The sequence below is a fragment of the Chenopodium album genome, chromosome 20 (assembly GCF_948465745.1).
Source record: "Chenopodium album chromosome 20, dcCheAlbu1.1, whole genome shotgun sequence".
Classification (NCBI taxonomy): Eukaryota; Viridiplantae; Streptophyta; class Magnoliopsida; order Caryophyllales; family Amaranthaceae; genus Chenopodium; species Chenopodium album.
Genome location: NC_137853.1, coordinates 14,550,903 through 14,619,101, shown reverse-complemented (window position 1 = coordinate 14,619,101; position 68,199 = coordinate 14,550,903). Strand labels below are relative to the sequence as shown.

General features: G+C 34.4%; 4 protein-coding genes, 1 long non-coding RNA gene and 1 pseudogene across 9 annotated transcripts; 5 read left to right on the top strand and 1 right to left on the bottom strand.

Moving 5' to 3' along the window:
• The first annotated feature begins 10,961 nt into the window (after positions 1 to 10,961).
• On the top strand, positions 10,962 to 13,839 carry LOC145596850 (uncharacterized). Its single transcript, XM_081653043.1, has 4 exons — positions 10,962 to 11,036; positions 11,119 to 11,196; positions 12,810 to 13,133; positions 13,216 to 13,839. The coding sequence occupies exons 1-4, from the start codon at positions 10,962 to 10,964 to the stop codon at positions 13,837 to 13,839; spliced, it is 1,101 nt and encodes a 366-aa protein (XP_081509169.1).
• A 273-nt stretch (positions 13,840 to 14,112) lies between these two features.
• Positions 14,113 to 15,434, top strand: LOC145596849 (uncharacterized). The gene is made up of 3 exons (XM_081653042.1): positions 14,113 to 14,595; positions 14,695 to 14,875; positions 14,962 to 15,434. Exons 1-3 carry the CDS (start codon positions 14,113 to 14,115, stop codon positions 15,432 to 15,434), a joined length of 1,137 nt encoding a protein of 378 aa, XP_081509168.1.
• Positions 15,435 to 23,887: 8,453 nt separating this feature from the next.
• On the top strand, positions 23,888 to 38,170 carry LOC145599330 (pentatricopeptide repeat-containing protein At5g61800 pseudogene; annotated as a pseudogene). 4 transcript variants are annotated; one of them, XR_014103729.1, is made up of 5 exons: positions 23,888 to 24,302; positions 26,596 to 28,724; positions 28,827 to 28,923; positions 34,009 to 34,070; positions 36,623 to 38,170. The product of XR_014103729.1 is annotated as a pentatricopeptide repeat-containing protein At5g61800 pseudogene, transcript variant X3 (transcript). The 4 variants fall into 4 exon arrangements; XR_014103730.1 differs by having other exon boundaries at positions 33,996 to 34,070; XR_014103727.1 differs by having other exon boundaries at positions 28,822 to 28,923.
• Positions 32,861 to 37,491, bottom strand: LOC145599331 (wax ester synthase/diacylglycerol acyltransferase 4-like). Its single transcript, XM_081655728.1, has 5 exons — positions 37,279 to 37,491; positions 36,584 to 37,159; positions 35,478 to 35,828; positions 34,331 to 34,468; positions 32,861 to 33,700 (listed from the first exon to the last, which is right to left on the bottom strand). Exons 1-5 carry the CDS (start codon positions 37,489 to 37,491, stop codon positions 33,554 to 33,556), a joined length of 1,425 nt encoding a protein of 474 aa, XP_081511854.1. The 3' UTR covers positions 32,861 to 33,553.
• Positions 38,171 to 39,099: 929 nt separating the features above from the next.
• LOC145598810 (uncharacterized) lies at positions 39,100 to 45,125 on the top strand. The gene is made up of 3 exons (XR_014103623.1): positions 39,100 to 39,866; positions 43,092 to 43,148; positions 44,400 to 45,125. It is a non-coding gene; the product is annotated as an uncharacterized LOC145598810 (long non-coding RNA).
• Positions 45,126 to 48,493: 3,368 nt separating this feature from the next.
• On the top strand, positions 48,494 to 60,194 carry LOC145598411 (mediator of RNA polymerase II transcription subunit 27-like). The gene is made up of 7 exons (XM_081654757.1): positions 48,494 to 49,088; positions 50,365 to 50,530; positions 56,730 to 57,171; positions 59,038 to 59,097; positions 59,182 to 59,250; positions 59,354 to 59,397; positions 59,473 to 60,194. The coding sequence occupies exons 1-7, from the start codon at positions 48,725 to 48,727 to the stop codon at positions 59,642 to 59,644; spliced, it is 1,317 nt and encodes a 438-aa protein (XP_081510883.1). The 5' UTR covers positions 48,494 to 48,724; the 3' UTR covers positions 59,645 to 60,194.
• The last annotated feature ends 8,005 nt before the right edge of the window (positions 60,195 to 68,199 follow it).

Genomic DNA, 68,199 nt, shown 5'->3' with positions numbered 1-68,199 from the left:
GTTTGGAATACCTTGCCTCAATCGTCCGCCTAAAATTGGGGCGGACGCAATGTTCTCTGAATTTAATCAGTTTTTTTTTTTTTTGCATGGCCGAATTGCTATATTGGGAGCAACCTTGCTTCCTTTTTACCTCGGCCATTCAAAAAGAATGATAAGCCGTGTTACTATATTGGAAGCAACTCAGTAAATCATTTCATTCGGCCGTTAATCATAAATAATAACAAGCAAATAAATACAAGTAAAACAACAAATAATTCAACAATGCCTGACTTTTCATTAATTTTGTCAAAAGTACATTGTTGTGGCCGTATGGCTTTAATTACAAGGCTCGGTCAGTAGACCTAGCTGTATAAACAGCTTTTTGGCTAAGTACTTAAAGAAACAAAACTCAAACATAATACTTCTTCAAGTTATCAGTGTTCCATGTCCGTGGGATCTGACGGCCATCAATTGCCTCAAGGCGATATGTGCCGTCTCGGACTTCTTCCCTGATTCTGTACGGCCCCTCCTAGTTTGGAGTCAACTTGCCATCCTCATTGGCACGGCCAACAGCTTCCATTTTTCTCAACACTAGATCCCCCATTTTGAGCGGCCGCTTAGACACTCGGCGGTTATATGCCCTTGTCATCCTTAAGCGATAAATTTCATGCCTAAGCGCCGCATTGCCCCTAGCTTCTGGAAGGAAATCTAAGGCGGTCTTCATGGCCTCCCAATTGGCCGATTCATCATAAAGCATTACCCGCAAAGTGGGCTCATACATTTCAATTAGGAGTACAGCCTCAGCTCCATAGACCAAAAAGAATAGAGTCTCCCCTGTAGAACTCTTTGTTGTTGTCCGTATGGACCATAGCACATTGACCAACTCGTCTGCCCATAGGCCGCCTGCTTTTTCAAGCTTGCGTTTGATCCCATTTGAAATCAACTTGTTATAGGCCTCAACTTGACCATTGGCTTGTGGTCGGCCGACTGAGGCAAAGCAATGAGTAATGCCTTGGTCTCCCAACCACTCTTTGAGTTGACGCGTCTCAAACTGGGGTCCGTTGTCGAACACCATTGACTGAGGTACCCCATACCGAGTGATTATGCTTTTCCAAATGAAGGCTGACACATCCGTCCATTTAATGCCCCGGACGGCCTCAGCTTCAACCCATTTAGTGAAGTAGTCTACTACCACTAGTACATATCGTCTCTGGCCGGATGCAGGAGTATACGGCCCCAAAATGTCCATGCCCCATTTGGCAAAGGGAAGCGGACTACTGATGGCTGATAGACTATTTGCTGGACGATGAATAAGGGTTGAAAATCTCTGGCACTTGTCACATTTTTTCACCATTTTCATGGCGTCCGATTTCAGGCTCGGCCAGTAATATCCCAGATGTGTCGCCTTTTCAGCTAAGGCTCGTCCTCCAATATGCGAACCACAATGCCCCTGATGAAGGTCATCCAACACATCATGGCCTCTTTCAGGAGTTATACATTTAAGGTAAGGCTTCACAAAGGCTCTTTTGAATAGCTCCCCATCCTTCATCTCAAACCAGGCCGTCTTCCTCTTCAATAGCCAACTCTCTTTCGGATCGTCCGGAAGTATTCCATCCCTTAAGTAGGAAATAATTCCGTCCATCCAGGTTGAACTTCTATCTATTATCTGAACGGGCTCGGCATCAATGCTCCTTTTTTCCTTTACTTCCCAAAACACTAACCTTGGAGTATCACATGATGCCGAGGAAGCCAATTTGGAAAGGGCGTCCGCTTGATGATTCTCTGAACGGGGAACTTGCTTGAGGGAAAAAAGCTCTAGGCCTTCGGCCTCATTCTTAACTAGCTGCATGTACTTCATCATGGCCGGCTCCCTGGCCTCGAAGCCACCATTGACTTGGTGGACTATTAGCCGGGAGTCCGAGCATACTTCAATTTTGGTTGCCCCGGCCGCTTTACACATCCTTAGGCCGGCCAACAATGCTTCGTACTCAGCTTCATTGTTTGACGCTTGGAACTGAAACCTCAACGCGTACTCATGCTTGTCTCCCTCAGCAGATTCACATATAATACCAGCGCCACACCCGGTCGCTGTTGCACTACTGACAGGGTAAAGTCGTATCCCCTAATCAAAAGTAATACCTAAGTCCTCTAACTAAAGTAGATAGGGAAGTAGGGTCGAATCCACAGGGAAACTGATCTTTCTACTCCTAATTAATTAATATAATCTAAATTATTAAGGTAACCAATTTGTTGTGTTTAATATGAAATTATACTATGAAGATTAAGTTTAGGGAGAAAATTAATAATAAGAAGGTCTAGGGTCACAGGTTCACCAATAATTAATATTCCGGGATAAAACATAACAATCAATAATTAACATTGCACAATAACATGATTAACAGGCTCTCGCAATTTATTAACCAACATAGATCTAACAGGCTCTCGCAATTTACTAGATCTAAGTTCCTATTGAAAATAGCCTTTAATATCAAATTAACATCTGCTCGATTCATCAATTCAATATTGCTAAACATTCACAATCAAATTACATCTGCTCGATTCATAATCTAATTGCAAAGAATTAAAACAATTCAATAAGAAATTATCATGCAATATCAATGATCAATAATAACAAATTATCCCTTCATATTAATTATGGATCCCCATAAACCCTAGAATTAAACTACTCACACATAATTAAATCTAAACTAAACGAAGCAATTAAAGAAGTCATGATAGAAGAAATAAAATAAATAACTGAGATTAAACCAAGAGCTGTAGAGAGAAAATAATACTAAGAGTTTAAGTGGAGAGAGAAAAGAGTTAGAGAGAGAAAAGAGTTAGAGAGAGAAAGAGAAAAGAAAAAACTAATTAGAAACTAAAACTAATACTAATACTAATAAAAGAACTAAGCTAATAATCACCTAAGAAATTGGCCCCTATCTACGTAACTACTCCTTCCTTTTTATAAGGAAAAAGGAGTTTTATTCCTAGTAAACTTCAAATCCCACTCAAACTTTACTACTGACAACCGACCTAGCTAAGTCATCAGATATTAGGAAGCCCAATAATTTGTAAGCCCAATAATTGGTAATGGCCTAACGCTGAAAAGTGATGATATCCGCCCAAAATAGCTTATGTAACAATAATGGGCCTTAAAATCATTAAGCTGACTTAACAACATGCTTGCATCTTATTCATCCGATCGGGCATTGGGCCGCCCGATCGGGCCCGGTCAGCTGGATCTACGAGCTGGGCTTCAATGCTTGGACTTGGTCTTTTAAAATTTATTAGACCAAGTTTCTTCACTTGTATGGTCCGTATTTCGTATGGGAACTTTGGACCTCTTTTACTATATCGAGCCCTTAATCGCCGAATTAAACTTCTCTAACTCGGCCTTGGGCTTAAAATACACGGTCATAAAATATGCTCCGTCTCCAATATCTTTGTAGTGGCTCAATAAGCTCGGGAATTGTCATAAATCTGCAAATTCCTACAAAATAATACCAACTCTACAAAAACACTAGGAAACGTATATTAGTAATAAAAATAGCTCCGTAGAGCTCAAATATGCATATAAATGACCGTGGGACGGGAGATAAAAATATATATAAAATAGACTTATCAACCTCCCCCAAGCCAAACCTTTGCTTGTCCCTAAGCAAAGCAATGAATAAATAAATCAATACTTCACCCCAAATACAATTTAAATCCATAAATATAATTCAAGGTAAATCTGACAAATAAGTATCAAAGTCAATCAATCAAATCCATCCAACTACCAATCTTCCCTAACAATTGTCAAATAGAGCAAACCACAAGAGCATATAGAATTCAAGACTAGTGCTCACACACTCAACTCTCATATATGTGGCGAGTAAAAGATGTACTCGATCGCTCTCCATCCCAACCCCTTTATGTGAACAATGCCCTCCCAAACTCACAACACACTCAACTCTTCTCCGTGATTTCTCTTCTTCTGGCGGACAGGCTTTATCAAAGGATTCACAGACAACTTGTGCACGGCCAGCTCAGGACTTATTCCTGGCATTTCACCAACTTCAAATGCAAACACATCTTTGAATTCCCTTAATAGCTGAACCAACTCATCCCCAAGCAATTCCGAGGCTATAGTGCCGACACTAACTGTCCGTTCTGGGTGGTTGGAGTCAAGCACTATATCCTGGTGGCTGCCGGCCGGCTGGGGCCTCAACTCATCTGGCCGGCCGACAGTCATTAGTTGCTAGGCTTCTTCTGCCCTGGTCGCCTTACGCTTCTGGCCGACCTGGTATGCTGGGAGTGAGGTTCCTTCTTCCTTAATCTCGGACAATTTTGGGCCGCGTGCTGTTGGCTTCACGGCCAGCTGATTACATTCCTTAGCCATTTTCTGACTTCCTTGAATTGTTCCAATTTTTCCGTCCGACCTTTCAAACTTCAGCAACATCAAATGGGGCACTATGACCGCCTTAGCTGCATTGAGAGTAGGGCGGCCAAGGATTACATTGTACCCAGTCAACTCTTTTACAACAAGGAAACGGACGACCATGTCTCTTCCTTCACCCTTCTGCCCAAAACGGATGGGAAGGTCAATCCGTCCAACTGGATGAATGATATTCCCCCCAAATCCTACTAAGGGGTGAGTTATATCTTGGAGAGCATCTTCTGGGAAGCTTAAATTCCTCAAGGCAGAGAGACTTATGATATCGGCCGAACTGCCCGTATCAATCAATATCCGTCCCACCTTCAAATTTGCTATTTTCATTACAAAGACCATGGGATCATTGTGCAAAGCTCTGACCTCTCCACGGTCAGCCTCACTTATGATCACTTCAGGAAATGGCTCGGCCTTAACAACGTCCGTCTGCATCACATTTGACAAATTTCGAGCGTCTTGCTTGATTCCTTTCATGGTAGGGCCGCCTGAAGCAAAGCCTCCTGATATGACGGCCACAAAACCTGAATCAGTGCTATTCCCATCATCTTCCTTGTCATTCTTCTTTTCACTTTGTTGCTTTTTCTCGGACGTGTTGTCTGTCCGCTTGAAGGTGAATTTGGACTTGGTCACATAGGGTTTCAGCAGACCCTTGTCGGCCAACTTATCCAACAGTCTCTTCAAGTTGATACACTCATTTGTGTCATGACCCACATCCTTGTGGTAATGACAATACTTGTTCTTGTTTCTGTACTGGGCCGAGCCTCTCAAAGGCTGAGGCTTCTCAAACTCAAACTTGTCTTTTATCTCCATCAAAATGGAGTAACCATCCTTGTTGAACTCATACTGAGGCTCGTACGTCTTGCTTTTCTTTGACTTGGGTTGCTTATCATCAGCTACCCAGATTTCTTTTCTTTTGTTTCCTTCTTTCTTCGACCGGCCGAGTCTTGCTGAGAAGATTGCTTCTTCTCAGCCCCCTTGGCCGGCTGTTCTGATTTGGTGAGCGAACAAAAGTCCGCGGCCTCAATATAGGCTTCGGCTTCCCGCAATACACCTGCGTATGACCGAATCTTTTTTCTTACCAAATCAAACTTAAAACCATTATGCCTTAATCCCCGGAGAAATTCTGAGTAAGCCATTTCGTCCGGAAGATTATGAATTTGGGCTTTTTCTTGGTTAAACCTTTGGACGTACGAGCGTAGTCCTTCATTCTTTCCTTGGACAATTGTAGCCAAGTTGAGACTTGTCTTTCTTGGGGGGATGTTGTATGAGAAGTTTCCCACAAACAACAAACTGAGGGTGGTAAAGCAATTGATGCATCCGGCTGGAAGGCTGTTAAACCAGTCCTGGGCCACCCCTTTGAGAGTGGCCGGGAAGCATCTACACCATGTAGCATCATCTACACTTTGCAAGTACATCAAATTCCTGTACGAGGTAACATGTTCTTCTGGGTTGCCCGTACCATCATAGGCACCCACTAGTACACTCTTCACTTTTGCTGGTTGAGGGGACGCTAGTATGTCTTGCGAGAACGGAGGCGGCTTATCTCCCAAATTCAACAAACGCATTTGCCAATCAATAGGCTGAGGCTGAGCAGACGTTCCAGCCAGGTAGGGAGTCTGGCCGAACATCTGACCATACAGCCCATATTGCCCAAAAACTTGGGGAGTTGGTTGTATCAACCCATTGAGTACTTGAGGGGGCTGATATTGCAATGGCTGAATTGGACGGGGAGTAATAGTATGGCTCTTGCTGGAAGCAGCCGTGTTGGTGTATTGGGAGAAAGATTGGTTGGAGGCCTCATCCGGCATGGTTGGGGTAGAGGTCGTGTCAGAGTATGCGGCCCTCTCCCTTTGCTTGTGCCGAATGTAGTCCCTTGCGTCCTTAAAACGCTGTGACGGCTCAGTCTCAACTCTTTTTGGTTGTCTGCCCCTCCCCCCAGCCGACTGTGTTTTCGCCAGCAGGCTAGAGAAGTTGGTCCGTGGGACTCGGGGAGACCTTCCATGCGGACGACGGAATGGGGTGTTACCAACATCAATTGCATTGGTCTTGTTGTTGGCTTTCTTAGAGGTGCCTCCTCCCCCCTTTTGCTGGGTAGCCGCCAACTCCTTGCGGAGCTTAGTCAGCTCGGCCATTAAAGCAGCTGGAGTAACAGGAGGAGGTTGTTCGGCCTCTTCAAATGAGGCAGTCAAAGGATTGCTTGAGTGTATGGTAGTACGTATGTCCTCTACATATCCATCCTCGCCTGGACGAGGTCCAGAATTAGGTGTCTGACCATCTATTGCCATAACGGACGAGTATCCCCACAGACGGCGCCAAATGTTTCGGGGTTTTTTGTGATTCCCTCGGATACTGGTCACGCTCTGCTGACAAAGACTCGGACACCTGACAAAGACTCGGAATATTCGCCTCCGACGCTCAAGTTAGTGAACGGAAACGGAAAAGGCTAGAGAGAGAAAGTAGAGAGAAGTTGGAGCGTTTTAGTGCTCTTGTATTAATGTCACATCAAAATCCCCCCTCCCATCATAAATGATTGGGGTATATATAGGGGTGGGAGCATGTGCCTCCTAGGGTTTATGCCCTAAAATCTCGTGACATGATTGGCTGCGCAATCAGAGGTCGTCACGTGTCGTGGGGGCGCCGTTTTACGGCTTTCAAGGCTTTCTCGGGATTTGGGCCTGAGGTCATCAGAGCCCTTTTCTCTTTCTGATTGTAGCTTTAGGGTATTTAGATATGGCTGACAGGTGTCACCATAATAGGGGGACACGTGTCTCGCTCTCATAGGGCCACGTGTCGCCTCTTTATTGGGCCACGTGTCACTATGAGATTGGGCCACGTACCTGGGGTATTTTTACCCTAAACATTAGTGATCACTTGATTAAATAACAAGATTAAAGGAACCTAAACCAGTTGTCCAAATCATCTTATTAGTCGTGATTTTCAATTACATATTCCCTTTAACATGTAATATGGTGATCATAAATAATAATAGAATAAACATTAATATTGGAAGCAATTCAACAATAATTGCGTTAGTCAAATCAAATAATAATAATAATCATGATAATAGCAACAAGAAATAATAACAAGAGTAATTAAGTGATTAATTACTCACTTTCCGCGTTTCCTTGAAATTGCTACATCATGAATAAATTGTTAGTAACTTCAATAAAAATATTAATCAAATGGAGATTAAATTAAATAAATTAAGAAATGATTTGGTCCAAACCCTCAGTTAATTATACTTTTCACGCCTTGGTTTAAGTATAGAACTTCGGGTATCGCATGGACTCCTTAGAGTGCTTAAGGGATATAAAATGAGAGAATAGGGTGGCTAGAATTTAGGCTAGAGCAAGAGAATGATTTTTGGTGTAGGGAGAGAGAATAATTTTTGGTGTAGAAGAGAGGAAGAGAGAATGATTTGGTGATCAAGCTTGTTGATCATTGAAAAAGGGAATATATGACCTCTATTTATAGGGAAAAAGGAGGGGTCGAATCAAGAAAAGATAAGAATTCGAATCGGATAAAACTCTTGCGATAGACAGCAGTTTTTGCGGTTTTTGTTTTTATCATATATTTTGATCCATAAATCAAAATAAGATGAATAAGATATCGTTGGAAATCCCTTGAAGTCTACTTTCTAACCCAATTAGAATCAGATTAAAATATTTTGTAGAATAAAAGATATGGCCGAAATAGTGGGACGGTGTCAGTTTTGGATAGAGTTTCGTATTTCTTTTATATCTTTTTCGTTATAGCTCGGAATTAATATTATAATATATCATTGGAAAGATAATTTCAAGATCTATCCAACCATATAAGAATCAGATAAAAAACTATGAAGCACAAAAATATTATCTGACAATCTTTGAATGTCTTTCAATTTGAATAGAATTACTAGAGGAGTTTTATTCCATTTCAAACTCTTTAATCTTATCTTTTCAAAAAGGATAATTAAGATCTTTTAGAAACTTATAACAGCTTCCAATTAATTCTAATTGGATTAGGAGTGGGGTTAAATCCTTTGGACCCTCCACATGATCATTGGGTCGTAGGTAAGGTGGGCTTAGGCTCGGTTTGGACTCAGTTTAGTATTTTGGCCATAGCTTATTCGTTATAACTCGGATTTGGGCTTATAATATATAGTTGGAAAGCTTATTGAAAGGCCTATACAACCAAATAATAATTGGATCAAAATTATATAGCCATGAAATCAGTTCAGCTCGGTTTTGTAATGTGGATATGGAAAGTGGAAAGTAAGTTATGGTTTAGGGAAATGAGCTAGGAAATGGATTGGTTTATGAAATGTATTGGGTAGAAACATGGATTTAAGCACTTCAAAGATTAAATACTCAACCCGACCAATAAAGGCGGTGAAAGGTGTTCATTATCGGGCTTGGTTTTGGGGGAGACATTTTTAGGTGTCTACACCTACAAACCTCGAACTGACTAATTCTTCAAGTAACCCTTGAATGAACCCTCATGTAAACGCTGACCGAGTAACCCCTAACCAAACTCTTAAGTAACCCTTACTGAATTACTCAAGTAACTCCTGACCGAACTCCTTAAATAACCCCTTACCTAGTTACTCGAGTTCCCCTGACAGAGTAACTCAAGTAACCTATGACCGAGTAACTCCTCGAGTAACCCTTGACTGAGCAATTCGAGTAACCCTTGATTGAGTAATCCCTCAAGTAACCCTTAGCTGAATGAACCTTTCGAATAACCCCTATCAAAACCCAATTAGTAACCCCTAACCGAGTAACTCGAGTAACCCCTAACTGCATAACTCGGATAACCCCTAACAAAATAACTCGGGTAACCCCTGCCACACGGTGTGGCTTGCTGCACCCAAAAAATTGTTGTGTGATAATATATGTTGTGACATAATTGAGTTCAAATAAGCGAGAAAATATAAAAACAATAATTGAAAATTATAGGTCGCACTTACTCCTTCTCTCTTCCTCGAGCCTTCTCTTTCGTTCTTTATTATTATATCATAAACTCTTTCTTTGTCCTTTTCCATTAGTCCTATTCTCTATTTATCACTCTCTTTATTTCTCTTCCAACCCCCTTGTATTTTTCCTATCCCTATATTTTTCTTTTTAGCCTCTTTTTATCTCATCCTCTTTCCTTCATAACCCATATTTCTATCTCTCCCATTTTTTCTAACTTTTTTTCTCCCGCCTTTATTCCTTCTTCTAGCCTACCCCTTATCTCTTTTGAACTGGTATCTATATCTTTCGGTCTACCCTATCTCTTAGCCCCTCTTTGTCTCTTTCTTCAAACCCTTTGCTTTCCTAGTTCCCTCTCTCTCTCTCTCATCCTCTTTCCTTCATAACTTCGGTCTACCCTATCTCTTAGCCTCTCTTTGTCTCTCTTTCTCTCTCTCTCAATGATTCTCTCTATTTTGGCCCTTGTTTCTCTACCTCCCTTTCCCTTTTGCTCCTTCTTCCCTTCCTCTCCTCCTCTACCTTCATCTTTCTCTCCTCTCATTGTGGTTGTATACACATAAAACATCACTTACTCATGAAATAATGAAGATATCAATGTTTGTTAGTGATTCCATAGCTCAAGTTTTGGTAATTGTATCATAGATTCATGGGTTAGTATAAGTGTATAGATTATCTATTTCCATCACTGGCTCACTGCTATGCTCGATCAATTTATTATATTGTGTTCCCATGATGCATATTATTAGTAAAATAAGGCATGAAAGTTGGAAAAATTAACTTTGTAAGATCATGATTCATTACTCAAGAAATAAGCATGAACTAATATTGGTATATACTATTATGTTATGATGCTCAAGTTAAAACAAAGGGTTTTAGAATAATATAGGTACAAAAGTGCGTCTTTTGATCCGATGGACAGAGGGTAAATTACAAGAGTTTACTTAATGTTATAGGAATACGAGTACAAAAGAGTAGTTAGATTTTCCATTTCAAAAATAAAAAATTACATAATCTTTGTTCAACTCTTTTTGGCATACATCCCCAAATTTCTTGCTAACTTTTCTTGTTGATTTTTTTTACCTACTTCCAATTGTTTTCTTGCGGTATCTTTGATTTTCTGTAGAAAGCTTCCCTGAAACATAATGTAAATGATTAAGTACAATGTGATATTTGGCATAAGATTTAATTCAATCTAATCAGAGATTTACCGGTCAGGCTTGAAGACTAAGTAACTGTTTGGCCTAGTTTCTACAAGGGTTTCTTTATCTAAGAAATAGAAATTGGGCCAAACAAGGGTTTTTTAAAAAACAGAAACACTTTCTCAAGAAGCCCAAAACAGCTTCTAGAGTGGGCAAAATGAGAAGCACCAATTTTGAGCTTCTCTACATCAGTTTCTCGGGGAGCTATTTTCCCATTTAATGAAAATTTTTGTTGGACAAAAATATCCTTAACATTTCACAAAAAGACCTCTTTTATATCCCATTAAAAAAAAGAAACCCCTCTTCTCTCTTCTCCTCTCTCATAAACATCAGCTCTTTCTCTCTCCTGAAACACAAACCCCTCAACCCTCAAGGCCAAAAATCATCACCGACGACATGCAATCTGGTCCTCCTAGACCACCGGCGCCACCATTTCGTCCACCCAAGAGGACACAACCAAGCAATAATAAGGTATTAATTTTTTTTTTATTTATGGAAATTTCTTCTCTTTTGTGGGTAGAACCCTAATTTCTTTGCATTGATTTTGAAATAGGAGAAAGATATAAATCTCAGTGGTTCTCCTCATCCAAATCATCCCAATATGTCACGAACAAGAAGTTCTGCCAATGAGGTTAGTGAATTTGGTCCAAAATTTAGATATTGAAATTTTCAATTTTGATTCAATTTAGGCGTTTCATTTCAAATTCTGTATTTTCAATTTTGATTCAATTGAGTTGGATGAACTAGGATTAATATGACAAGTGTTTGGGTAGTGCCGTAGTGAATTTCAAATGACATGGTTTTGTTGGATGATTGATTCAAACCAATTATGGCTAGTTGTTGTTGAAGGGTCCATTTTCTGTGAGGATAAATTAATTAGGAGTATGTTGTATGTTGTAAGGTTTGTATTCTCTTAAAAGGCAAATTCTGGTGAGATATCTCTTAATACCACACATGCACATTTTGCCCCACAAAGCTAAGGCTGCTGGACAATGGACATGATCAACTCTTAATAATAAGTATGATTTATACTATGTAATCATGTAAGTATGTTTTGTTTTATCTCTTGAGTATGTATAGACATATAATAACCTCAAGAATAGTCCTAAATCTTATTAGAACCTCTACTAATTATTAATGTTTGTGTAAACGTAAATAAATTACTCTTGTCAATTGTTTAATGAGAAATTATCCTTCTTGTAGATCTTGATAGAGTATATATTGAAAATGCATATCAATACTTTATTAATAATTGACGGTGTTGTTGTCTTGATAATCCTTTGGAGGATTAGACTCGTGATGACAGAAATGAGCAAATTTTATAATGTTTAAGATCATCCAAATTTTGTCAAAACTTTGATATCAACTTATGAGTTTTATTCTTGTCAACTAACGGATTAGGGGGGGAAAGTAGTGTTCTATCTTTCAAATTTACATATTTTGGTGTACACATACTAATTAAGTCACTTGTCACAACTAGCTTTGATTTCATACTAGTTACACTAGCATATTTAATTTACATGATTTGTGGTCTTGATTGTAGTATATTGTATATAGTAAATCATATTCCAAATCATTTAAATTAGTAGGCTAAAAAAGCTGAGATTAATGATAAATTTGTTGAGATTCTATCAAAATCAAATGAACTAAAGAAGATTTTATTACTGAGATTATAAACTACTCTGTAGAATCTAATTCTTTAGGCACTTTTGTTTTATTACAATTCTTTACACACTTCATGAACATAGAAGCTAAGGTATATATAGCTAGAGGACAAAAATAAAAAAAAGTTGAACTTTTGAACACATGTTTACATACACATTTGGTAGAAACCAATAAAGAAGTGGAATAATTTGGCCAGTATAGATATATAGGGATCATTGCCAAAAAAAAAAAAGTTCATGAAAAAGTTGATGGTACGTTATTTTGGTACAATGGTGTAAAGCAGTAATCTTTGGATTTGATTGAAACTATTTTCAATTATCAGGAATTAAATTTTAAAAATGAATAACTCGTTATACAACATCTATACCAAAGATAAATAATGATACACGGATTATAAAGGATCATATTATGTATTATTGTTGTATGATAAATGCTTGTATGTTGTAAGGTTTGTCAATATAATGCTAGTAGAATTTATAAAGCGTGACATTGGGAGGCAGATTGCATTGTTATGTTGTGTGTATGGTTGGTGAAGCTTATGCGTAATGCACAACATTTCATGGCTTTGTTTGTCTTTAGATTAACGAACAAGTAAAGAGGTCAAAAGCAACTTGGTCTGATGAAACAACTAAGATTTTTTGTGAGGTTTGTGCTGAAGAGGTCCATGCAGGGAATAGACCACACACTCATTTTAGCAAAATTGGTTGGAATAATGTGGTTATAAAGTTCCAACAAAGGTCTAGTAAAATGTATGACCAGAAACAATTAAAAAACAAGTGGGAGAAATTAAAAACGGAGTACACTACATGGAAGAATCTCATAGAAAAGGAGATAGGGTTAGGATGGGATCATGAGAAAAATACAATTGTTGCATCCGATCAGTGGTGGGCACTCAAAGAACAGGTGAGCATAACAATAATCTGATTTCTACATTTCCTTTTTCAAGTAGTTAATTGTAACTAATTACATTTATTTATTTGTATAGGCCAGTCCGGGTGTTGCTAAATTTCGTGAAGCTGGAATCCAAAATTTAACAGAGTTAGAGATCATGTTTGCTAAAATAATCGTTTCTGCTACAACTTCATGGAACCCTTATTCACAAGATGATACTGAAATAGAAGACTCGTCTACCATAGGCAACGAAGAAATAGAAGATGAGGAGCAAGTGGATATTACTATGGATGGTAGTATTAATGAAACAGTATCTCAACAACTTGAAAGTGAAAGCATTGACAAGACCAAAGTCAATACAACATCGGAAGAAAGAGGAAAAAAAACACAAAAAGGAAAGAAATCTAAAGTTAGCACAGCTAAGCTCATGCAAAATGAGCTAAAACGTATTGTTGGTGCGATGGAGAATTTTTCTCAATCTAGTGCTACTGTAACTTCAAAAAGAACTGACCTTCCTGGTTGTAGCATTGGAGGGTGTCTAACATTGCTTGCTACAACACCAGGGGTTGAATTAGGAAGTGAGCTTTATATGTTAGGAACTCGTTTATTTGTGAAACGAGAATATAGAGAGATGTTTGTTGGTATTCCTGATGAAAATATACGGAGTGTTTGGCTTGAGCAAGAATTGGAAAGGGAGAAAAAAGCTTCTCAACGTTAATTTTTTTTATTTGTTATGAAACATTGTATTTATGCTTTTATTGCTACTCTCTTTAATTACCGTGTTGTAACAAACTAACTTTCTTATTTATATCAGTTATTTTGATTTTCTTAGTATTTGTTATATATCATTATCATTATACTTTCTTGAGTAATATTAGCTTTTTATAGTTGCTTTGTTATTTAAGGTTTACTTTAAAGTAAACAATTTTAATTGGTTCCTTGTTTTTTTTATAATCAGATTAGTTCAAATGGAAGTGCTTATGATGATGTAATGGATGAATCCTCCTCCGAAGAAGAAGACGATGAAGAGTTAGTACTTCAAGAACAACTGAGGGGTAAACAAATGATGTTATATGCTGCCACAGGGGTAACGATACTTACCAAATACTATCTTAAATATTTATGTAAACAACCTACTAGGATTTCGTTATGTTCTGGATGGCAATGGTTGCAAGAGGTTTTATCTACACCAGGTGACAGTTATAGGATATTAAGAATGGAACCCCATGTGTTTTATAGTCTTGCAAAATTATTAGTGGATAAATATGGATTAAAGTCAACTAGAACCATGCCTGCTGAAGAAGCACTCGGAATATTCATATATTTATGTGCACAATTTCAATCTAATCGTAATATGCAAAATCGCTTTAAACATTCTGGTGAAACGATAAGTAGAAAATTCAATGAAGTTCTTGAAGCAATGACAAGATTTTCTAAAGATATTGTAAGACCTTCTGATCCAAACTTCAAGGAGGTTCCAACCAAGATACGAAATAATTATAAATATTAGCCACATTTCAAGGATTGTATTGGTGCCATTGACGGAACTCATATTCCATGTGTTGTTTCGGAGGAGGATAAAATCCCTTACATAGGGCGCAAAGGTATCCCTACACAAAATGTGTTAGCAATTTGTGACTTTGACATGTTATTTACATATTTTGTTGCTGGATGGCCGGGATCTGTTTATGATAATCGAATCTTAAAGGATGCAATGGAAGACCCCAAGAAATATTTCCCTCATCCAACCGAAGGTATATATTTATGAAATTATTATGCGTATAATCGTTACCATTATTATATACTATGGTGTCATTATCTAATATTATACAATGTACAGGAAAATATTATGTTGTTGACGCAGGCTATCCGAATATGAAAGGATTTTTGGCTCCTTTCAAAGGTGAACGATACCATGTTCCTGATTTTCGTCGTTCAACACAACCTCCAAATGGTTTCTATGAAGTCTTTAATTATTCACATTCGTCGTTGAGAAACATTATAGAGAGAACATTTGGTGTCTGGAAAAAAAGATGGAGGATATTATCAATTATGCCCAGCTTTCCGTTGGAAACTCAAAAGAAACTTGTTGCAGCTACTATGGCTATGCATAACTATATAAGAAGACACGCGCTTGAAGATTTGGAATTTGATAAATGTGATGCAGATCCTTATTATATACCTGAAGTTGAAGGGGATGTGGATATTGGAGGCAACCCGGTAACTACTCTTGAAGAACATGATGGATCAATGGATGATTTTAGTATGGAGTCTATTCGCTACAATATTGCAACTTCTCTAATGAGTCGTTGATTGTAACATTATTGGATCTTTTATTAGGAATAATTATATTAGACATTATGTTTGTAATTATGAACGTATGAAACTTTTGGATATGAATTATTAATATGAAATTTAAAAATCTAAGTATTTAGATTTATGAAATGTTCAAAATTTTAAATTAAAATTTTATCTTACAAGCAATTATAAACAATTTGCTAACCAAAATTAAAAAAATAATAATAAAAAAAAAACTACTATTAACAACAAGGTACAAGAACTTAATACTAGTTTATTCTCCCAAATAATTTTTTTTTAAAAAAAAAACCTGATATGGGCCAAACAAGGTAAAATAGTTTCTCAATCTAAGAATCACTTCTAATTTTTGATGGGCCAAACAAATTTGTTTCTTACAAGTGTTTCCCTAGAAATAGTTTCTGGAAAACTACTTCTGGGAAACAGAAGTTGTTTTTCGGAAGCTTGGCCAAACAAACCCTAAATTACAGTATGCAAACCACTTCATAATAATACCCCAAAAAAAAAAGCTCAATTGTGATTAAAAATGATTTGAGTAGATTAATAATATTGCAATCCTCTGAAATTAGCTAATGGGTGCTGAGATTACCCCCGTGTAACCAATTTCTAACAAGCTCAAAAATGCCAACAAAGGTAGCCTGTAAATTACTTGCAAGATAACAATTTATTTACCCATCTATAGTATGTTTTATAGTACAATTATTCTAAGTTCCCTAAGAAAATAGTATGACTAAACCTCTTGAGTAACCCCTAACCGAGTACACCCCATTTCCTATCTATTTAACCCATCAAGGTTGTGACGTAATTCGTATTATACTATTATGCAATTATACATCTAAAAATGGGCATGTCATGCATGGAACTCTACAAAGTCCAAACTGTTAAATCACTATATATATATATATATATATATATATATATATATATATATATATATATATATATATATATATATATATATATATATATATATATATATATATATATATATATATATATAACCAACCTATGTAGGACTCGAACCTACACATACGTGCAATAGCACATTTGTAACACCCCAATAATTCTCCCTTTTCCAAACCACTTACTTTAAATAAAATAGTGGAGAACTATTGACATGTTACCGCCACGTGTTAAAACGTTAAGGCTTTATCAAAGTATTGCAGCGGAAAATCAAACTTAAGTCTTTAAAATAACATAGTTTAGAAAGCGAATAAGTCAAAGCTTACAAATTGGAACCATGTAAGGCCCTTATTTAAAACCAAACCAATATTAAAAATCCAAAACATAAACGAAATAGCAAAATATAAATAAGTTCAACACAAGAATCGAATACTCTCAACCACGCCAAACCCTTGACAATGTGTATGTCAAAATCCCGAACTTCACATCATCAAGATAACCTGTGTGATACTGCTCCCTTATAATACAAGTGTAATAATTGGATCATCACAGGGTCATTGAAAGGCGAAGGCCATGACCAAAAGAAAGACACATACAAAAGCACGCAATCAGCAAAGCTGAGTACATACAAGCTACAACGTACCAAACCTAGCATGCTCAATTAATTAAAGTAAATAAACATACAATGTGAATACAATAATCAAGACTCCACACTTAAACAATTCAATTGACTCAACATACTTACTAACTAATTACAAACACTTGAATCTATATTTAATTTAATTAATTTAGTTTGGAGTAAGCAATAGACCAGGCTGTCCAATCCACCAAATCATTTTGGTCCCAAATGACCATTTGAAATAAAAGTTTAGCGCGATGCAAGAATGGGCGCGACTCCATTCTCACAAAGTTAGTCTAGGATCCCATCTAACTTTCATTATAAAATAAAATGTAAATACCAAAAGAGAAGAGGACATGTTGATCAAACAAGCCTCGAAAAGCCACGGGCTACCACCGTGTACCCCAACCCATAATTGTCAATACTCTAGAAGTGCACGCTTTTCAGAGTTTTATTGCTCATCCATGTTTCACTTTACGTGATTACAATTTTAATTAATAGTCGACTCATTCAAGAAGACCATACATAACAATCATACATCAATTCATTTTTAATCTTATTTAGGACAATGGTGATCACATCACAAATTGACCTTTAATTCCATTAAACTTCCAAATTATCCAAAATTGTTGAACATAGTCAACCCACCTAGCCATTTCGGCTTAATCCACCTTTACTCAACATACTAACAAGTTATGATTGAGTAATAAATAAATAAATAATAACCTTGTGGAATAATTAGTAAGTTCATTCCACTTAAACCATTCAATTCCAATCCTTTAATAATCCAAATGTGGTTAACAAACCAATCCAATAAAATATGTTTGTATCAACATTCCATACAAACAATTAATCCAATATAATTCAACACACTTGCATCCATAATTCCATACAAGAATAATTAATTCACCAAAATATGCCTCATAACATAAATACATGAATTAATTAAATATATAACCAAACAATTTCCATCCAAGTGTTCTCTAATCATGAAACTAAGTTCTTTCCTTTTGGTACCTAAACATGATACTACTTGCAACGAAGTAGACATGTACGTACCTCGTATAAACAATCCTTTGAGCCACTTTTAATCACTTAAAAGTCTCCTAAGTAATAATCACTTCATAGAAAACAACCAACAACAATAAATAAATACTTAACCAAAATTCCAGCAATATAATTTAGATTAAAAGTCCTTAAAACTTCATCAAAAACATGTTTTTATCCTTAATTAATCAATAGAAATTGACTAGGAACAAAAGCCCCAAATTAATTAGTCATTAGAACCCTAAAATCCCAATTTGATTAAATTAAAACTCTAGGTTTATAAATTATAAAATCTGAAAATTATAACATAATTAAAATCTGAAATTTATAAGTTTAAGCTATCAAAAACATGAATTTGATACTAAAAATATAATCTTTATACTACAAAATCAAAACCCAAAACAATTTAATAATAAACAAGATAGTAGAGCAAAAATAAAAGGAGGAGGAAAGGGCAGCCATGGTGGGCCACTGGTGGGTCGCCGGTGGGTCGCCGGCGGCGGGCAGCGGGCGGCGGTGTGGCAACAGCAGGTGGCAGTTGGGGGTGGCAGCAATGGTGGTGAGTAGTGAGGGTTTCCTCACGTAGGAGAGGAGGAAAAAGAAAGAAAGAAAAGAAAGAAAAAAAAAAGAAAAAAAAAAGAAAAAGGAAAGGAAAAGAAAAATAAAAATAAAAGAAATAAAATAAAGGAGAAAGTAAATTAGACTAACCTTTTGTGTGGAAAAAAATTTGGGGATGTATGGGGTATTTATAGGAGAGAGAGTGGTGTAGGGTTAGTTTAAGATTGGGCCTCATAAAAAAAATAATGGGCCAAATAGATAAATGAAATGGGCTAGCTTTGTTTAATATATATGGCATAAATTGTAGAATGAACAATTAAAAATCCTTTTTGAACAAAATCAATCATCAACCCAAAAATAATTTGTAACTTTAAAACTTAAATCCCGGAAAACACACATAAATATTATAAATAAAATAAAAATTCATTTATAATATATTTATAAATACGGGGGATTACAACATTGCTCTACCATTTGAGCTAATAGGCTTTCCATAAACTTTATTGAAATCGACATAAATTATAGCATCATAAACGCCCAAACATAGCAGAGATTTGAAAAGCAAATTACCTAATGCCAAGGTGAAGACAAAGCATCAAACCTTGAGAATGAAGTTTAATTAGGTTTCATTTATCCACTCTTGCTGCTCTGCGCCATCCTCACACCCCCAGTCACCCAACATCATAAGCCCAACTCGCTATGACACAATAAAGCCCACCACAAAGCAGACACATGACTACATAAAAGCACGTCTATCTGGTCCAAACACACAACATACTCTTAATGTGTCAACCACAAAGCAGACACATGAGGTAAGTGTCGACATACTCGTCCGACGCGTAATCAACGCTAAAAATATTATTTAGTTATCTAATTAAGAAGTTTTGTTGAATGTTGTGTGCTTGTAAACAGTTGCATTGAGGTAAGTGTGTGTTGATAGGTGAAAGAATGTTAGTATGTTTAAATACGCTTATGTACTCAGCTTTGCTGATTGTGTTTTTGTGTGTTATTGGCCTTGTCTTTACCTTGGCCCTATGATGACCCAGTTTTAATGGAGAGTAGTGGAAACAAGTAGAGATAAGCTTTCAGGTTATTGAATCATATTTATAACAGGGATTGAGTGAAGAGCGAATCATGCTAATTTCTATTAATTTATGATGTTTTTAATGCTTTGATTATTTTATGATATTATTATTCGTGAGACTAACATAAAGTTTGAAGTTACTTTGGTTTTTAATAAGGGCCTACAATGGTTCTAAGTTGTAGGTTGATTTTATTTGACTTTACTTTCATTTGGTTGACTTTTTTAAGTTGACTTGTTTGAATGGTTTGAACTTAGTCTGATGTTGTGTGTCTTTGATAGTTTCCTTAGCCGTTTTCATGGTGGCGGTAATGTCTTAGATTTTCTTATTTCGAGTTTAAAAGAGCAAAACAAGTATTTTAAGGGAAAAAGAATTTATAGGGTGTTACAACTATGAGTCAGCAAAAAGTTCAAGGACGACGATGAGTTAACAATTAGTTGTTTAGAAAGCTCAATGATTTTTTGGTTTATTAAATAAAGTCTAGCTCAACAACTCAGTTACTTCACTGATCCCATAATATTTTTTTTTATTAGAAACAGAATCCCATAATCATAATTGAGCTATAAATAGTAAGTTATTACAGTATAATTCATATAGTCACTTTTACATCAAGTATCAACTAATCTGAATTATTAATTTCTAAAAAAAAATTTTTAAAAAATCTAATCTAATTATTAATAAACAACTCACAACCTTTAATAATCAAAACATAACAAACCACAAATTCAATCAATAACTGTATAAGAACAGATATGTAAATCTAAATCACTGTATAATTATTAAAAATTAAAAAAGATGTGAAGTCTGAAACTGAACAAATCAAGATTAATTTGGACTAATAAAATTAACCCCACTATCAGTATTATCATGTGGAATCCTTACAAGTTCATTTCTATTGTAAGATTCAACAACTTTACCAAAGGTTGCCTCCATTGTTAAGCAATGAAATCCTCAGCAAATTCAACCCAAAATGTGGAAGATTTTATATGGGCCGGGCTAGGGTATTTTGGGAAGATTGAAATGGGTATATGCTCATTTTGTAAGAAACCCAAGCAAATGAAAAGGGTATATCTTTTTCTTCCAATTTTCGTTCTTGGTTAAAGAATTTTTGTGTTCTTGCCATCAATTGAATTCTCAAAGTGCATGTGCGTCATTTTTCTCCTCTCCCTTTTTTATTGGATTGCAGCAAGTAATTAAAAGGTTTTGCAAGTGGGTCGACGGTGGTTTCAATGGGTAATAGGTAGGACAGGGGTTTGTAATTGTGGTTTCGGTGGGGCTGGGGCTAGACCTGGCAAATAGGTCATTCGGGTCAGGTCATTTCGGGTCGGGTTAACTTGGGGTCAAAAAGTTATCGGGTCGACTGATAATCGGGTCGGGTCGGGCATCGGGTCAACACTTCGGGTCGAGTTCGGGTCGAATCAAGTTTGGGTTCGGTCAGTTTGGGTTGGGTCAATTTTCGGGTCGGGTTACTTCGAGTCGGGTTAATTTTCGGGTCGACTTTTGGTCAGGTCATGTTCGGGTGATGCATAGCGTTAAATTCAACTCTGCATATATATATATATATATATATATATATATATATATATATATATATATATATATATATATATATATATATATATATATATATATATTTATTTATTTTGTGACGAAAAACTCACTATATTTATTAAGCTTACTTTTTTCATGGAATGTAGTAATTGTTTGACTTTTATTGACTTTTTTTTTAAAAAAAAAAAAATAAGATAGAGAATCAATTTCATGATCTCCTGAAATTAAGAGGGATGCACTAACTAATTGAGGTATACCTCACTCTCTTATCGATTTTAGTTTTAATACTCTTATTATCATTGTCACTCTCTTAGTTTTAATAATTTCTTTGTGTTATTCTTATACTCCCTCCGTCCCAAATTACTCGCAACGATTTGACATTTTACACTATTCACACATCTTAATTTTTTTTTTAGCTATTATATGAAAGTCAATGTAGTCATATAAGATGTTGTTAGGTCTATTTTAATGTATAACTAGATGTAAGCCCGTGCGATGCACGATTCTAGTAAATCATTTTATTTAATTAAAATTTTTGTATATTTATGAAGATTATTCATTAGATATATGGATAAAATTCATAATATCATAAGATAATTTTTTAATTTAAAACTAAAATCATCTTTTGTTGTTTTATTTATTTTACGTGACGCTTGAATTTAAAATCCTAACTAACCTTATTCATAAATTTTGCTTATGTGACAATTTTAATTTTTAATTCAAAAAAATGACAAATCTTGATTTTTATTGATTAAAATAAGTCTTTTGCCTATGCAATTTTTTTAATGTACTCATTCTGTTTAAAATGTTAGTATCATTTATAATTTTTTAACTATTAAAAATTAGGAAAAATTGCCCGGAATAATCCCACCTTTGGGCCGTCTGCTAAAAATAATCCTACCTTTGGATTTTTTTAAATAATCCTACCTTTGGATTATTTTTAAATAATCCCACCTTTACCCCCAATCTGCTCTCAATGGTCCCAAGTGACCGGTTACCTGCTAGAAAAGTAGTTTTTTTTTTTGGGTTTAAAATACATGTGTCACCATACAATTTGTCTAAAATTTTAAATTAAAAAATAATGAATTTTTTAAAAAAAAAAGCCCAGCCACCCCCTACCCCTCCCCACCAGCCCGACCTCCCAACCCCCCGTGAGCGGCACCGGCGCACCTACAACCTCCCTCTACCGGCCAAGTCTTAGCTCAAAGTTTAACAGAGCCACAACCCAAAAGTGAACATCCCCATCTCAGATTCTATGTATATTTCTCCAATTTCAAAGCAATCAATTTAGAGCTTACAAACTTAGCTTCAATGGCATCCACTCATTGAAATGGGTATCCTTACAAATTGCCTTTCTTAATCCTCATTTCTTCTGGGTACTAAACCCTTTTCTTCTTCAACCTTTTCTCCTCTTCAATTCAATCAAAACCCACACTTAATCGGAAGTTCTATTTTTTCGGGGAAAAGGGTTGTGTGATTTAGGGAAAGGGGGGGAACAATAGGGGATGTTCGGCACGGCGCCGGTGCCGGCTTGGGGATGGGGTTCTTGGCGCGCCGATGCCGGGGAGGGAGGCAGGAAGGCCGGGTTGGGTATGGATGGGTAGAGGAGCTGGGGAGGGGTTTCGAGGGTGGTTCAGGGGAAGTCAGGCGCGCCTGGTTCGTGAGGGAGAAAGGTGGTTTAGGGGAGGGTGTTCAGCCGTGCCGCCGACACCGTCGCTGGCGTTGGGGGTCTGGCGATTGGAGCAACGGTGCAGGGGTGTTACGGGGGCGGGGAAGGATGCTAGTGGTGGTTTTTAGATAATTATTGTTTTTTTTTTTGAAAATCAATATATAATTATTGTTTTATTATTTTGTCTTTTAAAAAAAATTAACTTATTTTAAATTTTGTTTTATTTTATTTTTATTTTTTTGACAAATCACAGGCCGACATGTGTCAAGTAACTTGTTATAACAAGTTATATGATCGGTTGGGACCATTTTTAGCGGATTGATATCAAAGGTGGGATTATTTAAAAATAATCCAAAGGTGGGATTATATTTAGCGGACGGCCCAATGGTGGGATTATTCCGAGCAATTTTTCCTATAAATTATGGGAAATTAGTAATATGAGATTTAATTTTATTCGTTTCGATAAGTATATTATTAAAATCAAACTTTTATAATATATGGTAGGAGAGATTAAAGATAATTGCGATAAAAAATTTTCATGCATATATTAGTTTTTTTTTTATTTTGTTTTGAGAGAAGATAATTATTAGTTTTTTTTAATAATTTAAATTTTAATTATTTACTATTCGTTGTTTTTACCTATTTGTCAAAATTATTTAATCTTTTACTTTTAAAATAATTAGCAGGTAAAGCCACCAATGTATTTAAAATACTTTTGGACATCTTTATTTTTTAAAAAAAAATAGAAATAGCTCCACAGAAATTTTAAATACACAAAATTTGAAATATACTTGCATTTTTAAACAGATTTGAACATTCAACATATACGCCTTTCAAAATTCATTTTTTGTACTTCCCAAAAAAAAAAAAAAAAAAAAAAAATTCATTTTTTGTATATTTAAGTACAGAAGTCAAATAGTCTCCTGGACCTCAAAATATTAAAAAAAAAACAAAAAAAACAAAAAAAAAAAAGTATAAAACTGAAAATCAATCAATGAGACTTAGATTAGTAGAGTATGAATCAGTAAGAACGTAGCGGAGACATCATACGATGGATTATCCATCATCACTCCAACAAATTATTCTCATCATCTTCAATCTTACCACCATAATAATTACAGAAAAAGACTACTAACGAAAAAAAAAAAAAAAAATAAAAAGAAAAATTCAAATCCTTTTAATTTCGTTAAAGAAAACAAGCTTAATGAATTTCGTTATGCGGCAGACTTGTATATTTATAATACTACGCCCGAGATTAAACCCTAAATATAAATCCGGAAATGGGCCTGTAAAAGCCCAATGAATTAAACGATGCGTTTTTACGCGCGTTAGAAGCTGAGTACCGCGAATTCAAACGATGCGTTTTATGGTTCCTTTCAATTTGGGGCGACAGACTGAGAGAGATTGCTAGTGGCTTTTTATGGGAGATTTATTGGGTAAGATTTTATGCTTTAGATGATTTTTTGCATGTTTTTGATTAATATAATTATTGTTTTTATTGTGTTAAAAACTCATTTACTCATAAATTTATCAATGCTTTATAATATGGTTGCATAAATTTAATATTGTGGGTTGGACCATCTTTTGTATTTTTTTTGTAGCAAAAAAATTATCTAATATAATTTCAGAAAGAAGCTATGTAATAGTGTAATGTTATGTGATGATTTGAGTGGGTTCATGTTAGTTTTTTTTTTTTTTTTTTTTTTTATTATTTTTATTATTATTATTATTTTTTTTATTACAGTTATAGATGATAACTGAGAATATTGTTGCATTCAATTATTGTAAATTTCATACGTTTTTTTTGGGAAATTTGTATTTATTACTGCATTATAATTTATAAGTAATTTGTTCTTATCTTCGTGTGAATCTTGGAGCATGTCTGTCATCTGGAAGACACACTGATTTTTTTTATTTGCTTTGACAATTAAAAAACAGATATTCTGGTTTGTCCTTTTGATTTTCACTCCGGTTCAATCCGGTTATAATGGTACAGAGTAGATTATAAAAGCAATAAGTAATTAGCTGCAGTAGGAGATGAGACTGTTGTTGCTACAATTTTAGCTTTAACTTATTCCGTTCAAGATGTTTTTGCGAAATGTGCTGTAAATTGTCACTGACTGATATGTTTGATTGTCTACGATGCTTCTGTAAGCAAAAGTTGACTAAACTGTGAATTTGTTGTTGTTTTGGAGAAAAAGAAATTAGTAATGTTATATTCAATTACCTTACTGCACTTGTATGTCGTAGATATGTTGAAACATCAGTTTGTTCTATCATACTGCTACATTTTTGCGCGCTTTGCAGTTATCTGTTATAACTGTTATGATGTAGTAAGTGAGATTTGTAAAATTGTAAAAAATGTTAGCCATGGTCCTTTCCACTATTTGGTTATAGAATGGAAAATAATGCATACTTTTCTCAGAATAGTGAGTTTATTCAGTTTATCAAGGAAAATTGCGCTTGGTTTTGTTATAGGAAAGTTGTCTTCGTATCCATTAGACCACTACTACTACTTAAATTTTTGGTTATCTAGGTTTTTATTTATTTATTTATTTATTTTTATTAGAATTAGTTATTGTCACTCCTAGGTGATGCCCCAGGTTATTGTACAAACACAAATTAAATAGAGTTATTGTTGAGATTAGTGTCTTTATAAAAAGTGATATATGTCATTTAAAATTTAATTTTATACACATAATTGAAGACCAAAAATTTCATTAGCTGAAATTTAAAAACCTTGATTTTTAGATTAGTCATAATGTGGTCACAATCATGGTAACGGTCACAGAACTGCTTTTGTAGGATATGCGGGCGGTTTGTGGCTAGTGTGGCCTAGTATTTTGGTCACGTTAGCTCAAAGGACTTGGCATGTTAGTGTTGAGCATCTATATGTCTCCAAAAAACAAAACACCCAATAAATGTGAAGCCAGCTCAAGGTTTCACCTTGCTCCTTGTTCTGAGCTTCTTTCAGCATGTTGGGGCTCGGGATGACCTTCAAGGGCTGTGCCATGCCTGGACCAGTCCATTTTACTTGGTGACCTATTGCTGAACGGCCAGCAGATTATTGGCCGTGCTGTATTAGCCCCTGCTGATCTGACTGGCACAAGGCCTTGTCTGACACGACTCATTTCCTTGCTAGGTTCTTGTATTGTCAATAGTATGTAACTAATTTACTAGATTATAGCAGGTATTTGCTTAAATACAATAAGTACATAGCTGAGTCACCTGTTAGTTTAAGGATGGTCGAGTTATTTTCTCCTAAATGTTATTGTATGTCCTTTTTTCAAGGATTTCCGTCCTTAACCTAATAGTATTTTAGTATGGCTCAATTAGGAGTGGTTTTGCAACATAGAGTAGGCTGTTAAGATTAAAATTTCCAAATCTGTTTTTTCTTGCTTCAGCATTGATGAATTGTAGTTTTGTGTTTGTTTCACATAGGTTTGCCATGCTTAAGAAAATGTGTGTGTGTGTGTGTGTGTGTGTGTTATTCTTAGGAAGAATATATGAAGCTAACATTTGCAACCTTGCCCCTGTATTGGAAAGCTGTACAAGTATTATTATTTTTGCTGGGATCTCGTTTAGTAATTTTCACTGCAAAGTAGCCTGCACTCATTAATTCAGTACCCAATAGGTAAACATGAGGGGTTGGAGATCATGTTTGTTAATTGCTGATTAGCCTAGCTAGCCAATTACATTTGCTGTTAATACTGGATAATGTGGTTGCAGGTATGTCTTCTGTTTCGTTTATGTAACCAGACTTTGCTTTTTCTGTGTTAAAGAAGTGTCCAGTGCTGCATAATGATAGAAATAACCTTTGCTTGGGTCACGATAGGGATGCAGCTTGCATCTTCTGTTTCATTCTTGTGTCAGACTACATATTTGAAATGGCAGCTTTACGGCAGCTGTTATTCAGTGGTGGAAAGTTAACATCATAATGAACTTGGGTGCTTAATCTTTGGTGAAGAATAACTCATCATCATAGTCTGTGTCATGCAGAAAAGAAATTGGAGAATAACAAACAAGTGATCTTGTAAATGGCTAAACACTTCATATTAAATTCATTGAGGCATTGTAAAACCTTTCCCCAGCTTCATCAAATTCATGCTCATGCTATTACTACAGGCTTCCTCACTCTACAACCCTGTTTTCTTCTTCCAAACATTCTATGCACTATTGCCCGCCTTGCTGCTTCAAATTGTGTCCTAGCTTCTTCGAATAGGACCAACTATGCTATATCAGTGTTCAATCTAATCCGATCGCCAACCACTTTCTGCTACAATACAATGATGCGAATTCAGAACCTCTTTTCTTCACCTGCGTCAGCCCTCATACTCTTCAAAGATATGCTTCGTTTTTCGATTCCTCCTGACTTTCACACTTATCCTTTTGCCATCAAGGCCTCTACTAATCTCCAAGTACCTTCAACTTCTGCTGCCCTTCATTCCCTTACCGTGAAATCTGGCTTCATTTCTGACATATACGTTCTCAATTCCATACTTCATGCCTATGCTAGGTTGGGCAGCCTCGGTGATGCTTGCTTGTTGTTTGAAGAAAGTACCCATAAAGATATTATATCCTATAATGCATTGATTGATGGCTTTGTAAAGGCCGGAGACATTGAGACAGCACGTCTGCTCTTTGATAAAATGGCTATTCGTGATGCTGTCTCGTGGGGTACTCTGATTGCTGGGTATGCACATATGAAGGAATGCCAGGAAGCCATTGATCTCTTCAATAGCTTGCTTGGTTCGCCATCTGGTGTTCGTCCAGATAACATTGCTCTGGTTTCTGCTCTTTCTGCCTGTGCACAACTTGGAGATCTGGAGCAAGGCAGCGCAGTTCATGAATATTTAATCCAAAACAGGATTCGAGTGGATTCCTTTTTATCGACTGGCTTGGTGGACTTGTATGCCAAGTGTGGCTATGTTGAGAATGCCATAAATATATTTGAATCAAGTCCTGACAAGAATTTGTTCACATGGAATGCTTTGTTGATGGGCCTTGCTGTACATGGCTATGGCAGAAAATGCTTGGATTATTTCTCCCGGATGATAAAGGAAAGAGTTCAACCTGATGGTGTCAGCATCTTGGGTATTTTGGTTGGATGCAGCCATGCAGGTCTAATAAATGAAGCACGTAAACTTTTTCAAAACATGGAGGCTATCTACGGTGTTCGTCGAGAACTGAAGCACTATGGATGCATGGCTGATTTGTTTGGACGTGCTGGTTTAATTGGAGAAGCATTAGATATGATAGAACACATGCCGATTCAAGGTGATATCTATACCTGGGGAGCTTTGCTGGCTGGCTGCAGAAAACATGGCATGGTTGACATTGCTGAGGAAGCAGCTAAACATGTGCAGAAGTTGAACCCTGAAGACGGCGGTCTCTACTCAGTAATGGTGGATATCTATGCCACATCTGATATGTGGGATGATGTTGCCAAGACACGGAGTATCATAAGGAATAGAAGGACCACGAAGAATGCTGCTTGTAGCTTGATCAAATTGCATGGCATTAATCATGAGTTTATAGCTGGTGATTATTTGCATCCTGAAACTGAGGAGATATATATGGCTTTGAGTTGTCTGTCAAATCATCAATTTGAAGCTTGACCTCAACTTTAATGAAAGCTGGTGATTATTTGCATCCTAAAACAGAGAAGATATATATGGCTTTGATTTATATGTCAAATCATCAATTTGAAGCTTGACCTCAACTTTAACAAAATGTGGGAATGGTACAGTTTCCATTACCAGCGTTGGTTGTTTCCCTTTCATCTTTTTGGCCGCTAGTCAGACCTCAAATTCAAAATTCTTCATTTGACAGATTCAATGTACTCTACAGTATACCAAGTATGTGTCACAACTTATCTTGCTTCGGAAAATAATCTATAAATGGCTAATGGTCAGTGTTTTCTCCATGACGTTTATGGTTTGCTTTTGCTTTCAGTGTAGCAGGTTGTTCACATCATGTCTCCTACATTGAGCAAGTGGGAAATGAAAAGAAGTCTTTTAAGCTGGATGCATTTTTAGAAGGATCATATGGGAACAGGTATTTGCACTGCTGATTCCTTTTTTATCATTTCATTTATCATTCTCTGACCCCCACTCCCCTTCCACCACCTCAGCTGGTCATCTGGCGGGCAGAATGGAACTCAATATAATTATAATTACGATGGTGGATAACAATGATGTAAAACAAGTATAATTTGATAAAAATAGTTATTGATTGAAAGTTGGTTTGCAATGTCTTGAATTTATTGATTGTAGCATGGTGCCCATTGTAATGCATATTCCGCACAATTTATTAGCTTGCAGCATTACTTGCTGGAAAAATCTTTTATTATTACTTTATTCTTTTGTTTGTGAAACTCTCTTACTGAGTTGTAGCTTTCATTCCAAACTCTTAACTACAGCAACTATCTGCATTGTTATTATTAGTTCTCTCCCTGCATGTACCCCTTATATTTGTGCTTCGGTTTAAGAATCCATCCTCTTTGTTGATGTCCTTGTAACTTTGTAAGTACCTACATAGCTATAGTTAAATGAATTTTAGACTGCCAAACATATTTCAAAATTTAAGGTGCTGGTGAGAGTGGAGTATCTAATATCTTTTGTTGAGAGAAATGCTTCTTAACATATATGCGAAATTATTAGATTATCACTTCTTAACATGCTGCCTAGCTCTTATGACAATAGGCAAACTCAAGATTGGTACAAAAAGGACACTTTACTGAAAAGAGCACGAAAGTGCCCTGTATCAAGATGCTTCTTATTTGATATCTATACTCTTTGATAATTTATTTACTTGGAAAATTTTCTTAGGGGTCGTATGGTTGGATAATTTGGAATGGAGTTAGAATCCATTCCATCTAGTTTTTTGTTTGGCTGAGGTTTTTAGTAATGAAATCTCATACCCAAGGGGTACTAACTACCCCCATACCCATGAAATCTTATAGCCACCTCTCTCCCTAAGATTCACAATCAATTCTATTAATGAAGGATAGAATCTATTCCAACAAATAAAACCAAACAACTTTGGACTAATATGGGTTTTAGAATCCATACCTCTCTAGTATGAGATTCAATACCAATCCATTCCAACTTGATAAACCAAACAACCCCTTAGTGCAATGGGCCTGACTTGGGAAGACAACAACTTGAAGATCTCTTCCTTTTTGTATTCCCCATCTTTAGACAACATAAATATTTGGTGACATGGCATAGTGGAAGGACTACTTTGCTTATTACTAATAGGGGCGAAGTTCGGCTTTGGTTTGGATATGGGAAAAGCCGAAAAGTCCAATCCATTTTGGAACTTGAGCTCAATCCAATCCTGATTTCACCAAGTCCAATTTGATCCAATTTGTTTTAGAACTAGGTAATTTGGATCCAATGCATTAATCAAAATTAATAAAAACTTCTCGTTATACTTATTTGTTTATTTTTATCATAATAATCCATGAACCTTTTTTTTTTTCCATTATTAAAGAAATGAAAACTAATGCTTACAAACCTAAACATTAACCCACATGCCTTACATAAGTGTTGAAGGCCTACATATAAGTCATAAAATATAACACCAAAATATATTTTGTTAAACAATACACCAACATATTATAAATCTTAAAGAGAATTAATTAATTTAATTATTTCGGTTTGTTCGATTTATGGATCCAAATATTCTCAATCCGATTAGATTAATATATCTGATTTATGAAGTTTGAGTCCAATTTAATCTAATTTGAATAATAGTCCAATCTGAATTACCAATTCATTTTGGATTTGATTTAAGATTTGAGCTGAATGACTTTCACCTCTTGTACATAATAAACACTGCAATGTATCCATGGATCATGAAGATTTTTGTCCAATAGTTCTAAGAGCTAACGATTAGTGGAAAATTTGACAATCTTATCTGGAAATCAGAACAAAGAACTGGATGGAATGGGAGTTAAATAAACCAGAATAATTCTCTTCTAATTGACAAAGCAAATAGAAGAAAAGCCTCAGTGTGTCTTCACATGCTCCTAGATTTACAGGAAAACAAGAAAAAATAACTTATAATGCATTAATTATAAAGCAGAGAAAAGGATAACATCTTTACATTGACATACGTATATACCAATTTCCCAAATAAAAATGAAACTTTAAATGCACAAACACTCTCATTTATCATCTATCACTGCAAACAAAAATAAATGCAATAGTAAACTTAAATCTATTACTCCATTTCATTTTCTTTTTTTTTTTTAATCAAACTATATGTCAAATCTCACTTAGATTTAAATATTTCTAGGGCAGGTATGTTTACATCATCATCTATGACTCCATTCCCTTTCTTTTTTTTAATCAAACTTCTAAGGGTTTTACCTTCCTTTTCCCTCCTATCTCTTTCTTGATTTAATATCCTTTTCCTTTGTTTTGGCAAACGCCTCCTAACTATCACCCCAAAGTCACACTTATAGTTTCCTCATTTCTACCCTTCTTACACAATCCATAGCTAATCCTATCCACCACCACAACCTTTTTCTTTTGCTCCTTAACACATTACCCCCAATTCAAGCATGTTTTAAATGAAAACAGTAGTACACGTATCCACTCTTAGTGAAGCCAAGCCGTTTTTTAGTTAATTCGAGTAAACTTGACAAAGTTTATTGCTGTTAAAGTAAAATTAAAATTAAAAAAAAGAAGTATAATTAAGCTTGAACGAGCTTTGAAAATTCTTGTTCGAACATGGCTTATGTAGAGTTTTGCTTCTTCGTGTTTTGTTCACAAACGTGCTCTTTTTAATTTAAGATTCATCTCTAGCTTGACAAAATAAATGACCCTTAGATTACCTTAAATACAATACTTTAAAAGTTCTATACAAGTATCTAATTTAATTGAAGTTTTGTTTTTTTTTTTTAATCACTTTTGTAATAAGGGTCATATTGCCCAAATATTCATGTGTAATGAAACCTTCGATTTAAAATATACATAGATACTAGAGTAATTTGAAATGTTGAATTTTTCTTTTCCGAGATTGAACATTATTTAATCTAGCTATACTCCAACATTAGTATGCTTACAAATGCACTTAAGCGGGTTGCTCACAAACGTTGACGAGTCTAACATGAAGTTATCTGAGAATTTCAAATTTTTATTCGATGTTGTTTATAACTTAACAAATGTGTATTGATCGAGCTTTAACCAATTGCTAAGAACTCAATAGCTCTAAGCAGGATTTTGATTTTAGGTGTAATAAGCAAGGAATAAAGAGATTATAAGCTGCATATAATGAATGGAACTAAAAAAAAAATATAACAGGATGACTTTGTATTGGCTTATTAAATGTCGGCGCTATCATCCACTCTTCGGAGGTCAACGGGGCGGGGAGGGGCGGATGTTGGCCTTCCCATCCCCATTCCCACCTAAACTTTTCATCCCCATCCCCACGTTGGGTCCAAAATTCATCCTCATCCCCGCCCGATGGGTACAATTCCAAAACCATCCCTGCCCCACCTCCCACTTGGATATCCATCCCCACTTAATCCCCACCTAAGACCCGCCTAATCCCCACCTCCCAATACGTAATCTAACATATTTAATATAAATTACAACAAAAAAATTATTATTTATATTACACACTTTTTTAGTTATTAAATTAGTGTATTACAAATTATTATATTTACTATTATATTTTACATAAATTTTTTTATATAAAATTTTTTTTATATAAAATAGTATAAAAGTATATATAATTTTGTTTTTAAAAATATATAGATGTGGGTGTGAGGTGGGGATGAGGCGGGTACGAAGTGGGTCGGGTGGAGCGGGGTAGGGATGGGGCGGGTACAATGTAAAATCCACCCCCGCCCATCTCCCATGGCGGGTATGATTTTTATCTCATCCCCGCCCCACCACCCACCAAACTAAGACCCATCCCTGCCCCACTGGTGCGGGGATGGGGCGGGTCTCCTACTTGACTCGCTCCACTGACATCCCTAGTTCTCCCCCTAGAAAAAAGGAAAGCACAACAACTTTCTAGAATCACAAAAATTATTTTCATTTTATTACAGCTTCTTGAGTCTTGACTGGCTGGCTTACTCTTCACTCGACTTTTAACAAACTTCTGACTAATTCCTTGCTTATCCTTGTAACTGTTTTTTGTGATAATACATTATCAACTTCCAATTACTGCTTTGCCTTTACCCTTTGTAATAGAAGTAATGAGAGGTTGGGAGAGGGGGTAGTTTGATTCCTTGCACTGAGGCTTGTTCGTAAGTGGTTCATGAGCGTATTGGCTCATCTGCACCCCTACTCCATGGATGCGTGGCAAACTGTTTTCATTGGTTTGTGTCTTCGGAAATTATCTAGATGAATGTGAATTTAGTTTCCTTTTTTTTTTGACAAACTTCATTTGAGAACCAATGCAGAATGTATAATAGAAACAATCCATTCCATGCAAAAATATGATAAAATAGTGAAGTTTTACAAAATGAAACAGACTATCATTTTCTTAGCTTCTGTGTTCGATGATAAAGGTTCAATCTTCCTTCCAACGCCTACTGCAATCCTCAATGCCCGCAAAAACAGCCTGCTTATTCAATAATGATGAAGTAGAATAAAATCCTCTTTTGCCAGAATGAAGTCATCTTGCCAGAGTACTATCAAATCTAACTTCTCGGTACAATCCATGTTTAGGGATTCTTAACGGATGCCTTGTAAATCAGCTGAAAAGCATCCTCTATGCATGAGTTGAACTTCTGCACGTCTATATATCCTTTTTCAACGCCTACTGCAATCCTCAATGTCCGCATGTAACTCAAAACTGTTATTGTTAGGCTCTGCAAGCTTGTAGAATCATCAGTACAACATCAAGATTTGTTTGTAAATTCTTTTTACAGTGCCTTTATATGTGTGTATTATTTGTGAGTAAAGTGGAATAAATCTTATAAATATAGACTATTGTTTAAGTGTGATGATAATGGGAACTCTAGGTAGCTTTGATATTAAGAAAATAATTTGTCTCTCTGATTCCAACAGAAACAGTTGTACTACTTAGTGTGATACATGATCATTGTGATGTGGGTTATTCCAGCACCTTAGACGATTTTAACTGATATACTATGAAAATTGAAGGGTCTTTTTACAGGTGGCGTGGAAAGACCCTAATTAGCTGCGATGCTGGAAGTGAAAAGGAAAATGCAAATTAAGGTATTGAATTTATTGCTTGTTTAAGCTTCTTGGAAGAGAGTGAATGTGATGTGTTGTACTCAGTATAGTGCAGTTATGACCCCCCCCCCCCTCTTCCTGCGGCTAGCACAATCAGTTGCGTAAGATTCTCTAAATAGAATTAGAATTGTTTCCAGTGTTTGTTATTTTCTATGCTTTGTTATATCATTTTTTCTGAAATCTAGTAGCACAAATAATATGAATCCAGCATTCTGTTTCCCCTCTTTCTCTGTGTAGCTTACCTGAGGAACACCAACGACCATGAAATACATGCCTTTGACTGGTTGATTTGCTAAGGCCATTTTTTCAACTGGACCAATCATATTTGAGATTGTCATGGTTGATTTCTGCAGTGTACTATGGATAAATCCAGCCGCTGCCTGAAAAGATAAATGGTCACACCTTTAAATTAATTCTTTCAGTGTAGTTCAAATTTGATGCAATTTTATAGCCTGGAAATGGAAACACGTCATTATAATAAGATTAGGGAGTGAGAAGGGGTGTGGTGGGGGGAGCAGCAGATAAAAACTAAAGAATTTTATGCAGTCGTGGAAATAGTTATACACTTGAACTAAAGGATAACAATTAGGTAGGAACACTGCCCAAGTTCCTAAGTGGTGCCTATAACAATGCATACCTTTTATCATTAGGCATTGCTGCATTAGTTTGATTTCCTGAAAAATCTAGTCGCCTTTGTGCCATTGTACCTAATGTAACTGCCTTTTTGGATTTAAGGTGTTCACACATTGTCAACTATTTTCTGCTTGATTTTAGAGCGTTCTTGATTTTATAGTATGACAAAATGTTAGGGTAATGGTATGTTTTAAGTGGAATTTTTCATAAATATCATGTCATGTGAAAGTTTATGAGTGTTTGTTAGTTGTAATGAAATTAATAAAAGAATGAGAGCATGTTGATGATGGAGATGCATTACTGTGCATTAAGCTAGGGCATGACCTACGTAATTGAAAATGATCTTTCCATTTCCTTAATGTATGACTTAATAGCAAATTAATGAATGGCTTATGCTGTTTGTCAGGAGGAAGACATATTTGACTAGAAAATGGTTGGAATATTTTGCCTGTATATTGCTCTAGTTGTTTGCTGTTAATGAGTAGTCTATAAAGTGCTTCTCTCTTATGTAACTCTATGTGTTCTGCAAAATAAAGCTTTGACATGTAAATTGACTACCCATGGAAGCTTTAACTCTTTTTAGTTGCTATATTTGCAGCTTGATGTTATCAAGCTGATGTTGAATTTCATTTTCAGACAGACATTGCTTGATCTGTGACTGGAATTTTTGTTGTTAAGGAATATGATCATAAGCATTTAGCATAGTTACAGAACAATTTGAACAAGACAGCATTAACATAGTGAAGTTAGACGCACCTCAGGGCCTCTGCATTTCCTTAAAAGCTCCAGGCTCTGACCAGTGAGATAAATTGCCAAAGAATTTCTCTTCCTCTTAATGATTTTCTGTGCTTCAGAGATAAATTCGAGGGGGTTGGAAGAATTATTAATTAATTCAGGTAATGCGACATGCATAAATGCAAACTGGTTTCCCCATTTTGAATCTGAGTCAGCTTTAACCATTTCATCAACAGACTTGTAACCATTAATGTTTCGAGTGTTGAGCAGCACTAATGCTGTTGATTCGGAATTGCTGAATCCTTTTCCTGTTGATTGCATGTATAATCGAGTCCCAAGGAAGATTATGCCAGTAATCACATCATTTATTGTCTGCGAGAGTAGACTACTAGTGTTAGAGTTGCATCATTATCTTTAGTCCATTTCAAAATAGGCATTCAGGTAAAAAATAAAATTCTTATTCCATACTTATCTATCAGAAAATCTGTTACTTGTAACATTGAAATACTGATATATGACTTATTGACTTGGACTTCAACATTAGAATGGGTTATGCTTAATGCCTTCTGTTACTGACGTACCATTTTCTTCTTCCTGCACTATTACCATGCCAACTAGTATGATGAAGTGCAATGAGTTCCGTTCAATTTTGATTACCCTTGTTACATTAGGCTATTTTGGTCCAACCTATATTGTTTATTTGGTACTACTCTGTTCTGACTGCATTAGAAAGATTTTTATTCTTCCTCCGTTTCTTTTTAGTTGCATCACCTTCCTAAAACGGAAATTTCAAACTATCACTTTTTAGGTAATAAAATCTCTCTATCGCATTCCAATCTCATAGGTCCATTTTTTTTATTCTCTCTCATCTCCAAAAATAGTGATGCAACTAAAAATAACGGAGGAAGTATAAAGTATTTTACTGTCAGACAGGTTTCTAATTTCTGCAAAATTGTACTCTGCATACTTGTCTATTGTTTAAAGTGCATAATTAAATGTAATTAACAGATGCATTTGAGAAAACTTTTAAATTTTGTATATGCTGCAACGACACAATGTCCATCAAACATGGTCTGATTAGGCAAACAGATATACAGCTTATAAAAATCAAGTAAAGAAAATCTTACCACTCCTATTGCTGTTTTGATTTGTCTGATTTGATCCAGGGACAGTGCTACTGTGGAGATCTGTACTGGATGGAATTCCACGCCCTCATCCCCAGACCTAATTGGTGTTCTATCATCAGCAATTAAACTGCTCTTCAGAACACTGAATCCATAATCTAAGGTTGTATTGTAGATTGCTGAAATTGTTTTTGGCAAACAGCCTACTTCATCCGCAGCTTTGCTGTTAGCTTCTGAGCTTGATTTTACTGATGGGAAGGTTACTGGAAGAGAAGGATCATCCGCTCGCTGCATACAGGAAAGAAGTGCTCCCATTAGAGAGAAGCCATCACCGAGCGCATGGTGAAGCTTGAAGATGAGGTGTCCGGCTGCTTTGGTTGTCGGGTACTTAATGATGTGAGCTTCCCATAACGGCTTGTCTTTTGGTAATGGCTTCATAGCAATCTCAGTTACATATTTGTCATAATACTCATCATATTCTTCTAATGACAAGCCTTCTGGGAAGATGGGAATATGAAGATGCTCTGGAATGTTCACCTCCACCTTTTTCCATAGTTTCACACCTGTTTTATCAAATACCTGTTTCATATTCAACATCAATTCAAAAAATCAGTTATAATTGTCTGAAACTTGGGTAATATTGATATTTTGATGTCAAGGTGGTTAGCAAGAAACGAAGACAATGAGAATTGAGTTACCATAATGGATGAAAATCTTGGATTGATGGGAAGGAAGAGATCCTGAAGTAATGATAGTGCGCAGGAATCGTCAATGGGATATTCGGATTCCATTATCGATAGGATGCGAATTGATAAGGTATTACTGTTGAAGTACTGTCCTGTAGGAGACACAGGTTCATCTCCCACATCCTCCTCTTTATAACCTGTTTTTATTTTAAGCCTTGAATCCATTTTTCTTGGCTGTAAAACGGGTGAACCACTATGTGAAATACCGGGTTCGGCTGTGTTTCGAGTTTTGCTTTCGGAAGCAGGTAGTGTTGCTAGTAGTAGCAGTATTTGGCTCAGGGAGTATGCAAGGAAGATGACCTCTTTGTGGAGCTTATGAGAAGGCTGAGGACTTGAGGATAACCATACCCAAATTTTGTGTACATTTATACTGAACATGAAAGCTAAATGGGAGATGACCTCTTTGTGGCTCAGGGAGTATTGCATTTATGAAAGTTAAATGGGAGTTGAAACCATTATTGAAGCTGGTGAAGTTGGAAGTTGCTGCAATAATGGTTTCAACTTGAAACCGTTATTACAGCTGTTTATGTATGGTTAAATTTTCAGCTTTTTTCGTGACTAATTTAATAGGAGGCTATTTATCTTTCTCACGGCCGTGCAGTTGACTGATGAGTGATGATACGAATCTGTCCATTTTTTGTTTTTGAGTGGAATATTTAATGGTGTCAATAAGTGTAAAGAAAGTTCAGTTATGGAGGAAGATGATATGGTTGTCGAGGGATGTGAAATTTCGCGTTTATCTCCTTCATAAAACATAGTTTATCAACTGACAATTTTGTATTTAATTATGGTCTTAATTATTGCACCAGTTACCTGTTAGTTTTACAAATATTGTATTATTATGAACATATCCATTTTAGGAAATAAAATATTTATGTTCACACTCTTAATGCTCAATATACTTTTACGTTTAACACTTAGTTCTTTAGTTTATGTTTATATCACATGAGTAACTTTGTACTTTTATTCTTCTCTTTCTTCTTTTTACCACCACCAAAAAAATGTGTCAAAACATATATGGTGTAATAATAAAAAAATGATAATAAATAGATTTAAAAAAAAAGTATAACAAATACTCTTGCCTTTTTTTTTTAATCACTTTTGATTTTTGCACTATTCACATACCATGACTTGATTTTTTTTAAATATTACAAAATAAATAAACAAAAAATGATTAGATTAGTAATATCTATTTTCATATTTTTTATTTTGCTATATTTTATTAGTTTGATTATAGATACTAATAATCAAAGTTATATTTTGGTAAATATGTCAGTGAAACTAATGATTAAAGGGGGGGGGGGGGGGGGGGTGATGATTATGCAGTTTAAGAGATTGAATGGTCTACAATGGGAGGTATTGAGAAAAAGTTGATCAAAGGCTCAAAGCTATAGTTATTCACATGAATTTCCCCTGCATTGGAACTTTGGAGCACTTTTTGCACAAAACAATTCTGATGTTGAATTAGCAATATTCTCTATTCTAAATTTCTAATCTTTTGTTGATTGAACTAATCACTTTATTCCATTAGTTCAGATTATAGATGTGATAGCTAACAAAACTTCAACATCATTAATTATTCCTATTATTCATCAGTGTCATTTGAAGTAATTAGTTTGTTATATATTTCAAATAATCAAAGTTACTTGATATTAGTAAATCATTCCTCTGCATTAATTCAAAACATATTAATACAACAATAATATTAATGATAAAGCAATTGGGGGATAAGACTTGTGACGCGTTGAAAAAGAAATGCTTCTAATAAAGGCACAAAGGATTACATACTTAAATAGCAAAAAGTGGTGATTTGTAACATAAATCATCAACCATGTAAATCTCCATGAAATTCTAAGGTGATCAAATAGTTTTTGATCACCTTAAGCCATCTTACATGGTAGTATGGTACACTATCTAAGCCACAAATAATCAAAGTGGTCCCTCTTAATTTTTTTTTTTTTTTTTTTTTTATACCAAAAATCATTTAATTGATTTTCTGAATTGATAAAAATCATTTATGAAAATTGGAAAATAATTTTAAAAATTCAAAAAAAAAAAACTCATCCACCCTCTCCACTAGCCCCCACCCTGTTGCAACCACCGCCAATGCCTTTGGCAGCCGGAGACCACTGACGACCATCTCTGTCTGCCGTCGACCACCAACCCTACACCCCAACACGCCGGTGACCCATTTCTCCCTTTCCCCTTACCGCCGGCGACGCCCATCCCAAGATCTCTAACCCAAAATCAGCCCATCACTTTCCTCCACCCCGAAAGCGACACCCCTCACCGATTAGAGGTGGGGGAAAGGGAGATAGGCTGGTTTCGTGGCTGGGGAGAGAGGTTGGTGGCGTTTCGGGCTATTGATGTGGTCGCCGACCGTGGGTGAATGCGCTGCAATGTTGGAGTAAGGGGAAGACATGTTGATCAGGTAGATTAGCGGTGAATCGAAGGCGGAAGGTTGGTCGGCGAATCGAAGCAAGGTCGCCAGCGATTGGTTTAAATCAAATCTGGCCGGCGATTGGTTTAAATATAGCATGGTTGGTGGTGGTGGTTTTTGCTTTATTTTTAAAAACTTATTATTATTATTATTTTGTGTTTATTATTGTTGTTATATTATTGTTATTTAAAAGTTATTATTATAATGTTATTTTTTTTTGAAAAAAAATGAGTTTAATAATTTATATTAGATTTGTTATTATGGGTGTTATTATTATTACTATTATTGTTGTAGTCGTCGTTGTCGTTGTCGTTGTTGTTGTTGTTGTTATTATTATTATTATTATTATTAGTATTATTATTATTATTTTATTAAATGTTAATTATTATTATTATTATAAAATATAAAAAAAAAAGCCTACAAAGTCAATCAATTTACAAGAAATTGGTGGGAAGCCGAAATACAATCTGGGCCCCCACCTCTCTAGCTATAGCAAACCCGATCCTGCTGAAAATGTGAGCAGCTGCACGAGCACCAATATCCTGAGTATTAGCGAACGCATGTACCCGCTTCAGCAATGCAATAGCATCCTTCTCTAATTCCTCCAACGTAGAAAAGGAGAAAGGAAGAACACCATAGCCAATAGCTCTGCAACGCACCCCATACTTGTCCCGCTTCCGTTGAGCCGCCGCCGACACAACACGACCAGGAACGAAGTCAGACAACCCCGATTGTGTCAAAGGTGAAGACCCTGTCAAGTCAACACATACATCAAGGCCTCTATCCTAGGAATAAAGCAGTACATCTGCTGGTCGTAGAGCCCCGTCGTTCCCTTCAGTCAACCTAACGTTAACCTCCTTTCGAGCAGAAATCCCAGACCGAAAACAAATAAGAATAGTAAAAGTGTGATTATTATTATTATTATTATTATTATTATTATTATTATTATTATTAATTATTATTATTATTATTATAATATTATTATTATTATTATTATTATTATTATTATTAGCATAAGAAGAGTAACGTGAATAAGGGGGTAAATTTTGAGGGTTTTGGGGTTTATAAAAGTGTATGGGCTTAGGTGTTTAAGCCCTTATTCTAATCCTAATGAGGTTATGACTTATTCTTGGGACTAAGTATGTCGGGTTATGTGAAAAATTAGTTCATTCACTTAAAATTGGGCTATACACAGTGTCAAACCATAGTTAGTAGCTAGGAAGAGGATTTTTGTTTGAAGTAATTTAATATGGTTCAAATAAATTATGCATAAAATAATTTATTTAATGAAAACGAAATAAAATATTTATTTAAATAATAAATGAATATATAATAATTTATTCTAAAAATATGGGGGATTACACATTTTTTGCAAGTTTTAAAGGGAATTTGTACTTGAAATCACGCCTAATAAGATAATTAATAATTTGATTTAGGCTTAATACGATTTTAATTCAAGTGATCGCCAATAATAGATTTATTTATTTGTGTATTAATAATCAATCAACGTAGATTAAATATGCTTAGGATTACTTTAGTGGATGTATATTGATTGAAAAGCGCACATGAATATCATAAGAATAAAGTAGAGGTCGCTTTGAGCGAGTCCAATCTCTTTTAGGTTGGATTTGTACCATCATCCCTGAATATCCAGTTATGGTTTCGGACCACTATGGAATTAGCAATCTCTGTGATTGTGAATGGGTGTAATTAACCTTCACCCCCGTGAACGGTTTACAAGTTTTTAAAACTTGTTGGCAACTCTTTTGCTCCAGCTTCTTTCCCTTTGGACACCACCATGCTTAAATGCATGATCACAGTGGGGCTCAAAGTAGGTGTTGTTCGAGGCTCAGAATCTAGTTTGGAAGAATCTCCAAGTGTTTTGGATGCTCGAGAAATGGCCTTGTGTCGTTTGGTTGGCTAAAGTTCAAGGCAAGGAGCAAACTTCCACTCATGGCTAGCGCTCTCGTGCATCACCATCATCACATGCCATGGTCCCGAGTGCGCAAAAGTGAAGTTGCCTTGTTCATCACCATCGTACGAGCATGATGCATGAGAGTGTACTCGAGCTCACCAGCAGTCGTGCATCTTTGGCTAGAGGGGAGTGCTAGCAACAGCACAAGGGGGTGCGTGCGTGCAGACCCTCCTTGTAATACCCCGTATTTTTAATGTATTTTATAAATTATTTATTTAATTATAAAATATATTTTGGGTCAAACTATTTTAATTATTGGATTATAGATAAAGCAAGTATTTATATTTGGGTCAACAAGTATTTAATCCAAATGTAGCCCATCTTTCTTATGAACCCAATCACCCTATTTTTACTTTTGGGCCACCCATTTCAACATTTAAAGTCCATGACTATATGAAGCCCAAACCTACACTAATTACCCTACACTATATATATCTACTAGATCCCCAAAATTTCCCACACAAAAAGGTTAGTCTTAATTTCTTCCTTTTTCTCTCCTTTTTTCATTCTAGCTATTTTGATGATTTTATTTATGGGTTTTGGTTTTAATTATTCAAAGTATGTTTGATTAGTATCATAATTATGTTTTGATGATTAAAGATTGTAAATTTTAAATATTAAAGTGTTTTATTTTCAGATTTCATAAAATTATAAGTTAGGGTTTTAAAATTATTAAAGACTTGATTTTTAGGGTTTTTATGAACAATTGATTTAGGGCTTTTATAGTAATGATATTTTGGAAATTTTGGTGATTATAACTACTAATTAGTTTAACTTAATTCCAGATTATTTTGAACACATAAATTCGTGTTTTAATTTATAGATTCTCGTTCGTTAATATTAATCCCGTTTTAATCCCGATCAGGTTCTAAACTCATCCGATTTTGACAAAAAAGTAGTGTTTTCCATGTGGAAACAACGTATGATTTTCGGGCCGATTTTGACAAAAAAGTAGCGTTTGGTTCACGTTTTAATCCCTCTCGTGGCCAAATTCAGCATCTAAGTATGATTTTCGGGCAGTTTTTGATTTTTAACGAAGTTTTTTTTAATTTTTATCCTTGAATTTAAAGGGTAAGAGATAATTTAATTTTTCTATGGATAATTTAAGTATGAAAATATATTTTGATGAAGTTTTAAAGGGGTTTTTGATTAGTTTAAAATGCTGGAATTTTATTTAAAGTAGTATAATTGTGATTTTAATAAAAGGGTGTGATAACCTATTAAAAAGGAGTTTAATTAGGGGTTTTTAAATAATTTTCAGATTATTCTAAATAGTTTAAAGTGAGTTTAAGTTGCTGAAAGTTGTGTATACAAGAGTAATTAATTTAGTATTATTGTCTCTTATTGTAGAAGACTTGATTCGGGAACTGTTGTAGTATTTTCGGCCACTTTATGAGCTTAATTGAGGTACGTTCGCGTACTTAGCATATTTGATGATGTAGAATCATGCTAGGTTTGGTTTCAATCAATTACAAGTAGTATCATGCTAAGGTTTATATATTGAATTGTGAATTATTGGTGTTGGTGATTGAATTGTGAAGCATGAATTATTTTTGATGATTTATGGATTGGAAAATTATGTTTTGGCATGATTATATGGACTACATATTTATTTATGGCATGATAGAGAGCATGTTTAATCAAACTAATTGTTTAATTATGTTTGGATTATTGAAAAGGAATTTTAGTATGGTTCATATAATTTTTATTGATGCTTTAAGCATGAGGAAGGAGCTATATAAGTGTTTATGTACACAAGGAATAAATTGTATGTTGGTGCCTTTGTGCACTTAAGGTGTTTTTAACACCGAGGGATAGGATTGTTGGCGCTTTATGCGTTTAAGGTGTCTTTGACACTGAGGTAGAATTAAAAAGGGTTCAACATTAAATATTATGTGGTCACTAAATATTCAAGAATTAAATTGGTATGTTTGAGTGATTGAATTATTATTGATGATTGAATTGTTATGCTTTGAGAGTCATCATCAAGTCTAATAATATGTAAATAACGTAAAGTGAAAGAGATTACGCACCAAAACTCTTGGAACGTATATACCTTGAGTATGAACATATGGGGGGAGTTATGGGGTTTTATATTTAACCATAACTTCTAATGGAGTACAGGACGCTGTATATTCCCTTTTATTATTATTATTATTATTATTATTATTATTATTATTATTATTATTATTATTATTATTATTATTATTATTATTATTATTATTATTATTATTATTATTATTATTATTATTATTATTATTATTATTATTATTATTATTATTATTATTATTATTATTATTATTATTATTATTATGCGCTGGAATTCCGCCACCAATGGGTGTGGCATAGGTGATGCTGGCACGGTTAGCTCCCGTGTCAGTGGGCCTCAATTTATTGAGGTAGGTTTGGTTTAGTTGGAAACCCATTCGATGCGTAATCAACGCTAAATAAATTATTTAGTGTCCAGTTAAAGAGTCTTGTTGTTTGTTGTGTGTGCTTGTAAACAGGTGCAATGAGGTAAGTATGTGTGATGCTAGGAGTTGCATGTTAGTGTGTTTAAATACGCTTATGTACTCAGCTTTGCTGATTGTGTGTGTTGTTTGTGTCTGGCTATGTCTTTATCTTGGCCCTACGATGATCCATTTTAATGGAGAGTAGTGGGGGCAAGTGGAGATAATCTTTTCAGGTGTTGAAACATATTCATGACGGGGCATGAGTGAAGAGCGAATCATGCTAGTTTCTATTAGTTGAGATGTGGTTTATTGCATTCAAATATTATATTATGTTATGCTTATGAGACTAACGCAAAGGTTTTCATAATTTAATTGGTTTTGATAAGGGCCTTCAATGGTTCCAAGTTGTAGGTTGATTTTATTTGACTTCGTTTGACTTTGGTTTTAATCTTTACTTTCGTTTGGTTGACTTTTAAGTTGACTCGTTTTTGAATGGTTTTGAGTTAAGTCTTCCGCCGTGTGTCTTTGATAATTGCCTTAGCCGTTTTCACGGTGGCGATAATGTCTTAGATATTCCTAAATTGTATTTTAAAAAGAGTAGAGTGTATTTTAAAGGAAAGGAATTTCTAGGGTGTTACACTCCTGTGCGTGCGTGCAGACTCCTCTATGCGTGCGCACGGGAGTTGTTGCGCGCACGCACCACCTCCTCCGTCCCTCTTTGTTTTATTTTGTTATTTAAACCCCTTGATTTTTCCTTCTTGGGGAGGACGTTTTTCTTTGTACTAGACTATTTGTAGAAAGAGAAACACCCTTAGTTTACTTTTGTTAGAGAGAGAAGTGTGGATTTCTCCATTGACGAGCTTGGATTTTGAAGAAGGAACTTGTTCAACCTTTGTAGATCTTCAACTTCAATTAATGAGCAATTTCTTACTCTCTCTTTACCTTTGCATTTTATTTTGTTTGCTTATTTTGATTCTCTTTCTTTGCTTATTAATCATGTTGATGCTTATTGATTTGATGATTGATATTGTTTTTAACATGATTTGTGAGTAGTCACTTAGCCAAGGGTGTGAAGCATTTCTTGCATATTAACAATAATATCAGTGATTTGTCTTCCCGGACTGAAGCTTGCTTGAGTATTCGAGATCAAATTTGGCAACATTGGTTTCAATTGATTGATTATCACCTTAGTGACAATATTATAAGCAACGTGGCAAAGTCCAATTGGCTTAAATTGAGAAGCCAATTTGGGTTGGTCAACCTTAGGGAGAAAAGCAATGAAGGTATCATTGAAATTCTCTAGGATACCCTTTCCTTCAAAAATCGAAAGTATAGACTTGTACACACTTGGAGCAACAATATCCCATTTTTTCTTATAAAATAGAGCTAGAAAGCCAACGGGACCGGGGGCTTTTAAAGCTCCCATTTCTTTCACTACCTTATCAATTTCATATTTGGAGTAAGGCTTCACGAGAACATTCCAATCTTGAGATAGCAGCTCTGGAACGTCCTGAGGGACATCAAATCTGGTCGGCTCTCCCTCTTTAGTGAACAACATGCTAAAAAAATCCACAATGTGATATATGATATCATTTTTATCTTGAATCCACACAACCTCATGATCTTTAATGGCCACAATCTTGTTCTTCCACATATGGACAATGGTGCTCAATTGAAAGAAAGTAGTGTTACTATCCCCATTTTTGAGCCACTCCACTTTAGATTTTTGATACCATAACATTTCTTCATGATCAAGGATTTCATCAAGCTCTTATCTTGATCGAGATTCAAGCTTAAATTAACCCCTTATCAACCTTCAAGGCTAAGGATTTTTTAATACCTCCAAATTTAGCAATGAAAGTGCATTTTTGTTGGAAGATATTTCCAAAAACGGTTCTATTCCAAAGCTGCAGATCAGAAGAGAGTTTGCTAAGTGCGGGCATGAGAGTAGGACTGTGAGCATCCCATTTTTTCTTTAAGAACTCTCAGAAGTTTTCATGAGTTAGCCATGTAGCTTGAAAGAGAAACGGACGATGCAAAGCTTGGAGGGGCTCAAAACCAATTGGAGAAATAAAGAGAGGACAATGATCAAAGTGCACTACTATGAGGTGTTACATAGAGGCATTGTCAAATCTCATAGCCCAATTTTTATTGCAACGAGCTCTAACAAGTCTTCCACTACGTCGATTTTTCAAGGTTAAACCTCTAGCCCATGTATGAGTAGCCCCTGAAAATTCAACTTCAAGTGAATCCATCTCCTTTATCCAATTATTGAATAAATTAAAGCCGATCTTCTATTCCTCTTCGAAGGGAAACGAGTGTCTTTGAAATCTCCCGCAATAAGCCTAGGAAGATTATGAGAAGCCGCAAAAGTCCTAAGTTCCTCCCAAAGCTCTTGTCTTTTAGCAGGATCGGGACTTGCATATACATCAGTGAAGTACCAAAGAATAGCTCCCACTCTAGTTATATTCATAATGATATGTTGATTATGGTGGATGATGTAGGAGTTTATAGGTACTACGCAGCGGAAATAACATATATGAATCATATTCAATAAAGTACCTAATCCAAGGATCGCATGCATAACACACAAGACACATAATCATACCTTTGAAGCGTGAATTCCACGAAGCTATTCGACAGGCAAATCAGGGAGAGAATAGAGCCCCAAGTGTTGCTCCTCTACTTAGTCCACGAGATTCGAACGAGCCGTCCACCAATACTAGATTGGTCGAGTGATTGAGGAAAACCGCGATCACCACCTTTTCGGACAAGCGACCACCGCACGAACCACCACCACCACGAGACACCACCAGCGCCGAGAGGAGGAGAGTGACGTGAGAGAGGGAGTATGAGAGGGGGTTGGTTTCGTGTTTGCTAATTAGGGTTTGATCTAAAATGATCAGTAAACTTCTTACTTGCAAACCTAGGCACCTAGTCTATTTATAATCTTATTATAATTAGACTAGGGCATGAAGCCCAATAGCCTCTCAAAGCCCCATATGGCCGACCACCTAGAGTGATGAGGCCCATGATGGGCCTCGTCCTCTAATGCTCGATCTAGCCCCTTTGTGTGACCTTATAGGATCCGTCCAATTGGGCTTTGGCCTATTTTACTAGTCCAAAGATCGTAAGTACCTCTAGCTATGGCAAAACGACGACCCAAATGTCCGGACTTAATTATCTCCATAATTTGATCCAATTATATATCTAGTAATTGCACACGACGAAGACATAACTCCTTCAGATGATAGGTTCAATTGTGACATATGCCGGTTTCTGGTAAACCCAAATCCCACCACTAAACCCTATAGCATCCACACGAGTGTAGCCAATAATAGAGGTGGCTTGGTCTAAAGCTTCTAGGTTGGCTTGAAAACAAAATGAGGAATTTTCTTTTCCTTGCGTAAAGAAGGAGGAGAGTTGACCATGAGAATCTTGTGAATTGGGCCTTGTTTAATTCACCTTATTTTTACTTCTTTTAGAAAAAATAGGTTCAGATCAGATAAGGAAAAATAAGTTCAGACTAGATCAGAAAAATAAGTTCAGATCAGATTAGGTCAGAAAAAATAAGTTCAGATCAGATTATCGTTTTATGTACAATCTTTTAATCACTAAATATCTTTAATTTCGTGATGAATTTTCTTTTTTTTTTTAAATCACAGATTAATAAAATACACATTATTACGAATCTAACAAGACCCACTTGATATAATTTTTCCATATAGATTATCATATATTTATGGTCAAAGTTTAGCCTAATCAGACATTCAAATCAGATCATATCAGATCAGATCAGACTAGATAAGTAAAAATAAGGTGAACTAAACAAGTCGTTAATATCAATTTCCTTAAGGGGAAAGAAATTTTTTGTGCATATTTTTGCTTATCAAAGAAACCCTTTTTTGACTTTGACAAGTTCTGTTTTGAGGATACATTTTTTCCCTTTAAGGAGTGTTTGATAAGTGGGAATTGAGGGTGGGATTGGGAGTTTTAATCCCAATTTAAATATAAGTCTTGTTTGGTTGGTGGGAATGAGAATAAAAAGGGGTTTGGAAATGAGATTATTTATGGGTGAATCCTCACCATTTTATTACGGGTAGGTAATAAATGGATGAAAATGAGAATAGAGAAAAAAATGACATTTTTGTCATTAATGAAAAGAATGAAATACTACGCAATAATATTAGTAAGGATATATTTGTAAAATTGTTATTTATTCCTTATATATTTCCCAATCACTCTCCAAAAGATTGACATATTTTCATGAATTTCTATCAATTAATTCCCAATCTCATTCCGACCTTTTAATCCCCAAACTCCCATTCCCTCGATCCAAATGCCCCGTAAGTGATGGCACTCGAATCTCATGAAATAGAAGTTGCTGGGAGAAATCACCCAAATTAACCCTCACTTATTTCACAACCCTCACTTAAACTCTCATTAGAAGTTCAAACCCCCAAAGTTTGAAATTGTTGCATAACTTCACTTCCTTGCTCCCTCCCACTTCGCCATCTGAGAAGACTAAAAATGTTGCAGCACCCGCAGCTACACCAGCAGCAGCAATTACAGCAATATTCGCAGCAACAATCGCTGCAACAACAACAACAGCAGCAGCAACAACAGCAGCAGCAACAACCGCAACAACAGCAACCGCAGCAACCACAACAACCGGTGGAAACAAGCGAAGATGCACCGCCAAAGCAGGTAGCAATGGCAATGGATAGATTGGGGCAAGCCTCTCGCCGTATCGCCGACATTAGGATCGGCGCTGATCGCCTACTTGAGGCATTGTTTGTGTTAGCTGAATCTTATCAGCCTCAAAAAACCGCCAATTTCATCGTCAAAGAAGAGTCTGCCATGCGAATTCACCTCCAGGATCTTCGCAATATCGGTTCGTTCTCCATTCTCCTTTCTTCACTAAGGTTTACTTTATTGTTTTGATTTTATTTCTTTGATTAATTTAGGGTTGATTAAAGAATTGAAATTATATTGATGATTTACATTTAGGGTTTTTGTACTGCATTTAGGTCTGTGTTATTTAATAAAGTTCAAATTTTTGATAGAGAGAAAAAATAAAATTATGATGTTTAAACTAGTACAGTATCATGTAAGTAACTCGTACTACGTAGTACTATTTTTTTGAGTGTTAAGTTCTTTACGATTATATTCTGTTTCAATTATACTTGTGAGCGAGCCGGAGCCCATTGTATAGATCACATAGCCTAGTTGCTATGCAGAAACACTAGAAAGATTCATAGTGCAAGCTTGTGGATATGACTAAGGGGGCGTTTGGTTCACGGATTATTGGTATGAGGTATGGGTTTAGAATGACCAAAACCCATATCATGTGTTTGGTTGTCAAAAACATGATTTTAAAACCCATAACTCAAACCCATGAGGTATGGGGTGTAGAAACCTTTGGGGGGAGGTGGGTTTGACTTACTCCATTCCCTTAGGTATCAAATACATGAAAGTAAGGGATGATATTCCATTCCAGAATTGAACCGAACACACGGTATTAAGTATCAAGTTCCAACCCGATACCACCTTAACCCTATTTCTGATTCCAAACCTATACCACTTTGCGAACAAAACACTTGTCTTTGTAACTTAAATACTCTTAGCTTTAATATGATGTAAGTAGTTGCATTAACGGTTGAGAGGGGATTTTGGTTGGTTTTGATGTGTAGTGAATTATTAAGTCTCGCAACTTTCCGTTATTGGTATAATAAAAAGGCTTTTTGTTAGGGAAAATAGGTTTAAGCTTTAAGATTTAGTTTTTTTCCCGGATTAGTTTGTGTTAGTTTGCCAATATTACAAATTAAAGATGTGTCTTTAGATTTTCACTATTAGCCAATTGATGAAAACTTTAAAATGATAAAGACGAGATTGATGATGCATTGGAGGCATTGGGAAAGTTGGTGTTAAGATGGCTTAAGTATTAAGACAACTATTATAGAGACAACTATTATTTGAACCAAACTTGTTATTTCAGTTTGCGAAACTGTATCTATGTATATTTATCTTTACTTCACAAGTTGTAAAGAAGTCTATTAGATAGACACCAAGAAGGTCAAATACTTGAGAGTATATATTTTTGAGAGACTGCTTTTTATAAACAATATGATTTGTTCTTATATTCTGCTGATTTCTTTTGTTCATATTAGGAAGGCAGCTTGAATCTTCCGGGGTCCTCAATGATGCGCTCAGATCACGAAGCAACTCTTGGGGATTGCACATGCCTTTAGTTTGTCCAGATGGTGCTGTTGTTGCATATGCCTGGAAGAGGCAGCTTGCTGGCCAGGCAGGTGCATCTGCAGTTGACAGGACTAGGTGAGATAAGGATTTAAGTTACCTAGAAAATTATGGTAGATAATGCCTTATCTCTTTTCACATCTCATTCTTTCTTTCTCCTTTTATTTAAGGCTTTTATTTTTTTAATCTCATAACCACCGTTTTGAGCAATTTTTGGTTGCATAAGATTTTATGTCTTAGAATCCAAGTTGAGATACCTTGGTATATTCTGTTTGCCAATGCTATTGTATTGCTGCAGGAGACTAGAGTTGGTTTTAAACTTTTAATTCCAAATTGGAGCAACGGAGGCAAAACTTAAAATGTTGGGGGTTTAGACAAAGGTGGCACAAGAGTGAGTGAATGAAACGTAGTTTTAGCCTTATGAGGAAGTCAAGTAGGGATAGACATATAGTGATGTTAGATGGTAAGAAGGCTTTCACAAGCAAGTTTTTGAAGAGTGGATTTATTAACAAAGATGTAACCCACATGATTAGATCATATAGAGAGCATGAAGACAAGAGCATACCTTGAAGTCAAAGGGGATATTTTATAGGGCGACTTAGGTAAGAAAGATCACATTAGGAAGTTGATTGTAGTTAAGGTGTGCGTATGTTTAGATGGATGTATGGGAGCCCCTTAAAGGATAGAGTTAGAAATGAAGTAGATTTATGAACATAGAGGATAAAGGAGAATCGATTGCATTGGTTTCGATATGATAAGGTGAGATTAGAAGACACACTTGTAAAGAAAGTAGAGGGTTGTGTAAAGGGGTGCTTACAAGAGGCAAAGGAAGATCATGCCGGTATATAACTTGGATAGGAGTTAAGGACCTTAGGAAGCTGGATTTTACAAAAGCATATAACATTGGACAAAAGGGGATGGAAGGGAAGGATTACGGTTGGCAAGAGTACATGAGATACAATCTTGGTTTGTTTAGCTGACTTATTCGTTGTATTAGATTTCATTTCCAACTTAACGTGATATTTTAGTGAATATTGTGACTAAAATATTGAAATCTAAACTTGTGATTTAAGAGTTAAGACATTGAAGATATGAGTCGGGAAAACGGTGGTGGTGGTGGTGGGTTGGGGGGGGGGGGGGGTGGGGGGTTTGTATCTCCTTGGGAATGAGTTGATTGGTATCTTGTTTAAATTTTAATTCATTATAGCATAAATTGATTAACTGCTCGCTTTTTACTTGCAACATGCATACTCTACTTTGACTATCTTTCATAATTGTTGTTATGGATAAATATATATGCTACCTCCGTTAATTTTTATGTGCAACTTTGGAATATTCTATATCTCACAAATAATACCCCAAAGTTGCACATAAAAATTAACAGAGGTAGTATGTTTGATCTTGTTAGCTTCCACCTTAGTTTTTCCTTTGTCAAGATATTATAATATTGAATTAAAGATATTAAAATATTGGAGTTATGCATTGACAACCGTGAAATTAGAAGTGTTGCAAGTATAAAGATACAAAGGAAGTATTATTTCACAATAGCCATCATGTAGGACCCTTAGGATTAACAAGGGACTCAAGTAGTGTTTTTTTACATGATTTTCTCTTATCTTATCCTATTTTTCTAGTCTTAGACCTTATTTGCTCTTATCTTAATTTATCTAAACTTATTAGCCCTCAACTTATAGACGCTTATCTTATCTTATTGGACCATATCAAACCTTATTGGAATTTATTAAGCCACATCTTATCTTATTTGAACTTCTCAATTCTTATCTTATCTTATATGAAACTTATTAGCCCTTTTATCTTATTCATGTTAGCTGACCCCATTTATGGGATTAAGGCTTTGATTGATTGATATGAACTTATTAGTCCTTGTCTTAGGTGATAAATTTCAGACATCTCCCTGATCTTTCTATTGAGTCTTCTCTATAAATGCTATAATCTGATTTTATCGATAGACTGGTTAGTTTTACATTGCTAAAGAATTAACTGTTGGGAGTCAAAGTCAGAGTTAGGTGATTGCATTATTTTAATGGCCAGGTTAGATTCTTACTTAATTTTGTAGATCAAAGGGTGTAGTTGGTAGAGCTTTATGATGTATTGTAGTATATCTTATATTTCTTCTGTCCCTTTCTTTTTTATTTGCGTCATATCGAGTTTAAAGCTTGCTAATGCACAACTTATACCTTATTATCTAAAAATACCATTTAGCAAAAATTAAAATAAGTTGATATTTTGAAAGTATATATCTAAATGTGTGTGAATATTGTAAAAAACCAAATGTTGCAATAGATAAATAATGGAGGAAGTGTATGTTTTCAAGAGTCCACATTATCTTAACTCTATTGAGGAAATTTACACTTCTAATGAAGGTTGGTCTTTCAAAGTTTTAGGAAAAAAGAGTGAATTTTAGGTTTCAAGGAAATAGAACTATATTTGTGAATGTTTGTGTTTTGCGTGTAAAAAGACCTAGGATTTTTTTATTTTTTTATTCTTCATCTATTTAATTTTATTTATTTATTTATTTATTTATTTTAATTTCTTTTATACTGCGTGGTAAATCAGAAACTGATTATAAAGGACTTGTATGGAATTACAACTAAGTAGTACATGCAAAGGGAATAGATAAATTAGAACTAATCTAAACCAAATCCTAAAGTCCTAACCAAAAATAAGGTACATACATGAGGAGAAAATTACTTGCTGGCAGCTAATCCTATAGTACAACACAAAAACTCATGCCATTCAAAACCTTGGCTTATTACCCATAATTCATCACAGTTTGACCCACAATTATAAACCCAATAGCCCACAAAATTATAATTCAAAAACATCATCTTAAAGCATCATGAAATTAATCAATTTTACTGAACTGAAATTATTTTTGTTGAACTGAAACTATTTTTATTGATTTTCTATTAAATTTTTTCTTTAAAGTTACTAATTTTTACCGAATTGGAATCAAATTTATTGAATTGAACTTAACTTGTACCGAACTGAACTTATTTTTACTGAAATGAACTTATTTTTACCGAAATGAACTTATTTTTACTGAAATGAACTTATTTTTATTGAATAGATATTATATTTACTTAATATTTTATGCAAAGGGAATAGATAAATTAGAAATATTCTAAAACAACTCCTAACGTCCTAACCAAGAATAAATTACATACATGAGGAGACCACTACTTGCTGCAGATTCTGTGCTAAGGTTCTCCAAAGTCCTTGCTGGTAAACATATACTTTTCCATTCAAAACCTTGGCTTATTATCCATTAATTCACCGCAGTTTGACCCATAATTAAAACACCAATAGCCAATAAAATTTCAATTCAAAGACATCATCTTAAAGCATTATAAAATGAGCTTTTGTAGCATACAAAAACTCCATGGATTGAGAGTCAAATTTCGGTTAAACTAATTATGCTTACCAACAAAAAGATAATCAAGACGCAATGCTGCTACATGGACCAATAAACTAACATTGCATCTATTAACTATTACTAAAATAGAAAGTTGCTGACATCATCTTCTCCCCAAATTGTATATGTATCGCTATTTCATAAAAAAATTTCCCACTAAATGCACTTATGATGTCCTATATATTTTTGGTTTTTTTTTTTTTTAAAGAAATGGGGTTTTTTTTTTTTTGAAAGAAATGGGTTTTTTTTTTTTTTTTTTTTTGAAAGAAAGGAATTGGTATTATTTTATTGTTTTCATTTCAACTTTTTGACTGTGTCAATAAATAAATAAATAAAATTTTTTGTTGATAAAATTTGATATTGAACTTAAACTTTTTAGATAATCGGTAACTATAATTTTTTTTTTTTAATGTTATTTCTGTGTGTGTGTGTGTGTGTTTTTTTTTATTTTTTATTTATTTTATTTTTTTTCTTAATTAATAATACTAAGGATTGTGCAAGCAACCTAGGTATGAACTCATGTACTAATATCAATTTTACTAATATGGATGTTTGTTATACAAAAATGAACTAATGTTGTCGGTAAGTGTTATCATTGTTTAGTATTTCCAAGGTCTATTTATTTAAATTAGAATTGATAGAGTATAAAATAACATAAATATGGACCTCAATCATTAGGTTAAGTGTTTAGTTGAGTTGGTCCTTCAACGAGGATCTTTAAATTACAAGTATTTTTATTTTGTATTTCGAACTCTTACACGGAGTATATAAATTCGTGTGCATATGGTTTGATTAGATCATATTGGCATTCGTTTTCATTTTTTGTTACAGCTCATGTAATTTATGATGATTGATATGTTTTTATGATCTAATTAATAAATATACGGGAAAATAATAATAGAATAAGCTATTTCATTTCAGTAATTTTTGCAATCCGTGCACCGCACGAGTCTAATCTAGTTAAGAATTAAAGTGATGAAATTTTTCAAACTTCTTGGTTGAACCAAATGCCTAATCTTTTGGCTCATACTTTGATTCCTTTCTTTGTTTTGGAGGGACTATTGTGTGGCTAGTGCCTAATGGAAACATCATTATGACTAGGTTGCACATAGCTATGTCCCTCTTTTGATGGCATTACTGACATTGGAAAGATGTTGTAGCTTAAATATAAATAGTGTGCATGGCTTTCATGGGTATGAAAGATTAGTGGTTAGTTAAGTAGTAAGACAACATGGTTCAATCAGCTTTCTTCAAATCTTACATGTTTTACTTAGTGTTATAATTGGATTTTGGCAACAAGGAATGTTGTAGATTTGTTAGGACTCATGTTATCGAAAAAAGGGGTACACAATTAAGAATGCCCCATGATGAGCCTAACCCTTAATGTAAATCTTCATTTTCATAATTTTCACATATACATAGTCAAAGATATTTAATGGTCAAAGATGTGCAATGGAGACCATGATAAACCAAGAGAATCAAACTTTTAAGAATGAAGTATTAGATTACACTTCATATTATGAGCTCTTAGAAAGTCAAAATAAATTTGAACCAAATTGGGCCTGTGTGTGTGTTTAATTGTCAATGAAATACAAGTTAACCTATAAAATTAGGCAAATGAGAAACTCTACATGTCTAGCTAGAGATCCAAGGACCAGCAAAAATAAAAAATCTTTATACTAAGAAGAAATTTTAATTTCATGGAGTGATTGTTTCAACAATGAGGTTAGAGAGAGTTCTACATCCACATCCCATCAAGATCATCATATAATAAATGTCGATATACAAAACGGAAAAAAAAGAACAAATTGATTGTGATTAAGTATTAGCAAGGGTAAATTCAAAGTAGGAATAGAAAATTAATCTTGAAGAATGGAGTGTTTTCTACTTATAAAACTCTTAGAGGGAGTGTTGGAGGGTGTGATGCTTTTACTTGAGCTAATAATTGTGATGCATTGTTTTGGATCCATACTTTTAATTATATTGTGTATATGTCCCTGAAATGCGTTAGGTACATTAGACCGTAGTTTCTATACATTTAACTTAATTGTCTATTAAATTGCATATATTACTACAAAGGGAACTTATATCTATCTTGTTATTTGTATGTTTAGGTGATGGAAATTATCAATATGTACCATTTTATATAGTCTAAAGGGAGCTTATAAGTTCTTATCTAGGCGTAAGTCCTATGTGGCCATGACATTCTCACCGTGTTTTTTCGATCATAATATTTCTAACTAATCCTAATGATTTTTCTGTCATTCATCTCTTTTAGGCCCTGTTCTCTTCACCTTAAAAAAATAATATTAAGTAAATATAATTTCGGTTTAGTAAAAATAAGTTTAGTTCAGTAAAGTTAATTTCACTTCAGTAAAAATAATTTCAGTTCTGTAAAAATAAGTTCAGTTCAGTTAAATTCAGTTTTCTAAAAGAAGAATTATAATAGAATATTAGTGAAAATAATTTCACTTCAGCAAAAATAATTTCAGTCCAGCAAAATCAATTCCAGTTCAGTAAAAATAATTTAAGTTCAGCAAATATTATTTCAATTCAGTAAAAATTATTTCAGTTCAGCAAAATTAAGGTGAAGAGAACGGGGCCTTAGTGTCTCGTACATGAACCAATATCTCTACCGTGCACCAATAATTTTTCCATCACTCATATTTCTAGCATTATGTACTTTAATTGCACAATGTTATATCAAAATGGTGCCTATTTTAAACATGGTTTTTGGTTTTGCTTATTATCTTGCTAATGGAGTTAGTTGCATCAAGATAATGTTTAGTCTAATACTTGTTAATCCTACTGAATTATGAGTTATTCTTCTACGAATTGCAGACTAGCCCTAAAGTCCTTTGCAGATCAAAAGCGGAGATTTTTTCCTCATCTTGACTGTGAATCATCTTCAAAGAAACAATGTGCTTCACAAGAATCATTGGTCGAGAACCCAGAAGAAACTAGTAATTACAGGACACTAACTGATACTTTAGAAAGTCTGGAGAAAGAAGTGCCGGACATGAAGATTTACACTTATGAAAGGTTAGAATGGTTGAAGCGAGCTATTTCACTTCCTGTGTCAGCCAATGAGGATGCCTTCAATACGTCAATGGCACAAGCCTACCATGGTCCAAGTAGTTTAAGACCTGAATCTCCACATGTCTCCTCAGATAAAGTTGCTGTGGTTGAATTGTTTATTCCTTCTGTCTTTAGAGCTGTCGTGTCCCTTCACCCTGTTGGTTCTACATATCCTGATGCAGTTGCCTTCTTTTCACCGGATGAGGTAGTCAGCTTTGCTATGGAATATTTAAATTTATACTTGATCATATGGTCTTGCACAAATATGGAAGTGACACACATGTAGATTTAGTTGTATATTCTTGCTAAATGATTTTCTTAAAAAATTATATGTTTAACAAAGCTTAAAAAAATGAAGGTTTACATGTGAAACATATCAACTTTGTATGAAGGATATTATTTTCCATATAGTTATAAGTGGCTGAAGTTAGGCAGATTGATTGAGAAAGTTGCCTTTATTAGGAGCATGGTCATAGACAGTGACCACAGTGTTTTGCAAATAAACATATTATGAAAGGTAGTTTAATCTGAAAAGCTTCTTTCATCAAAACAGATGCTTGTTCTGTTCAATTCTTCCAAAAATGCAAGTCCTTTCGTATGGTAATTTCCAGACGAATATCGTCTTGCAACCAAGAATATGCCTTTTAAAAAGCAGTGTACAAGGAACTGTATATGTAGCATCTTAATTGTCTAGTATGTACAACTCATGATTACAAGATTATCTTATCTCAGGGTCATGATTATTGATTCAATAATTAGATGGAGCCTGTTTTATTATTTTGAGTGCTAGTCTTGGTTGCATACTAAGCCTGCATTAGAAAAATATTTGAGATTAGTGAGTTACTAAGGAAAGGTTTCTTGAATACTGCTAATAATAACCATCACATCAACTCTCATTGTAGCTGTGTGGATAATAATTAAATGACTTGGTATAGTTGCAAATGTCAAGTAGTGGGATCCTCATGTGGCAGGTGAAATAACATATAGACACTCTGAGAGCTTAAAAATGATGTTCACTTATTTTGCTTGTAATTTTGCCTGCTGTGTGCTGATACAATGCTGAGCATGTCTTTTCTACTTGTGTTATACTCTTCCGTACTGTATATGGAGTGAATGCTGAAGAAACTATAGGGAATAGGACATACAGTTGTAAAAATTTTCTTATGCATTTAATGTTTAAGACCACATGGCCGTGCAAGCTGGGTTACGGCTCGTTCTTAATATTATTATGATTCTCCCCCCTCCCCCCTTTGGTGGGCTTAAAGATTTACGCAATTGCTGTTTGTGATTTTTTTTTCTTTTTTTTCAGTATTTCCTGCCCTTCTGAATTACTTGTGCTTTACAAAATCTTTGGTATAGTGATCTTTGGGTGGTGTTGAATAATTATAATAATCCCTGATAAAGCATATGGTACTACTTTGGAAAGCTATCACTCTGTCCTGTCTGTAATTGATTGTCACATATGCTGGTTTGGGCATGTGAGATGTCAACCTTAGGATGCACTGGTAAGGAAGGTGGAGGGTTAATGGAGATTTCAAAAGAAATCGAGGGAGGCCAAAGGTGACTTGGATTGAGGGAGGATCGTTACTTGACGGAAACACCATTAATAAAGTGTTTGCAAGAGTATGTAGTACTAGATAGAAGTAAATGGAAGAAGATGTTCTTGTACTGGATAGATTCTTGATTTATGCTGCCAACCCCATTCATATGGAAATAAGGCTTTGGATTTGTTACTGTAGTCATGTGGCAAGTTAAGTTACATAAGAATTGGGATAGTTAATGCTAGATGGAGCTATAAATAGAGCCTCTTAGGTTCAGGAAATCATATGCAATGATAAATGATGTCAATAGCAGTTTGCCAACAAATGTTATGTTTACTGTTAGAGAAAGGTGAATTTTTTATTCCTAAATTTGAGACCTTATTGACAATTTTCTTGAACTTTTGATTCCCGGTAACTGGTGCTTAAATTGAGTTCTACGCTGTGTTGATTTGTTGCTATTGTATTCAATCATTTGCACTTTTAGACTATATATTGAGATTCTCAGAGTGCTACTGCTTTCTCATTTGCAGGGAGGGAGCCACGTACATGCAAGAGGTTCATCGCTTTATAATGCTTATAGGCATATAACGGTAATTTTTTTTTTGTCTACAGAATTCACAATGCTATTATGTGAACGTTTATTTTGTTAAAAAAATTTCTACCCCCGTTTGCAGGAATTTTCTAATGTAGCTCTACAACATTTCCTTGGAAATAAATCTGAGATGGCTCTGTATCTTCTTCTGGTATGATTCATTTATTACTTGATACAATGTAATGTCTATAAGCATCCTTTGTCCAATTTAAGGCTTTACGTAGTTTTACTGATTATGATATGTGCTTTTGAAGCATTGGATCAGCGGTTATCAGAACCTATTTACACAAGCATGCAGGTGATAATGTGAACAAAAACAGGTTTATTTTCTCTCTTTGCTTTGTCTGACCTTTGTTATTGTTTGTCTACATAGCAAATGTGAAAGGATCATCTCAATAGATAGACAATCAGCATTGTTATTGCCTCCTGTACATCGTCCCTACCAAAACCTGCTTGCTGCTAAGGCGGCATCAGGTCTGCTAAAGGATCAGACTTCAAACACTGGGCAAGCGTATCATGTTAGCTGCTCCCCACCAGATGTGTAGTGTTCCAGTTATATTCTAATGTACTTAAAAGACTGGTATGAAAGTTTTCCTGAAGCAACTCTCTGGAGAAAGTAACATAGTTTAACCGTTGTAGAAGGGTGATTGACTGTTATTGAGCTATTGTACAAAAGAGGTGAAGGCTACAGCTTTAAAGATTCAAATGCAGGACGCAGAGAATGTGCTACACATGATAATAGATGTTGCTACCGAAAGAAGTATAGCTAGTTTTCTGGAAATTCTATAGATTTATTGGCTCGTGCGCTAATCATTTTTTTTTCAAGTGTATCTTTTTGTATTTATTTTCGTGTGCACCTCGCTGTAGTATTGCCTCAGTTTTAGCACCTTCAATGGACTACTCTGTACGGCTTAAAACCTTGTTATCTCTCTCTCTCTCTCTTTTTTCTTCAGTTGATCTCAAACTCAGACAACACTTTTTGTGTAAATCTCTCAAAAGCCCTCTTATTTACGAGGAGTATGGCCTCATACTGGGCCTTTATAGAATAGAAATATTTATAATGTTCTTTGGGGCGGAACCAGAATTTTTGAGATGGTGAGTCACCATCAATTATTAATCACTTGTGAAAGTACAAATTTTTATTCCAAATTCTGTTCATAATTCAATCCAAAAATTATATATATATAAAAAAAAAATATATATATATATTTTAACAAATAGATTTTAATTTAAAAATAGGACACAAAAAATTCATACTACAACCAAATGTTCTATTCGTTTTTAAATACTTGTTTCATTTCTTCATGCGCAGAGTTTTAGGAAAAATTGGAGAAAAAAAAATAGAGGTAGTGGGATTAGTGTAAGATAAATTAAAGGAGAGTGAATATAAAAGCAATAAAATTGGGTCCTTCTAGTTGAGAGAAATGAATTAATTATTATAAAAGTTTTTTAAATAAGAAAATGGAACACGTATTTAAAAACGGCCACAAAAGGAAAATAGAGCAAGTATTTAAAAACGGAGAGAGTAGTAATTAAAAATTCTATCTTACAAGTTGAAAGTACTACAAATAACATGTTCCAAAAAAAAAAAAAAAAAAAAAAAAAAAAAAAAAAAAAAAAGGGGTGGGGGGAAGTAGTATAAAACTATTACATAAATTTTATGACTTTTTACTTAATTGATAAGGTTTGTGGGAAAATGTTTAAAATTGGTTGCACAAACATAGGATATAAATAGAAGTAAAAATTATTAAAAATTATTTAAATAAAAGTGAGACATTATTTATTTAGGGCATGTTCATTTCACCTTAATTTCAGTTCAGTTCAACTCCAATAAGTTCAGTTTAGCTCCTAATTTCCTTCTATCATAAAATATTCATTTCAGCGCTATTAAGTTCAGTTCAGTTCAGCTCTAATCAGTTCAGTTCAGCTCCACTCTGTTCAGTTCAATTCAGTAAATGTGAATAGGTCCTTAGGTGAAAAAAAAGCTGCGCAAAAATCACTGATATTTTAAATACTCCCTCCGTCACCTTTTGATAGTCCCTTATGAGCATTTTTTACGGGAATTAATAAACACAAATAAAAATAGTTAAAGTACATTGAAAAAGTAAATTGGCATTGGGTATGCAAAAAAATAGAGAGAGAAAGTAATAAAAGTAAATTGGAAAACAAAATTTACATTAGAAATTTAAATTTGCACAAGTATTGTTTGGAGGGAATTTTGGTGAAAAAATTAATATTAATGGTTGTTGGAAAAAGCAAATGGAATAAACATTTTGGGACTAAAATTTGCCCATAAGGGACCATCAAAAGGGGACGGAGGGAGTAGAAAAACACTGACGCAGCGCAAAACTCTTGTAACAATAAGCAGCATCAAAGAGACGGCCTATCTATAATGAGGGTCTCTTTGATATTTTTTTTTAAAAAAAATCAATATTTATTTTCTTTTTACTGCTGAATCACGTGACTCAGTGTGCACTTGAATACATCCGCCATGCTCTTATAGGATTCTAGATTTGGCTAGAAGAATCAAATATGATTACAACTACAGTGAATGAAATATCTATAAAAGTATTTCTAGTGATTTTTTTTTTGAATCAATCCTGTGATTTATTATTGTACTTCCTCGATTTTTTTTTTAATAATATTATTAGTTAGTAGTATAGATTATAAAACATTGATATTCGAAAATTATGTATTGAGATGATTATAACAAGTATTCATATGATGAATACCTTTTAACTTTATATATGAACACAAATATCAATCAATAGGTGCATATGAATAGTGCTAGTGTTTTCGAGAGTAGGGTTTTACTAGTTGTTAATAGCAACCCAAACTCCTCCATTGAAGCACCAAGCAAAGAAACCCAACAATCATAATATTTGAAATTGAAATCTATAGAGAAATTAAGCAATTCAAGTTAAAAAAAAAAAATGCAATTGAAAATCGCGAGCCCTAAAAACCAGTTGGTTCTTTGTGCGGGGTAGGGGGTTCAAGGTGGTGTTTAGTTCGATTTAGGGTGGGGGTGGGTTGGGAGTTCGAGGTTGATCTATGGAGATCCGATAGGGTGGGTATCAGACGGGGTTAAGATTTTGGCTGGTGATCAAGGGCGGAGCCGGGGGGGCTGAAGTGGGCTATGACCTCCCATTTGGCTCAAGATAAATATTAAATTTTGCTTCTAATTATTACTAGTATAAGTTTTAGTGTAGAGGATTTGGTTTTTGCTATGTGATAGTGGACAAGAGGTCAAGAGTTCAAATCTTGCAACTAACATTTTGTAGTTATTTATTGTAAATGTCATCAACAAACTCAATAATAGTTGCAAAATTACACATACATAGATATGATTTTGGCTTCCCTCACTTAAAAATTATGGTTGTGGTTATGGATGGGTGGGTGGTGATGATGGTTGGTTGACATGGAAAAAGGTGGTGAGGTGGGAGAAGAGAGATTAAAGAAAAAATTAAATAAGCTAACCTGTTTGATAGGTTGAAGGTAAAAAATATTGTTTTGAGCAGATGGGGTCAAAGGTGGGATTATTCCTAGAATTTAAAAGGGTGAGATTGTTTTGAGAAAATCAGGCAAAGGTGAGATTATTAGTTTTATTTTTTTTCTAAATACTTTTAATTGGGTTCATCTATCCATAAATAACAAAGTACATATATTTATATAATTGGTTTTTAATTTAGCAAGGGGTGCATCTGTTTAAAATTAACTAATTGCTGATAAACGATAGAAATATTGTATATTTGTAAATGAATTGTGATAAATTAAAGTGTAATGTTTCTCTCTTTTAATCCTATGCCTACACCATATTGGAAAAAATATATATATATCTTTTACTTTCTTTGTGTTTTAATAAGTGTTACAGTTTAACTATTTTTACTATTCACATAATGGTTTTGACTTTATTATTATACTAATTTAGATAAAATAAATGTTATTGTATAATTTATTGTTGGATTCATCATAATGTACTTTTATAATATCAACTTTTTTATAATTTTATTAACATGTAATTAGAATAATTAGTGGTCAAATTATTGTCTCGGCATGCATGTTTCGTCAAACTGTAACACTTAAAAAAAAACACAGAGGGAGTAATAAGTCTTATATAAGGCGCACTTACGCTAATAATAATGTAAGATGGTTCATTTAAGGTTAACTTTTAAATTGTAACGAATTTGATTGTATTTTAATGTGTAATTTCTAATCTACACGTTGATGTGGATGCTAAAGATAAAATTTATGTTAAAATTAAAAATAATAACTTTTATAGTATACTCGGACAACTTTAAAATACCTTAAGGATTCTCACCAAAAAAAAAATACCTTAAGGATAATTTTAATTCGTATCACAATAATTTAATGAAAATCCGCTTAGTCAAAAATTTTGTGGATATGTTAACGGAGTACAAACATTCTCAAATTCTAATCCTAGAATTATTAGTTATAATAATAGAATTATTATTTATAATAATAGACCCCCTTTATTGTTGACTATGACCGTCACTACGCCGGAAAAACAACAGTAATACACTGCCGAAATGGAAGCTACCTATACCCATCCAAAAGATAAAAGGGTTGTCAATCGCCTACAATCAAAAAAATTGCCTTTGAAATTTTTTTTTTCTAAAAGAATAAAAAGCAACATTGTCTCCTTAAATTACCCACGTGGGACAACAAAAAAGAACAATTATTATGTCGGTTCATATTTCAATCAATTTCAATATTGTAAAAGGATATTATTAACTTGTAGTAGATGTTTTTCATTTTTCCCTACTAGGGCCGAATGTAGCTAATTATATAAGAAAACAATAAGTCTTATATAAGGTGGGTGTATGTTATAATTTTTATTGTAAGACGGTTAGTTTGAGGGTAATTTAAACTATTTTTATGGTTCCTTTAAAAAATAAGAATAAAAACACTATTTTTTTTTTTTTTTTGAAATAAATCAATTCATTAATAAAAAGCCATCTGTCATCTACAAATGGTAATCTAAATTAACAAATATATAAAATTTAATCAAATATGGATTTCTATTGTGGTAAATCTGTCGCACACATCGCTGGATTATACAACCTTTTCGGAAAGACGGTCTAATGATTTGTTGTAGCCGTAAGTATGATTTTCATCTGATTTGCTTGGCTGCATTTGAAAACTTGACAACTGTTGCGATCCCGAACAAATCTTTACCAACAAATTGACAATAGGGCAAAAGATGATTACTTTTGATAAACCTTAACACACAAACAAACCCAAAACATAAGCAAATTAAACAACTAAACAAACAAAAACTAACGACTTCACCAGAGGGAGACCGACGAATATATATACTACCCGCGTAGATTTATTGAAACCTAAATTGCAAAACCAAACAAAATTAAGGGAAACAGGGCCGAAATTAGACAATTCTCGACGCCGCCTAAAGGGCCAAGATTTTGGAGAAACCCTAGAAGAGAAGAGGAGAGGAGGGGCAATAATTTTTTATAATATTTTTTTTTTAACATCACACACATGTGGGAATTTGGTGTTGGGCCTATTCTCATTGACTGAACTCAGCTGAACTGAACTGAATATTTTATAAGAGAAGGAAATTAGGAGCTGAACTGAACTGAACTGAATTTCAACGTATGAGAACAGGCCCTTAGTTTGAATTTTATTCTAAGGTGTAATTTCTTATAGATTCATAATTACATTTTATAAAGGCTAATAAGATTAATCTAATAAGTTTTTTGTAAGATAAAATATATTATTAGAATAATGATAGTTTTTGTAGTACAAAGGGTAACTTTAAATACTTTTATGATAACTTTAACTCTTTTATAATAAATTAACGTACAAAAACTCTTTTGGTTTGATCTTATTTTATGCTCATCGCCTTATTTTTCTTAAATTGATTTTTTTTAATTAAACTTAATTTTTTTTATTGAAATAAAATAATATTTTTATTTCCTATGTTACTTATTTTTTAAAAAGTTATTAATTTTTATTAAACTGAAACAAACTATTTTTACTAAACTGATATTATTTTTACTGAATAGTTTTTGTATAAGGTGAATAGAGCTGACCTTGTTTGTTGATAGCATTAATAAGGGAAATTATGTAAACAAACATTTAGAGGCATAAACATACACACGTTTTCTTAAGAGTTGAAAAGAGATGAAATTAACATCAATGAACGCAAATAAGTAAACAAATATTTTTAAAGGTATAAATATCCGTACATTATTTATAAAAGCTTACTTGAACTATTTAATTAAAAGGTAGGGATTAACATTTTTACTCGACCCATCTAAGATCAGGTTTGTTAGAATTTCTCTACGCATTTAATGTTCTTACTAATCCCCTTATTTTTAGGGGTATAAGTATTCACACGCTATTCATAAGAGCTTGCTTGAACTTGTTAAAAGGTAGGGATTGACAATTTTTACTCGACTCGTGTGAGGTGTGACCCAAGTTAAGTAGAATTTCTCTTCGGATTTTCTTTTAAATTTTTAACATATAAGAATATAAGATGTCAAACCAACGGAGGTGACGTAATCCACCCAGAACCACCCACCCACCCACCAGAACCACCCACGAAAGTGACGAAAGAACGACCCAGAATCACCCACCTAAACAACCCAGAAACACCACCCACCTAGAATCACCCACAAAAGACTAACCCAATACTATTCACCCACCCACCAGAACCACCCACAAAAGTGACGAAAGAACAACCCCGAATGATGACCCACCCAAATAACCCAGAAACACCACCCATCCAGAATCACCCACGAAAGAACAACCCAATACTATTCACCCACCCACCTAGAAACACCCACGAAACCCAACCCAAATTCACCCACGAAACTCAGATTCAATTCGAACCCTGACCCACGAAACTAAATCTAACTCCACAATGACCCAGACCCAAGAAACCCCCCACCCCCACAAACACCCATCCAGTTAAACCAGACCCACACCAAATCGAACCCAGAAGCACGATACCCACCCCAACACCAACCTAGAATCTACCACGAAATTGCCCACCCCCAACCAAAACCCACTTAAACAATATCTACTCAAAGTGTTTTATTATTAGGTAATTTCTTATAACATTTTTTTTATAAGGTTGTTTTTCACAAAATCTGAAATGTATAAAGTAGTTTTTCACAAAAAGTCCTTTAATTATTATGTTTTTAAGAATGTAATTGAGGTTATATATTTTTAAAGGGCATTCTTGTAATTTTAATTTTAAAATATTTGCCAAAAAAAAAATTTTTAAAAAGGTTGCTTGCTCCTAATTTTAACGTACATTTATAATACAAGTCGCAGATAAAAATTAATCGGGTAATATATCCTCATTAACTATATCTATAATCTATACTTTAGTATTTAAAAACACAAACCATAATTTTTCATATGACACATGTCATCACAAGTCACTAAATACCACATATGACACATGTCACCCCTTTTAATCTTTTTGTTTAAGTCTTATTGTATTCTATAATTTGCAAATTCAATTAAGAAAATGAAGTGTTTCATTTCCATCATAATAAAATAAAGTTGAACCAATTAATATACTTCACATAAACATTTGAATTAAATTATATAAAAATTGTCTTTTTAATTCCTAGACTTAAAACATAACTTAAACTAATATGTCATTTCATATCCTACAATCTTCATGTATATATACGTAACTAAATTTCATTATCTTTTTTCATTGTTCTACCCTCATTCTTTTTTTCCTTTAAGTTTTAGCAATGAAACAATTACTTCGTATTTCATATCAAAAGTTTCAACTATTGAAAAACATACCTACATATGAAATAACTAATTATATACTCCTAGACTCTAGTGTAGCTATCTATCCCTACACCCCCACCCCTAAACAATATATAAACAAACCCTACAACCCCATTTTCTATAATTGTGTAGTAATTAAATAGTAACCACACTTTTTACCCACCTATAGATTAAAAAAAAAAAAAAATTCAAATCATCATTTCATTTCATTTTCTCTCTCCTTACCCATTTTCTCTTTCTAAACCCATTGATCTATTTTTTCAAACCCAAAATTTCTACGAATTTGAGGCAAATTATCAATAAAAATTGTTCAATCACTACAAAAATAAAAAAAAAACAAGATTGAAATTCGAAAGAATAAGTGGTTTTGTTCGTATTTGGTTCAAAAAAGAGTATGAAACCTAGGTTTTACTAAATTTTTTTTTTGTTGTGATTGTATTTCAAAACAATTATTGAAACATCAACTGCGGAAATGCATGATGTAAGTATAAACTATAGTTTTAGTAAATTTTGTTCAAACACTAGTAAATCAAATCATTACATTCTTCATTTTTTTTTTGTACAACAAAGAAAACAGTTCCAAAAAAGGAAAACAAAGATTCTGGAAGAATGTAAGTATTAATAAAATTAGTTCGTAGTGAAATTTTTCTTTTGATGAATGTTCATTTCCATTTTGATAAATGCTCATTTATACATTAGTATATTATCATTCACATTTTTTTTTCCCGAAAAACTCTCATTTAATTAATACAAATGCTCATTCAATTCATATGTATTTAATAATTTATAGTCGTTTGTGTAATATGTTCATTTTTTCATAGTTTGAAGTGGAGAATTATTTTGATGAATGTTCGTTTTTATTTTGGTAAATGTTCAATCACATAAAAATACATGGTCATTCACAATTTCACATATTAACATATGATTATTAGAAGATCAAAGGTGTTTGATGAATTTCATTTTTATTGCAGTACGAAGAAGGAAATAGTTTTAGAGAAGAACATAAAAAATCTTGAGAAAAGTAAGCATTAATTAAACTAGTTCGTAGTGGGTTTTTTATTTAATAAATTTTCTTTTCCATTTTGATAGATGTTCATTTGTATATTATTATACAATCATTCACATGTTAATAGATGATTAATACAAATGTTTATATATATATATATATATATATATATATATATATATATATATATATATATATATATATATATATATATATATATATATATATATATATATATATATATATATAATTTTTGGGGTATAAAATTTCTATTTGATTTTAATAAGAAGGAAATAA

What these genes read in the sequence shown, in the direction of transcription:
- LOC145596850 (XM_081653043.1), top strand. Translation starts at nt 10,962, where the DNA reads ATGCAATCTGGTCCTCCTAGACCACCGGCGCCACCATTTCGTCCACCC. An exon ending in CACAACCAAGCAATAATAAG is followed by an intron (nt 11,037 to 11,118) that starts GTATTAATTTTT and finishes ATTTTGAAATAG; the next exon opens with GAGAAAGATATAAATCTCAG. An exon ending in GGTGGGCACTCAAAGAACAG is followed by an intron (nt 13,134 to 13,215) that starts GTGAGCATAACA and finishes TTATTTGTATAG; the next exon opens with GCCAGTCCGGGTGTTGCTAA.
- LOC145596849 (XM_081653042.1), top strand. Translation starts at nt 14,113, where the DNA reads ATGGATGAATCCTCCTCCGAAGAAGAAGACGATGAAGAGTTAGTACTT. An exon ending in CTGATCCAAACTTCAAGGAG is followed by an intron (nt 14,596 to 14,694) that starts GTTCCAACCAAG and finishes GTTGTTTCGGAG; the next exon opens with GAGGATAAAATCCCTTACAT. An exon ending in TTTCCCTCATCCAACCGAAG is followed by an intron (nt 14,876 to 14,961) that starts GTATATATTTAT and finishes TACAATGTACAG; the next exon opens with GAAAATATTATGTTGTTGAC.
- LOC145599331 (XM_081655728.1), bottom strand. Translation starts at nt 37,491, where the DNA reads ATGGATTCAAGGCTTAAAATAAAAACAGGTTATAAAGAGGAGGATGTG. An exon ending in GGAAATGCAGAGGCCCTGAG is followed by an intron (nt 34,469 to 35,477) that starts GTGCGTCTAACT and finishes TTATCTTTTCAG; the next exon opens with GCAGCGGCTGGATTTATCCA. An exon ending in TGGTCGTTGGTGTTCCTCAG is followed by an intron (nt 33,701 to 34,330) that starts GTAAGCTACACA and finishes ACAAGCTTGCAG; the next exon opens with AGCCTAACAATAACAGTTTT.
- LOC145598411 (XM_081654757.1), top strand. Translation starts at nt 48,725, where the DNA reads ATGTTGCAGCACCCGCAGCTACACCAGCAGCAGCAATTACAGCAATAT. An exon ending in CCAGGATCTTCGCAATATCG is followed by an intron (nt 49,089 to 50,364) that starts GTTCGTTCTCCA and finishes TGTTCATATTAG; the next exon opens with GAAGGCAGCTTGAATCTTCC. An exon ending in CCTTCTTTTCACCGGATGAG is followed by an intron (nt 57,172 to 59,037) that starts GTAGTCAGCTTT and finishes TCTCATTTGCAG; the next exon opens with GGAGGGAGCCACGTACATGC.